The 72,089-nt window shown below is 47.9% G+C and overlaps 1 protein-coding gene across 1 annotated transcript; it reads left to right on the forward strand.

Moving 5' to 3' along the window:
- Positions 1-14,337: 14,337 nt before the first annotated feature.
- On the forward strand, positions 14,338-57,549 carry LOC138368179 (uncharacterized). Its single transcript, XM_069330619.1, has 3 exons — positions 14,338-14,488; positions 52,371-52,504; positions 56,485-57,549. Exons 1-3 carry the CDS (start codon positions 14,338-14,340, stop codon positions 57,547-57,549), a joined length of 1,350 nt encoding a protein of 449 aa, XP_069186720.1.
- The last annotated feature ends 14,540 nt before the right edge of the window (positions 57,550-72,089 follow it).

Genomic DNA, 72,089 nt, shown 5'->3' on the forward strand with positions numbered 1-72,089 from the left:
TTCCTGGTTGATGGGGTTCTGGGAGTTCTTCTACTCCCAAAGCCCGGCCCGAGGCCGGGCTTGACTTGTGAGAGTTTGGTCCACCAGGCTGTTGCTTGGAGCGGCCCGCAGGCCCACATACCCACCACAGCCCGGTTGGTCCGGCACTCCTCGGAGGAATAAATCTAGTTTCCTCTTGAAGATGTCCACGGTTGTTCCGGCAATATTTCTTATGCTTGCTGGGAGGATGTTGAACAACCGCGGACCTCTGATGTTCATACAGTGTTCTCTGATTGTGCCCATGGCACCTCTGCTCTTCACTGGTTCTATTCTGCATTTTCTTCCATGTCGTTCACTCCAGTACGTTGTTATTTTACTGTGTTGATCACGGAATCAGCATCGCCTCGAGTCTTCGATAGAGAACGATATTTATTCGATGATTTATTCGATATTTATTCGATATTTATTCGATGATTTATTCGATATTTATTCGATGATTTATTCGATATTTATTCGATGATTCGATATTCGAGTTTATTCGATAGAGAACAAGTCTTCAGGATCTCAATACTTGGAAGACCAGTTGTCATTGCAAGAAGCGCCTGGAAGGGAACTATCAGGAGAATGCACCAACCTATTACGACTTTATAGCACTTAAAAGGGATCAGGATAAGGATTTGGGATGGGATGGAAAGCAGGTTCGATCCCGCCGCCGTGTGCCGTAGATTTTCTCATGGGTATATCACGTTATTGTGTAATAATATATAATTTCGAATGACAATGAGATGTCGGAAAAGGTGGCATGAAAACACTTCAGCCAAACTTAATCTTTTAAGAGTTTTACAAAATGATAAAAATATAAAATTAAATATTTATGTAATGAAATAATGTTTAAAGATACAGGATGGAAAAGAATGCACCACATACGCTTACAACAATAGCTTGCTTATTCTGGAAAGGGAGTAAACTCCTTTGTTGATAACAGCTCAAGAGTGTTAAGTCGTGCTGGTAACATTTCTCATTCCACAATCATTATGTGGAACAAACTTCCTCAGTCAGTGGAAGATACGACCACCTACTGTTAACTATTGTTTAACTACCTCGCAACCACTTGGGCTGGACGGTAGAGCGACGGTCTCGCTTCATACAGGTCGACACTGAATCCCCGACCGTTTAAGTGGTTGGGCACCATTCCTTTCCCCCCGTTCCATCCTAAATCCTTATCCTGATCCCTTCCCAGTACTATGTAGTCGTAATGGCTTGGCGCTTACCCCCTGATAGTTCTCTTCCATTCCCCTCCCTCTGTTCTTTCTACCCTCTCCCTCTCGTCTCCTACTCTCTTGCTTTTGTCCACCCCCAGGCTATACCCCTCTTTTATGGTCAGAACCTCCACGATAATTCTGTCCTAAAACCCCCACCTCACTCCTCCCCGCCGCCCCACCCCACTACGCCCCACCCCACCCCATTCCACCCCGCCTCCCCACCCCACTCCTCCCCACAGCCGCACCCCACTCCTCCCCTCCCCCCCCACCAACCCAAGACCTGAAAAGTTTCACCCAAGCGTAAAATTCTCCACATCCGCCTCTGTTCTTCACCTTTTTCATTTCTGTCTCTTGAGGTGTTGTGTGGTGGGTGGCCGCCGCTGTCTGTCTGTCGCTCCGTGTCGCACCCTCTGATATCACACGCGCTTTCTCACACCAAACTTTTGGTCTAAAAACACCAGCCGGAGTCAAAGGGTGTTTGGGAGGAGGTTGTGGTAGTGGGGGGTGTTGTGGTAGTGGGGGGTGTTGTGGTAGTGGGGGGTGTTGTGGTAGTGGGGGGTGTTGTGGTAGTGGTGGTGTTGTTAGAGGAAGTACTCCCCTAGTTGTGCTTGCGGGGGTTGAGCTCTGGCTCTCTGGTCCCGCCTCTCAACCGTCAATCAACTGGTGTACAGATTCCTGAGCTTATTAGGCTCTATTATATCTACATTTGAAACTGTGTATGGAGTCAGCCTCCACCACATCACTGCCTTATGTATTCCATCTGTTAATTACTCTGACACTGAAAAAGTTCTTTCTAATGTCTCTGGTGCCTTACCTGTGTCCCCTTGCTAGTGTTCCACCCGTGCTAAATATGTCTTCGCCCATCATGTCAATTCCTCTCAAAATTTGTAGGCGGTGATTATGTCCCCCCCCCCCCCTTACTCTTCTGTCTTCCAGGGATGTGAGGTTTAGCTCCAGTAGCCTTTCCTCATAGCTCATGCCTCTCAGTTCTGGGAGGATGGCCCACCCTCCTAAGGGGTGTTGTGGTGCTTACCTATAATGGTGTCTACAGGATTTTTTTTTTTTTTTTAAATTTTGCCCCGAGGGGCGAGTTTATTGGGCAGCGCCACTCATCTTGTGAGTGAACATACCGCCATAGCAGAATGTACAACACTCCCCAATAGGAAGAAAACCCGCTGGGTTGTTCATCCTGTCACTTGTACCCAGACACAGCTGGGACTTGCTTAACTGTCTCAAGTGAACAGCTCCTCAAACAAGAAGATTAACATTTATCAACCCTTAAAAGCTTACGTTATCTTGCGGGTGCAAAATGGGGAAATCTTTTAAGAACAGTATCAATATTTGACAAATAATGTTTTCCTAACTCAAACAATGTGGGGTTTATTATTCTACAGTTATTCCTAATGTCTCTCAGGTGTTCACATTCACGTAGATAGTGGTCAAGGCGGTGTCCATCACTCTCACCACAGATTCTGCAACTTCGCTGATCAACTGTTGTTTCCATTCCAAATCTCCATGGATATTTGTATCCAAGACGGATTCTCGCTATTACTGATTCTCTCCCTCGTCGTCCTCCTCTTCGGCCATAATGATTGGGATTGCCAGCTGCAACCATGTTGTACCATCGTACAGATTCACTGGTTTGTGCTTCTATCCTCCTTTCCTCTGTTACCTTGTCACGGTGATGTTGCCTGATAATACCTCTAATTTGTAGTTGAGTCTTGGGTATGAAGTATTCAATATGGTCTCCTTCAGCGCCTTCAGCAGCCAGCACATCTGCTCGTTCATTTCCACATATTCCAACATGGGAGGGGATCCACAGAAACTTGATGACTCTTCCCTGATTGGTAAGTACTCTCACAGCTCTCTTGATTTCAGCGACTATTGCAAGATTTTCTGCCTGATTTTTACTTAGGCTTTGCAGTGCTGCTTTTGAATCGGTGCAAATCACTGCACCCTTAGTGTTCCGTTCAAGAAACCTTAACGCCATAACAATGGCAGTTAGCTCTGCTTGCGTTGAAGAGGCATAGTTCTCAATACGTGCTTTTTCTTCATTTCTGCGTTGGAAGGTATTATCCTTGATTACCGTGTATGCTGCACCAGCCCTGCCATTGATAAGATTAGATGACCCGTCAGTGTAGATTTGATCTAGTTCATCTCCGGCTTCTTTATAAATTTCCTCGAGATACTTGTGCCTCATTTCTTGTGGTATCATGTTGGATTTTTTCATTGCCATTTCATTGACGATGATCTTGCACGAGTCATCCTCCCAGGGAGGTAACCTCTCTACAGGCAGGAGCTCACGGGCTTGCTCAAGCAGGTGAAGCTCTTCAAGGTAGCAGACTGCTCTGTGATGCCATTTTTTGCTTCTCCTGTCTGCCCCTGAAAGTAGCACAGAGCTCAGTTTTTTCTTGGCAATATCATTGTAATGGGGATCTCTGGCTATCCTAATTGCAAGCTTAGCATTCAGCTCCTGAATTCTGCTTTTAACACTGGGAAGGGACAACTCCTCTCGTAGATTAGACGTTTTGGCAGTTCTTGGAACTCCAAGAATGATTGTCATGGCTTCATTTTGAATGCTTTCAAGCCTTTTCATATCGCTTTGGGAGTAGGTGCACAGTACTGGTGCGGCATAGTCTATGACGGAGCGCACATAGGCTGTGTACATCATTTTGAGCACGGCAATTGAGGCTCCATGTCCATTCCAGGTCATAGCTTTCAGTGCCCTGAGTCGACTTTTGCATGTTCCTATGAGTTGATTGAGCTCCTCTTTCTTTCCCTTGTTAGAACCGACAGTGACGCCACGGTACCGATAGTGGTCAACCCATTCAAGTGTTACACCATTAATTTGCAGTTCTTCATTTGCTCTCCGCTTGTGATGGGAGTATGCCTTCGTCTTGTTTGTGGAGAGAGTGAAACCGAGCTCAATACATTTCCTTCCGAGGAGTTCAATGGACTCTACGGGAAAAGTGAGGTCTAGCACTTTACGCTCCGCCTATTATCCTGGTTTTACCTGCTACATTATAATTTAAATATCCTGTCGGTCGAATTCTTTGTCGAGTCGTGCCTTAAAGTTGAGGAGCGAGGTGGCTTCAACAGGTTTACATTTCAGTGAGTAATACATGTCGACCAACTGTACAACTTCCCAGTATTTCCTATTTACATTCCTTTAATTCATTTACATTTACAGGTTTTATCTATGTACCTTTGACCTACTGTCTCAAAATCCTTGTGTGTCCCTAGGAGCGGCCGAGCGGACAGCACGCTGTACTTGTGATCCTGTGGTCCTGGATTCGATCCCAGGCGCCGGCGAGAACAACGAAACATTTATAGTCTCCGTGGTGTAGTGGTAAGACACTCGCCTGGCGTTCCGCGAGCGCTATGTCATGGGTTCGTATCCTGGCCGGGGAGGATTTACTGGGCGCAATTCCTTAACTGTAGCCTCTGTTTAACGCAACAGTAAAATGTGTACTTGGATTGTAACAACGATTCTTCGCGGCAGGGGATCGTATTCCAGGGACCATAGGATTAAGGACTTGCCCGAAACGCTACGCGTACTAGTGGCTGTACAAGAAAGTAACAACTCTTGTATATATCTCAAAAAAAAAAAAAAAAAAAAAAATGGGCAGAGTTTTTTTCACCCTATGCCCCTGTTACCTAGCAGTAAAATAGGTACCTGGGTGTTAGTCAGCTGTCACGGGCTGCTTCCTGGGAGTGGAAGCCTGGTCGAGGACCGGGCCGCGGGGACACTAAAGCCCCAAAATCATCTCAAGATAACCTCAAGATAACCCACCCGCCAGGAGTGCAAGTATGAGGGAGGGAAGGAGAACTTTCTGAAACACCCTGTACTGTGGTGGGGTAATAATGGTGGTGATTGTGGTAGCGTGGTGTGGTGGTAATGGTGGTAGTTACACCACATACACCACCACTGACGAAACCTGTGCTTCTTCCCTCAACTACAGCGGTTCAAGTTTACACGTTTTAAAGCTCATGAGCTCCGAAGCACTACGAGGCTGTTTGCAACAATAATAACCTTCTGTTGTTAAGTTTTGAAGCTCAACTTAATCTCCATTTAATCTCAACAAATGCGTCTCGTTATGTACGCTATGTTCCCCAACGTATAAATTACAACGCACTATAAAATAGGAACTCACATGCAGGTGATGAGTCACAATAACGTGGCTGAAGTATGTTGACCAGACCACACGCTAGAAGGTGAAGGGACGACGACGTTTCGGTCCGTCCTGCACCATTCTCAAGTCGATTCTCAAGTCAAGACCATTCTCACAATCGACTTGAGAATGGTCCAGGACGGACCGAAACGACGTCGTCCCTTCACCTTCTAGCGTGTGGTCTGGTCAACAAGGAAATCATATATATATATCCACGTTTACTGTGCATCGGTAGGTTAGGTTAGGTTAGGTTAGAGAGGCTATCTTGAGATGATTTCGGGGCTTTAGTGTCCCCGCGGCACGGTCTTCGACCAGGCCTCCACCCCCAGGAAGCAGCCCGTGACAGCTGACAAACACCCAGGTACCTATTTTACTGCTAGGTAACAGCGGCATGGGGTGAAAGAAACTCTGCCCATTGTTTCTCGCCGGCGCCCGGGATCGAACCCGGGACTACAGGATCACAAGTCCAGTGTGCTGTCCGCTCGGCCGACCTGCTCGGTTAGGTTGTTTGGTTGGATTCACACGTTTCTGGCTGGTTGGGACGTTGTATTTTGGACGTTGTGACACATCAAGGAGCCCGGCTGGTTAAACAGCCTCACAGCTGTGGTAAGCAAACACGCGCATACAAGCCGTGTTCAGCATAGCATTGTATCGCTCTGTTGACAAATGTTGCTCCAAGCGATGACGTCATGTTGACGTCATTCATGCCATTGAGGCAATATTTTTGGTTAACTTTAAGCGCTACACTTCTCTCCAGAGACCAACTACTTGGGTTGGACGGTAGAGCGACGGTCTCGCTTCATGCAGGTCGGCGTTCAATCCCCGACCATTCAGGTTTTTTTTTATATAAAATCAGAATACAAATCAGAATACAAAACACAAATCAAAGAAAGAATAGAACAATAATACATAAACAATACACAATCAGCATGAAGCAAACACATAGCACATGAGACAACAGGAAGTAATGACAAAAAAAACCACAGGGACAGTAATACATAACACCCCGAGTGACAAAAGGGGAGGAGAATAAAGCAGAACCCCAAACCCCACACAGAGTAACACAAAATACATATGAGGCACGCTCCAGAAACAGAGCAGCAAACAAGCACACATACCATAATATTAAAGGCACAAAAAAAGGCACAAAGCACACAACTAACACAGGGCAAAAAAAAAAGGCACACGCAGGAGCCAGGGAAAGAACAAAAGCCACACCCACGCACAAACACACCAAACCGAACACACAACCACAGGAGCAAACACAATAAAAACGAAACAACCACACACACACCCTGCCCAACCCCCGCCGAGGAGGCCCACCGGAGGGCCGGGGACCGAAGACGAACCGGAACAAGAAACAAACAACACCCTAGAGCCTAACCCACGACCAGTCACCCAAAAGCATTCCCACGAACATATGCACCAGTAAACCAACTGCAAAAATCCCCCGGAAAAACACGCTGCAGCCACCACCAGGTGTACCGCAAGCGGCGTCTCAAAAACCCCAAAACCCTATCAACCCCATAACCCTCCTTCCGACCAACCCACACACAATACACATAGTCAGCCATAAGAAGACAACGTATTCCGCACCCGGCGAGAGCCCTGCGGAAAAGACAAAAACAAAAACTGCAAAAATCCACCCAGATACCCCGGCCCACAAACCACGGCCAACACCTCCCGAAACCAATCAAGCAAACCACTCAACCGCTCACAAAAATAGAAAACATGCAACTGAGTCTCGGGCAACCCACAGTGGACACGCAGCAGAGGTGCGCAAACCTAACATGCACATCCGTTCATTTGTCGCTAACGACAAATGTAACACACGAAACAACAACTCCCGTTGCTGCGGCGCCAAAAACCGCGCCCCCAACGCCGCCCACACCTCCCCCCAATCCCAACACGGGAATAAAGCTTCCACCCGCGGCCGAACACGACGAAACAAAATCCCATAATTCGCCTTAACCGAAAGAGACATAAAACCCGGACACGGCAGACAGCCCTAAGAATATCTACCGCCCAAAAGTAAACAGGAGGGGTACAGAAGGCCACCTCCCGACAACACCCGAAATCTTCCAAAAAACTAAACCTAACCGAACAATAATACACACAAAGCATTGAGCCCCCCACGCATCGCCAATCGCTGACGCAACGAGACCCAGAACAGCGCCCGGGCTCTGGTAAACACATCCGGAATACCAACCCCACCCTCCGCACAGCTAACGCCAACGTCGAGCGACGAACCAGGTGGTAACGTCCACACCACACGTACCTATAAACCTGACGTTCCAACCCCAGAGCCAGCCGGCGGTCCAGGGGGAAACACCGAGCCATGAACCAAACGCGCGACAAAACCTTGCAAGTAACCAGCAACGCCCGCTGATAAACCGTCAATGGGCGCGCAGCCAACAAACCAACCGCAACTCCAACACTACGTGAAATTCCGCACCCCAATTATATTCCAAAAAACGTTCGTAGGAAGCGAACCAGGTGATCCCCAGAACACGTAGAGGAGACCACCGGAAACCAAGACTCCTTCCACACAAGGCCAGAGGACCACCCAGAAGCCCAGACTTGGCACACTACAGTCCCGCACACTCGTCACAATTAAAATCCTCACCAAAAATCAAACTTCGTGTATCATGACGCAGGAAAGGGAGAAGCCCCACCCGAAAAAAAAACTCCCGCTCCTGACGGTGCGCCGCCCCGAGGGGGCGTTACACCGTCAGGAACGGAATGACGACCCCCAAAAACTCAACCCTCACAAACAAAACCCGCCCATCCTCATCCATCTCCGTGTGAAGCACGGAGAAGGCGGCCCTCCTAGAAAACAACAACATCGTCCCCCGGAAAGACGTCCTCGGCGGGTTGATCACAACATGAAAATGCACACTCAACCACTGCAACACAGACACATCACGAACATTATGCTCCTTGATCAGAGCCACATCCACGCGCTGCTCCTGCAGAACATCCAACAGGCCCAACTGGACCCCAAGATCATTCAAACCTCCAACATTCAAAGTTGCACATACATCAGAGGGTGCCATCGGGGGAACCTCAGGACACCCCCAACCTGACGCTCCCCTCAGGCGACACAACCGTACTCGCAGCGGGAGCCACACCCACACCACCAGGCTCAACCCCCCGCCACACCCTGGAAGACAATCGGCCAGGAACGGCCTTAATTAAAACACTTTCGCGGGATCAGGACGCACCGAGGAGTCCTGTTTCGCTAACCGCTCCCGCATGGTGGACAAAGTTATGTCCTCTTTTAAAATATTTGTATAAAATTCAATTTTTATCCGATTTAATTTGGGTTTGTTTCAAACTGCGCGCCATGAGGCTCTCTTTCTCACCACTAGGCTGCATGGTACAATAAGTTCATGAAAGGTGTGGACCACTTCGATCAAATGGTATTATGTCCTAAACGGGTTGCAGGTGGGTGACTTTAGCCGTTTATACTGGTAATGCTTCCCCCATATCATGTATTATATGCATATGTCTGTTTAGGGAATTTTATTCCGATCAATGTACAACCAAAAATAACTGTGTGCAACAAGTATAAACTTGACAAACATAACAAAAGTAAAAACATTTCGTGTGTGTTTGACGCTCACTGATATGTTCCAGCGTTTTTTTATATTTGGCGCTATTCTATCTTACGCTTTGTTGATCTTTTTTACCTACGGGCTCATAGAACATTCTATTGCGAACACATTGACACAAAAATGAATGACGTACATAGAAAATTAATATCATGAGAAAGAAATAAGTATAAACTTTCAAAGCGCCGTGCGTCGTCCCGTCACCGATACCAGGTAACAATTTCACCACTTCCCACACTCTTGCGGGCGGGCCGCAATCATTATTATACGCTTATATTCATATCACCGTGTTGGGAATTTCATTGCGAGTCCATTGATACCAAAATTAACGCTGTAGGACAAGTGTGGAGGTGATAACAATTCCAAGAGTAAAAACATTTTGTTGCTGTTGGGCGCTCATGGCGAGTCATCTTCGTAGTTATTTATTTGGTGCTGGTATCCCTATACGTTTCGTGACTTTTTTTTACTGATGTTCTTCTAGAGAATTTTATTGCGAACACGTTGGTACCAAAATGAAATACGTAGCTCAAGAACTAAGGTAAGGAGAGTAAAAAGAGTATACACATTTTTGTTTTTACGCTTACGCAGCAAAAACGCCGCGCGCACATACCACTTTTTTTTTACCATCGAAGGGGACGCGACGCCTTAACAATCAAGGGATGGACACCACCCGACGAGGGCTCCCCAGGCGCTGGTGACACCATCCACATCCATTCCACCTCCTCCGCCTCGAGCCCGACGTCATGCTCATCGCCAGACCCTGCTTCTGAAGGGAGAGGGGAGAAGCGGAGGGAGGAGCACCAGCCAAAGCCACACCATCCGAAGCCTCGATCCTCTTCCCAGGGAGCCCACGGCTGTGCGACCGATCCCGCGGAGCGCGCTTCCGTTGAGGAACAGAAGACCCCAGCGCAACCACAGGAAGCACAGCACAACCAACCGCAGACGGCGGCACCACTACACTAGCCGCAGGAACACCGCAGGGCTGCCCAACCAACCCGTCCTCTTAAAAATAACGTCACTTTTGGCTCGTATGTGCGCTATGGCTAAATTTGGACGTAATTTGAAATGAAATCGACTCACAAACGTGACGTTCTGTTCCGTTTTCTATTTGAGTCGTCCGGCCTACGCGCAGAGGTTATAAAAGGACACTTTAAATTAATGTTTTTCATAACGTTTTGAAACTTTATGAGAATTTCCTGCCCACCTAACCTATCAGAGGACCCTTAACTTACTGTTGTTGAAAAAAAAAATCCAAATATATTTTCATTTTTTTTTTCATTTTCAAATTACGTCCAAATTCGACCATACGGGCAAACGGCCACAAGCGACGTTCTTTTTAAGAGGACAGGTTGGCCCAACAGGAGACACCGTAGCAACACCACCCCCGGCCTCGGGCAACGCACCGGCCAGCAAAGGCGCACTTGAAGCAGGAGCCGCGAGAACAGCAGAGTCAACTGGCAAAGCGGAGGGACCAGCAGCAGACTTAGAGACAGGGACAACAGGGGAAGACATCTCTCCAAGTGCGCCCATAGAGCCCGGTTCCACAGGGGGCGCCCCAGCCTCCGGCAAAAGCGGAAAATCATTCCCATGGAACACGGATGGGTCTGCCGAGCGAGGGGCACGGCAAGCAGCAGCGAAATATCCCACCTCACCACACTGGAAGCAGGAGCGAGTCTGGCCCTGGTAAAACACAAGCACGTAAAATCCACACACAGCCATCCGGGAGGGAATAGCCCCAGAGAGCCGCATGCGCAAGTAAACGCACACATACGGAGCCCCTTCAGGCGCTCACTATGCAGACAGGTATGACAGTGCCCAACCACTTCACCATACCGACGGAACGCAGCGCACAGCTCATCCTCAGGGAACTGCACCGGCGCACCATGGACACTTACAAGCATCAGGGGGCCCCACGGATCTGAGACCTCCACCGTCACAGCAGAATCCGGGAGCACATGCATCTGCGTACCCCAGCGGCACACAAACAGTTGATACACACTCACCTAGGAGAACGTCACCGCCACCCAGGTAGAAGAAAGTTTCTCTAAACCATAGAGATCAGGGTACTCCACTCTCAGAACGTCCATAAGGGCAACCTCCACTAAGGGCCAGTCAACGGGCGCCGAGAAATCAAGCCGGGCGGTGTCGACCCCGCGAAAACGGACACCACTAACCGACGCCATAACACTCGCCAGGCCCCGGCCGATGGCCACACCACACCGTCAACGAGACGACCTACACGCAGCAGCTACAGGTCAAGACTGACAGCCACGGCCGATCGTCAGCGCCCTCCGGTAGCAGAGCGGCGAATCCTCAAGTGGTTGGGCACTTGAATGGTTGAGGATTCCTTTCTTTCTTTCCATTCCTTTCCCCCTGTCCCATCCCAAATCCTTAACCTAACCCCTTCCAAGTGCTATATAGTCGTAATAGCTTGGTGCTTTACTGTGATAATTCCCTTCCCTTCCCTCCAGAGAGAAACAAAATTACAGTATAATAATTCGTGATGGCGATCACTGGCATCAGCATCGGCAACATTTAGAAATCTGACAAACATCATGTCATTTCCAAGCTTAATTCAGGAACTTTTCAATGCCTTTGTTACACTGCCTTCGTTAGACCAATACTGGAACACGCAGCACCGGCCTGGAATCCGTAGTTTGTGAAACATAAAACTAAACGTGAGAATATACAGATGTTTGCCACCAGATTATTGCTAGAGTTGAGAGGATTACGCTTCGAGAGTATGTTAAGGGAACCAGACCTCCCAACCCTGAAAAAAAGAAGGAACAGAGGAGATATGATCACAATAGACAAGATACTGAAGGCACTGAACAAGTTCGACAGTATAGTCTCTTTAAAATTGAGACGTAAGGAAAAAAGAAATGTAAGGAAACATTCGTAGCCTCTACATGTAGTATACTAGTCGAATGTATTGAAAGAAGTTGTGGAAGCCACCTCCATCCACAACTTTAAGGCCAGATTCGACAATTCTAATATCAGAATAGTTAAATTTTAACAGACACAACAGAGCTAGTAGGGGGCGGAAAGAAAGTTAGACTACTCTACTATGAGTAGAATAGTGTACTACTCTCTTCCCCTCGTAGTCACTATTAGTTGAACACCCACCAACAGCCAACCACCACAACCTCAGCCCATCACCACACCCAACAACAGGTGCCTGAACGACGTGCTGGCCCACATGTGACCCCCATTAAAAGAAACCCATGAATACATAATGGTGGCTGAAGCAGGCCAGATATAGTGTAGAAGGGGGGGATGGTGAGGGCGAGACAGGGGAAAGAATAGTGGAATGGGCGGGGGGGGTGAGAGAAATGTGAGGGAAGGTAAAGAACGGGAGGGTAAAAGCTAAGGAACGGAAAGCAACGTAAAGGAGGAAGGGAACGAAACGATTGCGGATAAAGGAAAGGGTAACGAAAGGGTTTAAGGGACAGTAAAGGAAAGGGAACGGCAGGGCACTGAAAGAAATGGAGTGAATGGGAAGGTAAAGAGGATTGAAAGGAGGGAGAAATGAACGGAAGGCAGGGAAAAAGGAGGATAAAAGGAAGGGGTAAACGGTACAAGGGAACGGAAAGGAACGAACGGTAAAAGGTGGATGAGAAAGGGACGGAGAGTAAAGGCAAGAATACAAAGATGGACAATGTTCACGAAGTGAAAATATCACATTGATAAATAGGAAAGATGAGAGGAAGAGAGATAATTACGTAGCAGAGAACATGTGAGTACGAAGAGAAATGAGGAAAATAAAGATGGGGAATGAGAGGCTATGAGGAAATAAAGGGGTGCGAGATGAGAATAGTAATGGTGGGGGGGGGGGGGAGGGTAAACTAGATACAGGCCATAATGAGAGAGAAGAGAAGGGGAATGTGAAAGATAAGGGAGAGGAGAGGAAACGGGGCAGGAGAAAGAGTGGGAAAGGGAAGAAAACACAGGAGGGAGAGGGAAAACAGAAAGGAAATGGGAAAGAGGGGAAATGGGAAGGGGGGAAATGGGAAGAAGGATAAATGGGAAGGAGGAGAATTGGGAAGGAGGAGAAATGGGAAGGAGGGGAAATGGGAAGGAGGAGAAATGGAACGAGCAGTTGAAGGGAAAATACAGGATACATAGAGGGGAAACAAAAGAAAACAAGGTGAAGTGTGGGGAAGTAGGGGAAAAGTTGAAGGAAAACAATGAGCAAATGCAAGAATCAATACACTAATTAATTAAAAAGTTACCTGAAATCATAATAGAAGAGCGGGGAACCAAGAAAGAATTGGAATAAACTGATGAGGAGGAGAGAGAGAGAAAAGGGGTGAGAGAGGTGGTAGATAAATAAGAGAAGAGAGCAGGTGAGAGAAGACAGAGAGAGGGAAGGAGGGGAAAGTGGTATAAGGAAGAGAGGGAAGAGGATGGATAATTAATAAGACCCGCTGGAAGAGGGTAGGCGTGGTCCCGTCTACAAACGGAAGAAACTAGATGGTAAGCAAGGTTTGAGTGCTTCTACCAGTCAGCTGTAGTGCCACACCTTGGCCGAGGCGCCTGCAATATCCAGTGCAACCACCAGTAACTGAACTTGCATGCCCCCCAGCGACTGTGCAACAAGGTGGAAGGGGGAGGGGGGAGGTTCGCCAGCACCACGCTGCAGCATTCAACTTTACCAAAATCATGTTATCGGCCACACAGTAGTAAATGATTAACAATGATCTCAAAAGAAAGCCATATTGTTGCAGTGTCTGAGAGCTGTCAACATTACTAAATGTCAGTAACAGAGAGAGACAGTGAGTGAGTGAGTGAGTGAGTGAGTGGGTGAGTGAGTGAGTGAGTGAGTGAGTGAGTAGGTGGGTGAGTGGGTGAGTGAGAGTGAGTGAGTGTGATGGGGGTTATGTCTTCATCAAGGAATAAACAAACTCACTGAGTGAGTTTCTTGTTTATTCCTCTTTCTCTCTCTCTCACACACACTCTCTCCCACTCTCTCATTCCCCACATTATCTTCCCGCTTCCCCTCTTCCCTCTCGCCCCGTTACTGACCATGGATGTGGACAATTTACAGAGACTCAGGGTCGATAGTGTACCATCAGGGCCCCCCCTCGTACCATCTGGGGCCCCTTGTACCATCAGGGCTCCCCCTCGTACCATCTGGGGCCCCTTGTACCATCAGGGCCTGGCCCCCGTGTACCATCAGGGCCCCCGTGTACCATCAGGGCCCCCGTGTACCGTCAGGTGGTACATGAATAAAACAAAAAATATATGGACGAATAATATATTGGAGGAAGAGAAGCAGGCGAGATTTGACCGAGCAGACGAGTGGTCAAGATGCAGGAAGCAGAGGAGGAGGAGGCGGACGAGAAGGAGGAAGAGGCGGACGAGGAGGGCAAGAGGTGGAGGAAACATTTTGGGAATGGAAAAGATATGATTGACAGGGAGAAAAATATTGAGATGAGAGATATCGCAATGCAAACGGGAGGCGAGGTCTGGAGAGGGAGGGAGGGAGGAAGAGGGGTTTGGGGGGTTGAGGGGGTTAGCACAAGAGCCAGGAAAAAGGAGGATGGAAGTCGACTGTCACAATGTAAAAGGGAATGTAGAGGAACAATGATAAACTGAAGGAAGAAGAGAAGATGGGAGGGAGAGACGTGGCCGTCAGGACCACGTAGGAGCTGTAGAAGGACACGATAGGTAAAGACAGAAGGAGGAGGAACAGGAAGGGGTGAATCCGAAGGGACAGATAGGAACAGAAGGAGCATAGACAAAAGGGAAAGAGCATTTAGGAAATAAGGGCAGAGATAAGGAAACAGGAAGTGCGAGGGTAAAACAAGAAGGAAAGGTGAGGGGTGAAAGAGGAAGTAAAAGGGAGGATGAAATAAAAGGAGAAGGGTAAGAGAAGAAGGGTAGGGAGAGTGTGGAAGATAGTAAGGTTGAAGAGAGCAAAGCAAGGTTGTTATTATTGTTGTAGATTCACTACCTGGAACAAAAAGTTCCAAGTAGCACGGGCTATGGTGAGCCCGTACAAAACAAGGTCACGGGTGAGCGGATGACTTACTGGGAACTCCCTTTTTTCTATTAACACATTAAGGTACAGTTATGCATGTGTGCAGCTGCCCTAGACTACTTGAAGGGGAGCACGGAGTCAAGAACCTGGAGCTACGTGATGGAGAAAGTTCCCGATCACACAGGATGGCTAGTCATACGAGGCCGTGTGATCAGTAGCTTACACTGTCAAATTTAGGGAGCATTATAAGGATCTCATCACGAACACGAGAGTTAATAAAGAAGTTGTGGAGCTCCAGCTACTTCATAGCGGGTCTGAATGGTAACGGTATCCACCTGCCACAGGTAACTGTAGCCACCTGCCACAGGTAACGTTAGCCACCTGCCACAGGTAACGTTAGCCACCTGCCACAGGTAACTGTAGCCACCTGCCACAGGTAACGGTGGCCACCTGCCACAGGTAACGGTATCCACCTGCCACAGGTAACGGTAGCCACCTGCCACAGGTAACGCTACCCCACCTGCTACAGGTAACGCTACCCCACCTGCCACAGGTAACGCTACCCCACCTGCTACAGGTAACGCTACCCCACCTGCCACAGGTAACGCTACCCCACCTGCCACAGGTAACTCTACCCCACCTGCCACAGGTAACGCTACCCCACCTGCCACAGGTAACTCTACCCCACCTGCCACAGGTAACGCTACCCCACCTGCCACAGGTAACGCTACCCCACCTGCCACAGGTAACGCTACCCCACCTGCCACAGGTAACTCTACCCCACCTGCCACAGGTAACGCTACCCCACCTGCCACAGGTAACGCTACCCCACCTGCCACAGGTAACTCTACCCCACCTGCCACAGGTAACGCTACCCCACCTGCCACAGGTAACGCTACCCTACCTGCCACAGGTAACGCTACCCCACCTGCCACAGGTAACGCTACCCCACCTGCCACAGGTAACGCTACCCCACCTGCCACAGGTAACGCTACCCCACCTGCCACAGGTAACGCTACCCTACCTGCCACAGGTAACGCTACCCCACCTGCCACAGGTAACGCTACCCCACCTGCCACAGGTAACTCTACCCCACCTGCCACAGGTAACGCTACCCCACCTGCCACAGGTAACTCTACCCCACCTGCCACAGGTAACGCTACCCTACCTGCCACAGGAGGTAGGGTAGCGTAGGTAGTACCTACGGTAGTAGGAGGTAGGGTAGCGTAGGTAGGTAGTACCTGTGGCAGGTGGCTACCCCACCTGCCACAGGTAACGCTATCCCACCTGCCACAGGTAACGCTACCCCACCTGCTACAGGTAACGCTACCCCACCTGCCACAGGTAACGCTACCCCACCTGCCATAGGTAACGCTACCCCACCTGCCACAGGTAACGCTACCCCACCTGCCACAGGTAACGCTACCCCACCTGCCACAGGTAACGCTACCCCACCTGCCACAGGTAACGCTACCCCACCTGCCACAGGTAACGCTACCCCACCTGCCACAGGTAACGCTACCCCACCTGCCACAGGTAACGCTACCCCACCTGCCACAGGTAACGCTACCCCACCTGCCACAGGTAACGCTACCCCACATGCCACAGGTAACGCTACCCCACATGCCACAGGTAACGCTACCCCACCTGCCACAGGTAACGCTACCCCACCTGCCACAGGTAACGCTACCCCACCTGCCACAGGTAACGCTACCCCACCTGCCACAGGTAACGCTACCCCACCTGCCACAGGTAACGGTAGCCACCTGCCACAGGTAACGCTACCCCACCTGCCACAGGTAACGCTACCCCATCTGCCACAGGTAACTCTACCCCACCTGCCACAGGTAACTCTACCCCACCTGCCACAGGTAACGCTACCCCACCTGCCACAGGTAACGCTACCCCACCTGCCACAGGTAACGCTACCCCACCTGCCACAGGTAACGCTACCCCACCTGCCACAGGTAACGCTACCCCACCTGCCACAGGTAACGCTACCCCACCTGCCACAGGTAACGCTACCCCACCTGCCACAGGTAACGCTACCCCACCTGCCACAGGTAACGCTACCCCACCTGCCACAGGTAACGCTACCCCACCTGCCACAGGTAACGCTACCCCACCTGCCACAGGTAACGCTACCCCACCTGCCACAGGTAACGCTACCCCACCTGCCACAGGTAACGCTACCCCAACTGCCACAGGTAACGCTACCCCACCTGCCACAGGTAACGCTACCCCACATGCCACAGGTAACGCTACCCCACCTGCCACAGGTAACGCTACCCCACCTGCCACAGGTAACGCTACCCCACCTGCCACAGGTAACGCTACCCCACCTGCCACAGGTAACGCTACCCCACCTGCCACAGGTAACGGTAGCCACCTGCCACAGGTAACGCTACCCCACCTGCCACAGGTAACGCTACCCCACCTGCCACAGGTAACTCTACCCCACCTGCCACAGGTAACTCTACCCCACCTGCCACAGGTAACGCTACCCCACCTGCCACAGGTAACGCTACCCCACCTGCCACAGGTAACGCTACCCCACCTGCCACAGGTAACGCTACCCCACCTGCCACAGGTAACGCTACCCCACCTGCCACAGGTAACGCTACCCCACCTGCCACAGGTAACGCTACCCCACCTGCCACAGGTAACGCTACCCCACCTGCCACAGGTAACGCTACCCCACCTGCCACAGGTAACGCTACCCCACCTGCCACAGGTAACGGTAGCCCAACCTGATCCTGGCACTCACTATGTCTGCCGCACTGTGTGGTGTAGGGGTTTAGCTGCCTATAAACACAGGTTTCGGAAGGGGAAGACCTTCACGCTTCAGATAAACAATGGAACCTCGAGAAACCTCCCCTTAGTTAATGGTTACTATGGTGGAAGAGGAACAGGTGAGGGTAAAGGTGAGGACAAGAGGGAGGAGGAGGAATGAGTACCACCTCACTACAATACACCATCTCTCCCCCACCTCACCCCTCACTAGACAACATCTCACCATCCACAACATCGACCTCTCATTAAAGCACTTCACCCCCCACTCCCATATCACACAACCTCAACCTATTCTCCATCTTATAGCCCTAACCCTTCCCCTAACCCCCACCTCAACCTGTACCCCTACCTTATGGCGCCTCCCCTCCCCTCCCCTATCCTGTACCTCAATCTCTCTACTTCCCTCTCCAATGGAAACCGGGCCCCACAATACATAATTCCAAGATGAAATAGTTACCAGAATCTCCCGCCCCCCCCCCCTAAAATATAATGCAAATACTAAAATTAAGACCCCTTAAACCAAACATCAAAAACATATGGATACAATATATGATGTGTACATGTGAATGCTACATAGTGTTCATGTATAGACATCCAAATATGCTGAAATACATGTGAAGAATCTTGCACACACTCAGTTTCTTGAGAGGAGAAATCAAGCCTAGCTTAGCTGCCAAACATACACACACACACATCGTGTCAGCAAGGCGGACAGCCCGCCTGCTATCATAACATCGTGTCAGCAAGGCGGACAGCCCGCCTGCTATCATAACATCGTGTCAGCAAGGCGGACAGTCCGCCTGCTATCATAATCACACTATACACACAGTAATCACAATTGCGTGATGCATCAAATGAACAAATCCACGAGGGCCGTGACGAGGATTCGAACCTGCGTCCGAGAGTATACCAGACGCTGCCTTGTGGATTTGTTCAAAATCACACTATATACTTCTCCATTTCTAAAAGTTTTCTCTTCGACTGTATCTCTCCATCTTCACTTCAACAATTAAAAAAACAGCCCTCTTCCATTCTCCCCTCCCACCTCTCTCTCCCTCCCATCGACTATTCAGTCCCCCTCCCTCTTCCCTTACCCAACCTCACCTCCCCAACTGCTCCCCCCCACCCCCCTACCCCCTCGCAGTGCCTCATGCCCTGGATTTAAGTGGTCTCTCTTCCCTTCTTATCGCTCCGGGAATTTATACTTAAGAGGTAAAAATATCAAGACTTATAATTTGGCTCGTACGTGCTTAGTGAAAACTGGTCTGGTGTTATTGGGGAAGGGAGAGGTAATGGGGTAGGGGGTTCCTACACCAGTTACAACCGTTGTTGTTATAGATTCAGCTACTCGGAACAAGTTCCAAGTAGCACGGACTATGGTGAGCCCGTAACTCACCTAGCACAGGAGCGGCGCAAGTAGTACGGGCTATGGTGAGCCCGTAGTGGACTTACCTGGCCCAGGAGCGCAGTTACAACCGTGTGAGTGTTACGGAAGTGGGTGAAACAATCCCAGGGGGTGCGTTCACGCATGGGGCACCACCCCCCCTGCTCCCCCTAGATGGGAGGGGGTGCGTTCACGCATGGGGCACCACCCCCCCTGCTCCCCCTAGATGGGAGGGGGTGCGTTCACGCATGGGGCACCACCCCCCCTGCTCCCCCTAGATGGGAGGGGGTGCATTCACGCATGGGGTACAACCCCCTCCCCCTGCTCCCCCCTAGATGGGAGGGGGTGCGTTCACGCATGGGGTACAACCCCCTCCCCCTGTTCCCCCCTAGATGGGAGAGGGTGATGTCACGCATGGGGAGGGGGGTAGGGGGACGGTCTCCCCCCTACCCCCGTGAATGACTGTAATCTGGCCACCCTGACGTATGGACAATTACTGGCGAGAGACTAACAAAATAATCTCGAGTGATGGATATGGTTGTAAACCATGAAGCTGTTGGCCGGAAGATAATACTTGGCGATGGATCGCCGCCCTGACTGGCGGCTCCAGATTGCATGCCAAGGAAGAAAATGGCGACACGGACGGATAGGAGGGCAATGTTTGGGGGGCACGGTTGGTTTGTGGGGGCATGGTTGGTTTGGAAGGCATTGTTTAGGGGCATGGTTGGTTTGGAGGGCATTGTTTGGGGGCATGGTTGGTTTGGAGGACATTGTTTGGGGGCATGGTTGGTTTGGAGGGCATTGTTTAGGGGGCATGGTTGGTTTGGAGGACATTGTTTGGGGGCATGGTGGATTTGGAGGCATTCTTTCCATGGTTTGGAAGTTGGAGGGCTTTGTTTCGTGGCATGATGATTGGAGATGTACTTTTCAAAGTGAAAATACATTATCACTTAAAAAAATTACTTTTCTAAATGTATCACTTAGAAAAATGGACCACTATTTTTTTTAATACCAAACACAATGGTTCTTCTTTCACTGAAGGAACACAGTGGTTCTTCTTTCACTGAAGGAACACTGAGGTCCTTCAGTGAAAGAAGGAATATTCCTGTCAGAGTCAACATTTATCAGAGTAGTTACCAGATGGAACTCATTAGGAAGTGATGTGGTGGAGGCTGACTCCATACACAGTTTCAAATGTAGATATGATAGAGCCCAGTAGGCTCAGGAACCTGTACACCTGTTGATTGACAGTTGAGAGGCGGGACCAAAGAGCCAGAGCTCAACCCCCGCAAGCACAACTAGGTGAGGGAATTGTCAGGAAAGCGCCAAGCCATGACGACTATATAGCACAGGGAAGGGATCAGGATAAGGATTTGAGATGGGATGTGGAGGGAAGAAATGGTGCCCAACCACTTGGACGGTCGGGGATTGAACGCCGACCTGTATGAAGCGAGACCGTCGCTCTACCGTCCAGCCCAAGTGGTTGCAAACTGAAATCTGACCTGTCCCTGGATCGAAGAGCCTTATTGGAAGATAAACCTCCAATTCACCAACTGGCCAAAATAGTTGACGCCAGAGACCAAAAGCTACAGGAAGGTAACTCTGCGGGCTCGCCCTAGCCTGTGCTACTTGGAACTTTTTGTTCCAGGTAGCGAATCTTTAACAACAATAAATACAGTAAGTTGATGTGATCAGAGCCACAGACCCAAACAAGAACTCGTCGTACAATTTTGAAGATATATTGTATAAATATTGTATAAATTCACTGCTGTGGTATTCAATTCCACACTACCACCTTCCACTACCAACCACACGCCTGACAGCTGAGTGGACAGCGCTCCGGATTCGTAGTCCTGAGGTTCCGGGTTCGATCCCCGGTGGAGGCGGAGACAAATGATCAAAATGTTTCTTTTACCCTGATGCCCCTGTTACCTAGCAGTAAATAGGTACCTGGGAGATAGACAGCTGCTACGGGCTGCTTCCTAGGGGTGTGGAGGCCCTGTCGAGGACCGGGCCGCGGGGACACTAAGCCCCGAAATCACCTCAAGATAACCTGAATAAGATAGAAAAAGAGAGAGCTACGAGACTGTTAAAAACACGATGGTGGGGTGCTTACATTCAAGAAATAAGGGAGTCAAGAACCATTAAACTGTCGACCAATATCAGTGACAAGCCGCCGCTGTAGGCGACTAGAGACGCTGCTCTTAAGAGTCACGGAAAACGAAGAATAGTTGAATATCTCCGTTAAACCCTAACATGAGTTCAGTGAAGGGAAGCCCAGCAGGACAAACTTATCAGTTTCATTCAAGATAGCGAAAATCAAACGTCTGTGAGGCGAGGCAGAACCTCAGGATACATTCAACATGTCCACGATAGCGACTTACTGAAGCTAGTTCAACAGGCTAAATGATATGGAGGTGGTTTAAGGTGTATAGAGGTGGTGGTTTAAGGTGTATAGAGGTGGTGGTTTAAGGTGTATAGAGGTGGTGGTTTAAGGTGTATAGAGGTGGTGGTTTAAGCTGTATAGAGGTGGTGGTTTAAGGTGTATAGAGGTGGTGATTTAAGGTGTATAGAGGTGGTGATTTAAGGTGTATAGAGGTGGTGGTTTAAGGTGTATAAAGGTGGTGATTTAAGGTGTATAGAGGTGGTGGTTTAAGGTGTATAAAGGTGGTGATTTAAGGTGTATAGAGGTGGTGGTTTAAGGTGTATAAAGGTGGTGATTTAAGGTGTATAGAGGTGGTGGTTTAAGGTGTATAGAGGTGGTGATTTAAGGTGTATAGAGATGGTGATTTAACAATTTTAACAATTGATTGCTGACATACAGTTGGCCCAAAAATTTGACAGCAGCTTGACACCATGTGTCAAGCTGCTGAGCATAAGAATAGCCTCAGCAACATGGTCAAGAAGCTTGTCGATCGTCATACACACCATAGAGTATACAGCATACTGTATACAACCTAGAGTATAGGTACAGCTAAAAACAACACCTAGATTACACACAAATTATCACTTCTATTTTCACAAATGGCATAGTATCCCAAAAAGAACCATTGCAATATTTTCCCCCAAAATTGCAACATTCGGAGTAGTGGATACAAAGCCAGGGAAGGTAGCGTGCTGCCACCTCATTCTGAGGGCCTTGGTTCGATCTGAAGTGCCGAGGCGAGTTGCGGTAGGTGTTAATTACCGTGAGTGGTGGTGGGAGGGATGGTGGTAGTAGTGACTGGTCATGGTGTAGGGGTCGTGGTGGTGATTGTATAGATGATGCGTACCTCATAGTGACTACGAGCATGTAATCATCTTGTGCCTTGTTATACCTGTTGCGTCATAACTGAACTATTCGAGGGTTCGAAATTTTTGTCGAATCTAGCCTAAATGTTTTAAATGGAGGTGGTTTCCACGACTTCCATTTTCACAGCATTCCACTTGCTGACCATCTGTAAAGGGTAAGGGGTATTTCCATGCATGTCCTCGAGTAATTTGCGTTTCCAATTTCCACCTGTGTCCTGTCGTCCTACTTTCCCCCAATTTAAAGAAGCTGTTCTTGTTCACCCCTGTCAATTCGTCTGAATATCTTGTATGTTGTGATCATATTCCCTCTTGTTTCTTATCCAGGTTCGATTTTTTTTAACTATTTTCTAACACTGAACAGTTATAATACCCCAGAACTTTCTACATTTTATTTTTGTGCTTAAGATTCGGATTAAGTTCCAGGCCGGCGCTGCATATTCCTCTATTGGTCGTCCGTAGGTTGTATAGAATGCCTAGAGTCATTATTTACTTTTTAAATTAAGTTTTAATGCCTGTCTAACGTCCTAAATTCTGCCAATGTTACCTCTGTTTGTGTGTGCTTCCAGAGTTTGTGCTGGTAAGACTTCAGAGCCCAAATCTTTCTTCCCGATCCCTGTAGTTGTCTTCCTCTTATGGTGTAGTTGTCTCCTGTCTCGCTTTCCCATCGTCATTACCTTACACGTGTTGGCCTTGAGACGTTGAAGACATGAAAGTAAGCTGAGAGAAGACATGAGAGTAAGCTGAGAGAAGACATGAGAGTAAGCTGAGAGAAGAGATGAGAGTAAGCTGAGAGAGAGAGGATGAAAGAGAAATGGAAAACAGAAAAGAGGAGAGATAAGAAATGCGTTTCGGGTATAAGAGAAGAGGGTAAATGACAGTGGAAGAAAGAATAAAGGAGAGAGAAAAAGGAATATGAAGTGAGGGAAGAAAGCAAATGACACTAGGGGGAGAGAGAGGGAGAAACGAGGAACTGTAAAGATAAAACTGAAAAAAATTTGAAAAAATCCAAATGCAAGTTTATTTTCATAACTTTTCCACCTGGCGACGTCTGCCACAACAAACTTTCGTTCCATCTTTCCTGCCAGCTAGCCAGCCAGCCAGCCAGCCAGCCAGCCAGCCAGCCAGCCAGCCAGCCAGCCAGTCAGTCAGTCAGTCAGTCAGTCAGTCAGTCAGCCAGCCAGCCAGCCAGCCAGGCAGCCCCAGCAAGCCAGCCCCAGCCAGCCTGTTTGCCTGCCAGCCAGCCAGCCTGCCTGCCTGCCTGCCTGCCTCTGTCTGTCTGCCTATGTCAGTCTGTCCGTCTGTCTGCCTCTGTCTGTCTGTCTGCCTCATCTTCATATTGGCGAACAGTGTTGGGGAGGTCAATCAAAACTCGGCGGTGGAAGAGAGAATTCGCATGCCAGCTCCCTCGCTCCCTCCCAACTTTCCCCATCTCCCTGAATATATTTCATAAACGCCCCTTCCCAATACTCGTGAATTTTATCAGCCCCCTTCCCAATTCCTCTTTTCCATTCTCCATCTCTCATTCCCTTCCCCTCTTCATCTCTCCTTCCCTTCCCTATCTTTCCCTCACTTACCTTTCTTTCCCTGTCACTTTCTTTCCTTCCCCAACCATCCCTTTCCTTCACCACTCGTTTGTGTGTGTGTGTGTTAGAGAGAAAGAAAGAAAGAGAGAGAGAGAGAGAGAGAGAGAGAGAGAGAGAGAGAGAGAGAGAGAGAGAGAGAGAGAGAGAGAGAGAGAGAGAGAGAGAGAGAGAGAGAGAACGAGAGAGAGAGAACGAGAGAGAGAAAGAGACAGAGAGAGACAGAGAGAGACAGAGACCCCCCCACCCCAACCCAACTCTTCCCCTGCCAACTCTTAATTCTTCTCCACAAATATGGATCTGAAACCAGCCAGCAATACATCAAGGAGCCCGGATCCTAACAATGATTCTAAGGTCATCCAATTTTGAGAAAGAAAAAAAATCCTCCATATCTGTCATGACCTTACTTGACCTGGCTTGACCTGTGATGACCTGGCTTGACCTTACCCACTACAGCTAATATGATCCAAACTCTTCCACTTGAGGGTCACAGCTGTAGTCGTCTGAGAGTGGAGTCAGTACAGACGACGATTCATTAATTAAAATTGAAATTTCTCCGGTGTTGTAACAACGAGGTCATTAGTCCCATGTAAACATAATATTTGATTAGTATTTGTGTTAGGATTACCAAACTGGCTTCACCCCAAATGTTAAAAGTCAAACCGGAGGGAACGAGGCTCTGGTTCCTACTAGATTACAGGCCTTAAAGATAGAGGAAAGCACTTGGCTTGACTAGACCACACACTAGAAGGTGAAGGGACGACGACGTTTTGGTCCGTCCTGGACCATTCTCAAGTCGACAATCGACTTGAGAATGGTCCAGGACGGACCGAAACGTCGTCGTCCCTTCACCTTCTAGTGTGTGGTCTGGTCAAACTACTTCAGCCACGCTATTGTGACTCATCGCCTGCACATGGCTTGTCTCGTATTCTTCTAACAGGAGACAGAAGATGTCTAATCTTGTACCGTCCTTTGTAGAACAAGTGGGAGATGGGCAAGACTGTCTGCCTCTTGACCTTCTACGGACAGCCTTCTACTTGATACTAAAGCGGTTTCACAATATATATTTATCTGGTTTGCTTGTCTACTACATTTTTTATATATTTGCTCTCTCGATTGTTTGTATGTATGCTTGCCTCTGCCTGCCTGAGTTCCTAATAGTTTACTACCTTTGCTTGTTTGAAGCTAAGTTTGTCTTGATATCCTGACGGTTTATCCTTGTGTACATAGGAGCCACTAATGCTCTCCTCACGCTCAATTACCTGTTATACCTTCCTGCTTGCCTCCCAGCCTGCCTGCCTGCCTGCCTGCCTGCCTGCCTGCTTCCCAGCCTGCCTGCCTCGCTCCCAAACCCTCCCTCCTTGCTTGCTTGCCTCCCAGACAGGCAGGAACTTGATTGCCTGCCTACCAGCCCAGCCAGCCTACCTGCCTCTTGCTATTGCTGCAGTCTTTAGATCTGACTATCAGTTTTCCTGTTTTGCATATGTGCTTACCAGACTAAAGAACAAATCCACAAGGGCCGTGACGAGGATTCGAACCTGCGTCCGGGAGCATCCCAGACACTGCCTTAATCGACTGAAATGCTTACCAGACTGTTTGCTCTGGACTTCTGGTGGGTTGCCCATGATCTAGCTTCATGACTTGAGCATCAGCCAGACTGATGGCCTGTGCATCAGCCTGCTATTGCTTGCCTGATTTGTTATCTGCCCCTTGCAACCTTTCTCATTGACTCGGCCTGCCTGATGACTTGCAACGATGCAACAGGCGTGTCGTAAATAACGATAAACATGCAACAAGGGATTCACATAGCAACCTGAGCACACAATTCAACAAATTATGAACCAACAATACCTCCCCTGGGGAGAGGGAGGGGGGGGGGGGGGTCGAGAACAGCGTGATTCTATGATTATTCAATACGCAATTGCATCGTAGCTATTGTTTATTGCTCTCCATCTGACCTTAGACGGAAGACCTGAGAGAGAGAGAGAGAGAGAGAGAGAGAGAGAGAGAGAGAGAGAGAGAGAGAGAGAGAGAGAGAGAGAGAAAGAGAGAAAGAGAGAGAGAGAGAGAGAGAGAGAGAGAGAGAGAGAGAGAGAGAGAGAGAGAGAGAGAGAGAGAGAGAGAGAGAGAGAAAGAGAGAGAGAGAGAGAGAAAAAGAGAGAAAAAGAGAGAGAGAGAGAGAGAGAGAGAGAGAGACAGAGAGAGAGAGACAGAGAGAGAGAGACAGAGAGAGCGCGCGGAGGGGCAAGAGGGGGAGGGGAGGAGGAAAGCAATCATGCACGTGTATATAGTCAGTCATATTCATTACCTCGAGTATATTTTGAATGCAGACAATCGCATTTTCTCCAACAACCCAGCTGGGAATCGAACCTGGATTCTCTGGTTGTGGATACGAGCATCATACATAACAACTGCAAAACATGTCATGTACACATATGTTACGTCATGTATTATCATGTATATACAACATACGCATGCGTCACATACATGAAATACAATGAATCGCGAAATGCACCGAGTGCATAACTATCTGAGCATCTTTGTTAACAGAGAACTGGAATAAAAGCGTTTAAATCAGCGCTACGCCATTCCCCGAACGTATTGCAAAGCCAACATGAAATTGCCCGCGCTCTCTCAAAATTAGAAAAATATATAATTATTGTTTTTCCATTGGGGAAACCTATTAGAGTTTCATATTTGTTAAACGATCCCATTCACTGCTGTTATTTCTTCGCAAAATTTTCATGAAAAAGGTTAACGCTTTTCTGTAATATATGCATGACCTGACCACCTGGTTTAGCAATACATACATACATATACATACTGGTGTATACTGGCAGCAGGTTTTCTTTTAAACATGTCTCATTGAATATGACCGCATATTCTGTATTTACTATCTTCTGATTTAGGGCTTCTATCCCTCTAACTGTTGTATTGTATTTGTATAAATAATTGTATAAATAAGTGTAATACATTCTACAGTAATTCACTTTTTGCTTCACCTTGAAATTACGAAAATGAGTTTTGGAGAACTCTTCTTTCAGCTAAGCCCTGATGCTAGGAAAACAGTTACAGGGATACAAGCCCTAAATCAGATGATAGTAAATACATAATATGCGGTCATATTCAATGAGACATATACATACGTATATACATACACATCTATACAATAATTTAAAGTGTTTGTTCAGTACAAATCCACAAGCTTAATCCTAGATCCTGTAAACATGGTGTTTTATCTAATGGGATCAAAAGAAAGACTTTAGTTACGTTTTGTAGAGCCTGAATGGGCTCCAGCTCTATGAACCTGCCTTTAGTGACCAGTGTTTTAGTTCATAAAATATCTTCTTCAGCCACTCGTCCTCAGGCCAAGTTCATTCCATTCAGCGGTCGACCCCAAAGACGCATTTATCAATTTTAACATTCTGTTCATTCAAAACATAGATTTGCTCAAATATAAATATATATTAATATATCTTAGCATAATGTGTATATTTAGCCATTGGTTAGGTTAGGTGTTTAGGTTCTGTTGACGATTATTTGTATTTGTAGTACGTGGGAGAAGCATTTACAGCGTTGTGGTTCGAACAAAAGTCGTCAGTGAAGCACTTGTTCCGGAAGTGTTCGGACGTCAGCAGTTGTGAGTCGTGTGTAAACCGTTTTTTTTAAACCGTTACTGCAGCTGCTCGTCAGTCTCGTGCCGTTGTTTGCTCTGGAATACTCATTCAGGTATAACCTGCCGACAGAGCAGGTTATACCTTTAAGTACTTCCTCCTGATGTGGTATGCTGGTGGTATAACACCCTGACCGCCCCTGCACGGCCGTCTAGACACTCTCAAGTCTCACGAGGTAAAAACAAAGAGACGAATCACTACGTTCTTCACTACAGAGAACGGGAACGCCCGGATCTGTTGTTGGGTTGCTATAACGATTTACCAATTTTGAATATTAAAATAAATACCAGATTAATTACACCAGTTATTTATAAATTGTAAACACTACAATTGTCGCGAACAAAGGGCCAAAACCTGACGTGTCACAGACAATATCAGCCCTAAAATAGTCGCAGGAGAGAGGCGAGAGCGCTTCAGGTGCCCACCAGCACTACACCAAGTTTCCTCACACTCCCTCCGAAGTGGAGGGTCGAACCGGAGCGAACTGCCCACAACACGAGTCCAACAGCCTAATCCTGAATGAGTGTGACACTGACTGGACAATCACGGCGGTCCCTCGCTTGCCAACGACCAATCAGAGCCGAGTATTATACCCCTCGAGCGTGAGGCGGGTTTCTAGTGTGCTCCCAGAATACCGGGTACTCTAGTATATCTAAGAGAGCCGGATATATATATATTCTTTTTTTTTCGCTTCTGGGGCCAGATTCACGAAAGCACTTACGCAAGCACTTACGAACGTGTACATCTTTCCTCAATCTTTGACGGCTTTGGTTACATTTATTAAACAGTTTACAAGCATGAAAACTTCCCATTCAACTGTTGTTATTGTTATAAACAGCCTCCTGGTGCTTCGGAGCTCATTAACTGTTTAATAATTGTAAACAAAGTCGCCAAAAATTGAGAAAAGATGTACAGGTTCGTAAGTGCTTGCGTAAGTGTTTTCGTGAATCTGGCCCCTGAGCACAGCCATTGGGAGGCGTAAACTTGGTGGATATAGTCTTCTGAGCCCAGTACTTCAAAGTACAAAGGTTCTCTTTTCAAAGTATACAATTGTATGGTCCTACGCTTAATGTTGTGCTTCAGCTGTTGGGCCGGCCGCCACCAGGGGTCAAGTTTTGGGGTTTGTGGAGGTTCTTTTGCTTTGAGCATGGGGTAGGTAGGAGTCTTGCTATCATGTCTTCTTCCAATCACGTCAACCCGTCTTCCAATCACGTCAACCCGTCTTCCTATCACGTCAACCCGTCTTCCAATCACGTCAACCGGTCTTCCAATCACGTCAACCCGTCTTCCAATTACGTCAATGCGACTTCCAATCACGTCAACCCGTCCTCCAATCACGTCAACCCGTCTTCCATTCACGTCAACCTGTCTTTCTATCACGTCAACCCGTCTTCCTATCACGTTCACTTGTCTTTCTATCACGTCAACCCGTCTTCCTATCACGTCAACCCGTCTTCCTATCACGTCAACCCGTCTTCCAATCACGTCAATGCGACTTCCAATCACGTCAACCGGTCTTCCAATCACGTCAACCTGTCTTCCTATCACGTTAACCGGTCTTCCAATCACGTCAACCCGTCTTCCAATTACGTCAATGCGACTTCCAATCACGTCAACCCGTCCTCCAATCACGTCAACTCGTCTTCCAATCACGTCAACCGGTCTTCCAATCACGTCAACCGGTCTTCCAATCACGTCAACTCGTCTTCCAATCACATCAACCCGTCTTCCAATCACGTCAACTCGTCTTCCAATCACGTCAACCGGTCTTCCAATCACGTCAACCGGTCTTCCAATCACGTCAACACGCCTTTCTATCACGTCAACCCGTCTTCCAATCACGTCATCCCGTCTTCCAATCACGTCAACCGGTCTTCCAATCACACACTAGAACTCTGGGAGGGAGTTTTGCTGACGCCTCTGACCATGGTGTGGTAACACCAATGAAACTATCCAACACAAAATAATTAAAAATAAATAGATAACGTTTGTAATTCCCTCCAGTTGCCCCGAGACGCTTCGACATGCTCTCTTGTTTTTCATCAATAGTAAGTGCTCTTATTAACTTCGTACTCTAGTGTCCCCCTCTACATAATAAGTTACTCATTTAGTCTGGAACAGAAAGCCAATGTTTATGAATACTTTAGGCTTATACCTCCTTATATACCTTATATACCTTAGGCCTCCTGACAGGAGGCCTGGTCGACGACCGGGCCGCGGGGACACTAAGCCCCGGAAGCACCTCAAGGTATATCGCCCCCTCCCCCATCCAAGGTCGAACTAAGTACCTTCCCAAAGATTGGGACCCAACAACAGTTGCCTATTTACTGCTAGGTGCACATAGGCATGAGGTGAAAAACATGCCCAACTATTTCTGTAGCACTCGGGAATCGAGCCTTGAGATGTGAGTTGCGGTGGGTGTTAATTACCCCGATTGCGATTCGAGAACGATTCGAGAATCTTGGATTCCCGATTGCGAGTCAAGAACGAAACCAATTACACTTCGAGGAGGTGGTGGGTATTCATAGACTGATCAGCCATCACAATACAATACCTGGCAAACTAACATTAATTTTTCCTAAGATAATATTTTAATTCTTCACTTGTACGACAATTACCAGGAAGGAGCGGTAAGCCAGCATGACTATGTAGCACATGAAAGAGATGTTGGGACAAGGAACAGGAATATGAGGAAGGGAAGGGAGGAACAATGCCCAAATCACTTGTACCAGCTGGGGATCGAACGCCGACCTTGCAAGATAAAAGGCCGTTGCTCTACTTAGCAGGTCATGTTGATTTGTGTAGGATTTAAACTCTTATCTTCCACCAGCTTCCTTCAGTGCACTTGTCTTTGCTCAAGACAACCACAGGCATGATTTGTGTCATGCCAGAGTCCTGCACCTGAATTATTGGTTATTATTTCTTAGCTAAGTTTAACTGCTACCCGTGTGTACCTGTAATACTGTTATGTACGGCCTGAAACACACACACACACACACACACACACACACACACACACACACACACACACACACACACACACACACACACACACACACACAAACACACACGTTAAACACAAGACAAAGAGAAGATTCAGAGGTATGCCACCAGACTAGTCCCGGAACTGAGAGGTATGAGCTACGAGGAAAGGCTAAGAGAGCTGAACCTCACGTCCCTGGAAAACAGAAGAGTAAGGGGAAACATGATAACACCTACAAAATTCTCAGGAGAATTGACAGGGTAGACTAAGACAAACTCTTCAGCACGGGTGGAACACGAACAAGGGGACACAGGTGGAAACTTAGTACCCAAATGAGCCGCAGAGACATTAGGGAAATTTTTATCAGTGTCAGAGTAGTTAACAAATGGAATGCACTAGGAAGTGATGTGGTGGAGGCTGACTCCATACACAGTTTCAAGAGTATATAAGATAGAGCCCGGTAGGCTAATTAATCTGTACATCAGTTGATTGACGGTTGAGAGGCGGGACCAAAGAGCCAGAGCTCAGCCCCCGCAGGCACAACTAGGTGAGTACAACTAGATGAGTACACACAACAGTCTAACAAAATAATTCAAAGGTCAAATCTTATTCGAGGAAAACAGAAGTCGGACAAAACAGAAGCCTAATTAGAGTTTGGAAAGACGGGTAACCTATTCACCAGACAAGATTCGCCAAACAAATGATCACCAGTCAAGGTTTACCAGTAAAGGGCAACCGAACAGTGTTCACCAGTCAAGCCTCACCAGAAAAGCCTCACCAGTCAAGCCTCACCAGTCAAGCCTCACCAGTCAAGCCTCACCAGTCAAGCCTCACCAGTCTAGCCTCACCAGTCAAGCCTCACCAGTCAAGCGTAACCACCAAAATACTAAAGGATGAAGGCTGGGGATAATTCCAAAAGTATGACCTAACATAAACCCAACAAATTTGCAACACGAAAATTGCCTTCTTCATCCCTAGAAAATTATGTAAATGTTTTCAAATTGCAGTTAAAGATCCCTCGGTAAAAAATAATGGAGATTGATCCCATATGTATCATGCAAGAGCTCTCATACTGGCGAAATAATTAATTGTTAGACCAAAAAAAGTGAAATAGTTATTGCACATAATGGAATTTAATATGACCAGAATATTCTGAAATTAAACAAATAATAATAAATAATATGAATATGAATATGAATAATAAAGAAAATATTACAGTTAATACACCTCACTAAACAGGCAGGAGCGTGAGCGCACACCTCTCCTCTACTGCTCAGCAGACAGATAGGTGAGCACACACATCTGCTGCTCAGCAGACACTGCTAGGTGAGCACCCAACTCTCCTCTCTACTGCTCAACAGACACTGCTACGTGAGCACCCACCTCTACCCTCTCCCACGTAGCAGACACTGCCAGGTGAGCACCCAACTCTCCTCTCTACTGCTCAGCAGACACTGCTAGGCGAGCACACACCTCTACTGCTCAGCAGACACTGCTAGGCGAGCACACACCTCTACTGCTCAGCAGACACTGCTGGGCGAGCACATACCTCTCCTCTCTACTGCTCAGCAGACACTGCTAGGCGAGCACACACCTCTACTGCTCAGCAGACACTGCTAGGCGAGCACACACCTCTACTGCTCAGCAGACACTGCCAGGCGAGCACACACCTCTACTGATCAGCAGACACTGCCAGGTGAGCATCCACCTCTCCTCTCTACTGCTCAGCAGACACTGCTACGAGAGCACCCACCTCTCCTCTCTACTGCTCAGCAGACACTGTTAGGTGAGCACCCACCTCTCCTCTCTACTGCTCAGCAGACACTGCTAGGCGAGCACACACCTCTACTGCTCAGCAGACACTGCCAGGCGAGCACACACCTCTACTGCTCAGCAGACACTGCCAGGTGAGCATCCACCTCTCCTCTCTACTGCTCAGCAGACACTGCTAGGTGAGCACCTACCTCCACTGCTCAGCAGACACTGCTGGGTGACACTTACTCATAATAGGCTACACTATACTGGTCAGTAAAAGTCTCCATCAGTTGGATGGCAACACTCTTGACATTAATCAATGTGGCAACACTTCAAAAGTGTCCAAACCGGCCGTCATGAGGCTTATCTCAACCCAAACTTATATCACCTGAATAAAATATATATTATAACGCCTCTTTACTACATGGAGCCTTATAAATCACTACTTAATACATGAAAACACTGGTACACAATAAATAATAATATTGATTAATGTCCTATGTCACTCATTGAGTAATTTCCGATTTTAATCTTATTTGTACACGACATATTTCCTAACACAAGAGGGGGGGGGGAAATGGAAGGCCAATTTATCTACCTTATAGATCGTAGATTCCTAGATCGTAGATGCGCTGCGTAGCTCTTCACCGCACCAGGACTGTTACTAAATATTCTCAACACTTTACGGCCCGCGGGTTGACCCGCCCAGCGCCCGGGCACACGTCACCGAGCCTTATAAGTGCTGTTCTCACACCTTCCAGCGCTACCTCCTACTCCCTCGGGGGTCGACAGTCCTCCCTATACGTCAGCACGCGGTAACCGATACAATTTACACTCTCTGGCGGCCTATAGCTCTCCAGAACGGGTAATCACTTGAGCGCACGTCAGCTCAGCGGGACCCGCGGTAGCCAGAGACTCGTTTTGCCGCCTTTCATGCAGGGGCGCGTGACGTCATGCTACGTCAAGCCCGGGGCGCCACGCCATTGGTCAATCTGCCCCATGCCCCGCGGCCACCGACCAATCACGCCACACCTGACACTTCGCCTCGAGCGGGAACTGGGAAGGCCATCCTCTCTCGCGAGCTGCGCCGCCATATTGGATGAGGACTCGTCTCCTGGCCTCAGATTAAATAAACTTAAAATCGAAATTTCTTCTAATTGCAACATCTTGCTTCTTTCACAGTGTTATGAAATCAACAGACACTTCTGCTAGATATGTACAGTTAGGGAAATCTGATTCTTATATGCGGGAACAGGCGAGACTATAGGGTGAATACCGTGACAGTAATATCTCTCCTCTGCTGCTCAGCAGACACTGCTAGGTGAGCACACACCTCTCTACTGCTCAGCAGACACTGCTAGGCGAGCACATACCTCTACTGCTCAGCAGACACTGCTAGGCGAGCACACACCTCTCCTCTCTACTGCTCAGCAAATACTGCCGAGTACACATCTCTCTACTGCTCAGCAGACACTACTAGGCGAGCACACACCTCTACTGCTCAGCAGACACTGCTAGGTGAGCACCCACCTCTCCTCTCTACTGCTCAGCAGACACTGCTGGGTGAGCACCCACCTCTCCTCTCTAATGCTCAACAGACACTGCTGGGTGAGCACCCACCTCTCCTCTCTACTGCTCAGCAGACACTGCTAGGTGAGCACCCACCTCTGCTCTCTACTGCTCAGCAGACACTGCTAGGTGAGCACCCAGCTATCCTCTCTACTGCTCAGCAGACACTGCTAGGTGAGCACCCACCTCTCCTCTCTACTGCTCAGCAGACTCTGCTAAGTGAGCACCCACCTCTCCTCTCTACTGCTCAGCAGACACTGCTTGGTGAGCATCCACCTCTCCTCTCTACTGCTCAGCAGACACTGCTACGTGAGCACCCACCTCTCTACTGCTCAGCAGACTATGCTAGGTGAGCACCCACCTCTCTACTGCTCAGCAGACACTGTTAGGTGAGCACCCACCTCTCCTCTCTACTGCTCAGCAGACACTGCTAGGTGAGCACCCACCTCTCCTCCTCAGCAGACACTGTTAGGTGAGCACCCACCTCTCCTCTCTACTGCTCAGCAGACACTGCTACGAGAGCACCCACCTCTCCTCTCTACTGCTCAGCAGACACTGTTAGGTGAGCACCCACCTCTCCTCTCTACTGCTCAGCAGACACTGCTACGAGAGCACCCACCTCTCCTCTCTACTGCTCAGCAGACACTGTTAGGTGAGCACCCACCTCTCCTCTCTACTGCTCAGCAGACACTGCTACGAGAGCACCCACCTCTCCTCTCTACTGCTCAGCAGACACTGTTAGGTGAGCACCCACCTCTCCTCTCTACTGCTCAGCAGACACTGCTACGAGAGCACCCACCTCTCCTCTCTACTGCTCAGCAGACACTGTTAGGTGAGCACCCACCTCTCCTCTCTACTGCTCAGCAGACACTGCTACGAGAGCACCCACCTCTCCTCTCTACTGCTCAGCAGACACTGTTAGGTGAGCACCCACCTCTCCTCTCTACTGCTCAGCAGACACTGCTAGGCGAGCACACACCTCTACTGCTCAGCAGACACTGCCAGGCGAGCACACACCTCTACTGCTCAGCAGACACTGCTACGAGAGCACCCACCTCTCCTCTCTACTGGTCAGCAGACACTGCTAGGTGAGCACCCACCTCTCCTCTCTACTGCTCAGCAGACACTGCTGGGTGAGCATCCACCTCTCCTCTCTACTGCTCAGCAGACACTGCTAGGTGAGCACCCACCTCTCCTCCTCAGCAGACACTGCCAGGTGAGCACCCACCTCTCCTCCTCAGCAGACACTGCCAGGTGAGCACCTACCTCTACTGCTCAGCAGACACTGCTGGGTGACACTTACTCATAATAGGCTACACTATACTGGTCAGTAAAAGTCTCCATCAGTTGGATGGCAACACTCTTGACATTAATCAATGTGGCAACACTTCAAAAGTGTCCAAACCGGCCGTCATGAGGCTTATCTCAACCCAAACTTATATCACCTGAATAAAATATATATTATAACGCCTCTTTACTACATGGAGCCTTATAAATCACTACTTAATACATGAAAACATTGGTACACAATAAATAATAATACAGATTAATGTCCTATGTCACTTTTCGCGTAATTTCCCATTATAATCTTATTTGTACACGACATATTTCCTAACACAAGAGGGGGGGGGGACAATGGAAGGCCAATTTATCTACCTTATAGATCGTAGATTCCTAGATCGTAGATGCGCTGCGTTGCTCTTCACCGCGCCAGGACTGTTACTAAATATTCTCAACACTTTATGGCCCGCGGGTTGACCCGCCCAGCGCCCGGGCACACGTCACCGAGCCTTATAAGTGCTGTTCTCACACCCTCCAGCGCTACCTCCTACTCCCTCGGGGGTCGACAGTCCTCCCTATACGTCAGCACGCGGTAACCGATACAATTTACACTCTCTGGAGGCCTATAGCTCTCCAGAACGGGTAATCACTTGAGCGCACGTCAGCTCAGCGGGACCCGCGGTAGCCAGAGACTCGTTTTGCCGCCTTTCATGCAGGGGCGCGTGACGTCATGCTACGTCACGCCCGGGGCGCCACGCCATTGGTCAATCTGCCCCATGCCCCGCGGCCACCGACCAATCACGCCACACCTGACACTTCGCCTCGAGCGGGAACTGGGAAGGCCATCCTCTCTCGCGAGCTGCGCCGCCATATTGGATGAGGACTCGTCTCCTGGCCTCAGATTAAATAAACTTTAAATCGAAATTTCTTCTAATTGCAACATCTTGCTTCTTTCACAGTGTTATAAAATCAACAAATACTTCTGTTAGATATGTACAGTTAGGGAAATCTGATTCTTATATGCGGGGACATGGGAGATTATAGGCTGAATACCGTAACAGTAACATCTCTCCTCTACTGCTCAGCAGACATTATTAGGTGCATAATTCCTCTCCTCTACCACTCAGCAGATGCTGCTAGGTGAGCACCCACCTCTCCTCTCTACTACTCAGCAGACACTGCTAGGTGAGAACCCACCTCTCTACTGCTCAGCAGACACTGCTAGGTGAGCACCCACCTCTCCTCTCTACTGCTCAGCAGACACTGCTAGGTGAGCACCTACCTCTCCTCTCTACTGCTCAGCAGATACTGCTAGGTGAGAACCCACCTCTCCTCTACTGCTCAGCAGACACCGCTAGGTGAGCACCCACCTCTCCTCTCTAATGCTCAGCAGACACCGCTAGGTGAGCACCCACCTCTCCTCTCTACTGCTCAGCAGACACTGCTAGGTGCATACACCTCCCCTCTACTTCTCAGCATTCACTGCTAGGTGCATACACCTCCCATCTACTGCTCAGCAGACACTGCTAGGTGCATACACCTCCCCTCTACTGCTCAGCAGACACTCCTAGGTGCGTATACCTCCCCCCCCCCACCTCCATCAAATAAGCCAACACAACTTTCCATGAACTGAACCCCCACACTCCGCCCCCCCCACCCACACCCACAACCCGCCCACACCCCCCCCACCCCGCCCACACACCTCCCCCCCTACCCAAGCACACCCACCCACAACAATCACCATAACAATCCACATCATCAAGCACCAAACAACTTTACATCACACACAAATCATGGAGATTCATTAAAAAAAACCCACACAAATGGCTGCAATAATCGACGATATTTTCTGTAAACCAAAATACGCCTAAAATTTCTCACCGCCAGCGAAAAGCCGCCTGACAAACCGGCTTTGGCGGAATAACACTTTTATTATTCTCCTTTTTACTTGCGTCCACAACATAGCGTTCGTTAGCGGAGATAATTTGTTTGTTCCTTTACAAATTTTAGGATTAGAATCGCGGCTTTATTTGCATAAGGTGTGATAAAAGGGGATTTGCAAGAAAGGGTTGAATAGCTGCCGCTGTCAACCGCCCGGGCCAAGCTGGTCCTGACAGCGGGTTAGGGGCTGACAACGGGTTAGGCCCTGACAGCGGGTTAGGGGCTGACAGCGGGTTAGGCCCTGACAGCGGGTTAGGGGCTGACAGCGGGTTAGGCCTTGACAGCGGGTTAGGCCCTGACAGCGGGTTAGGCCCTGACAGCGGGTTAGGCCCTGACAACGGGTTAGGCCCTGACAGTGGGTTAGGCCCTGACAACGGGTTAGGCCCTGACAGCGGGTTAGGCCCTGACAGCGGGTTAGGCCCTGACAGCGGGTTAGGCCCTGACAGCGGGTTAGGCCCTGACAGCGGGTTAAGTCCTAACATCGCGTTAGGCCCTGACAGCGGGTTAAGCCCTAACATCGCGATAGGCCCTGACAACGGGTTAGGCCCCTGACAGCGGGTTAGGCCCTGACAACGGGTTAGGCCCTGACAGCGGGTTAGGCTCTGACAGCGGGTTAGGCCCTGACAGCGGGTTAGGTCCTGACAGCCCGGTAGGCACTGACTAGGCCCCCTGATAGCAGGGCTGGGGAACCGGTGAGAACTTTCATTTCTATCTTCATTGGTTTCGCAACTTTCTTCTACAAAGTTTGGCGTTGAGTTTGATGGATGACTCACCTAAGACCAAGACGAAAATTACCAATTTGAAACCCTTGGTGCTTCTACAGGCACCATAGAGCCGGTCGGCCGAGCGGACAGCGCACTGGACTTGTAATCCTGTGGTCCCGGGTTCGATCCCGGGCGCCGGCGAGAAACAATGGGCAGAGTTTCTTTCACCTATGCCCCTGTTACCTAGCAGTAAAATAGGTACCTGGGTGTTAGTCAGCTGTCACGGGCTGCTTCCTGGGGGTGGAGGCCTGGTCGAGGACCGGGCCGCGGGGACACTAAAGCCCCGAAATCATCTCAAGATAACCTCAAGATAACCATAGGCTATATGTAGGCTGGTGCGTGCATTAAAGTGCCATAAAGTACTCTACTGCCTATTACAAGTTTTAATATATTTTAAACGTGATATGAACAAGACCTTCGCTTCCTCTCCTTGTTACCCACAAGGTAACCACACACCGAGAGGTAAACCCCACTTTTCTATGTATACTAAGGTAAACTACGTTTAGAACTAAGGTATACTTGTTAGCTGTTCAGTGAGTTACTGTGGTGGCAACCCGTTCTCTTACAAATTACGTCGCTTTTCGCTCGTATGCGCTACGGCCAAAAATTAACGTAATTTGAAAATAACAAATTTAAAATAATTATTGTTTTTTTTCCAAAACAGCAAGTTAAGGTTCCTCTGGTACGTTAAGAGGACAGTAAGTTCTCCTAAGGTTTCAAAATGTCATGAAAACCGTTAATTAAAGGTTTCCTCTCTTAACCTAACAGCCTAAGCCAGAGAACCCAAAACAGAAAACGGGACATTTTCGTGAGCCGATTTCATTTCAAATTACGTCAAATTTTAGCTTGAGTGCGCATATGAGCGAAAAGAGACGTAATTTGTAGGAAGACGGGTTGTTAACCCTCCAGAGGTTGATAGGTTATCTTGAGATGATTTGGGGGCTTTAGTGTCCCCGCGGCCCGGTCCTCGACCAGGCCTCCACCCCCAGGAAGCAGCCCGTGACAGCTGACTAACACCCAGGTACCTATTTTACTGTTAGGTAACAGGGGCATAGCTTGAAAAAAACTTTGCCCATTGTTTCTCGCCGGCGCCCGGGATCGAACCCGGGACCACAGTATCACAAGTCCAGCGTGCTGTCCGCTCGGCCGACCGGCTCCCTAAATCTCAACACCAAACCAAATTTCTTAATACCATGCGTTTGTAATCTTTCTGGCCAGTGTCTCGTAAGAGGACAGTTTCGAACCCTTTACTTTTCTATAACAAAATATTATAAATAATATCATTTTTCGCCGCTTCAAAAAGGCTCGAAAAAACAACTCAAATAGGTTACATAAAATTTACTCTGTTCCAACAGAAAATTAATTTTGTTAAACATGATCGCTCGCTTTTTCAAGTCATATTATGAATGGTTAATTTGTATTTGCAAGATGAGTAGACTACGAATTGCACTTGCAATTAGCGTTTCAATTCATTTACACCACTTCATACATTACGCTAATCGGGCGATATCCAGATGTGAATCATTTACGTCCCAATTTATAAATTGGGCTCTTGCTTCATCTGTTTGTTTACAAACTTCTTCACTTGTAAGTATCATTCAGCTTGTCTTCAATCCATCTACACAATTTCTTCAACTTTGGGTAAGTTGTCAGGTTCATCTCCCTCTCTCGGAGCCGGTCGGCCGAGCGGACAGCACGCTGGACTTGTGATCCTGTGGTCCTGGGTTCGATCCCAGGCGCCGGCAAGAAACAATGGGCAGAGTTTCTTTCACCCTATGCCCCTGTTACCTAGCAGTAAATAGCTACCTGGGTGTTAGTCAGCTGTCACGGGCTGCTTCCTGGGGGCGGAGGCCTGGTCGAGGACCGGGCCGCGGGGACACTAAAGCCCCGAAATCATCTCAAGATAACCTCAAGATAACCTCTCTCCCTCTCTCCCTCCTTCTCTATCTCTAATATAATCAGAATTATATAAAATTATATTTTTATTTGCGCCAAGAACAGTACAGTAATTATTTAAAGAGATTTGAGTGAGCTGATAGTTCCAGCAGACACCTGCTGGATGGTGTTCCAGCAGACACCTGCTAGATGGTGTTCCAGCAGACACCTGCTGGATGGTGTTCCAGCAGACACCTGCTGGATGATGTTCCGGCAGACACCTGCTGGATGGTGTTCCGGCAGACACCTGCTGGATGGTGTTCCGGCAGACACCTGCTGGATGGTGTTCCAGCAGACACCTGCTGGATGGTGTTCCAGCAGACACCTGCTGGATGGTGTTCCAGCAAACACCTGCTGGATGGTGTTCCAGCAGACACCTGCTGGATGGTGTTCCAGCAGACACCTGCTGGATGGTGTTCCGGCAGACACCTGCTGGATGGTATTCCAGCAGACACTAGGACAGAATAATACAAAAATAATTAAATATTGTATTAAATATATATATTTTCAAAGAACCCTTCGAAATGTGATTTTGGTTTCCTTGATATATATATATATATATATATATATATATATATATATATATATATATATATATATATATTCATCCTTCCCTGTCAGTGGGCCCCTTCCCTCTCTCAGTGGCCCCCTTCCCTCTCTCAGTGGCCCCCTTCCCTCTCTCAGTAGCCCCTTCCCTCTCTCAGTAGCCCCCTTCCCTCTCTCAGTAGCCCCTTCCCTCTCTCAGTAGCCCCCTTCCCTCTCTCAGTAGCCCCCTTCCCTCTCTCAGTAGCCTCCTCCCCTCTCTCAGTAGCCCCCTTCCCTCTCTCAGTGGCCTCCATCTCCCCTCCTCGGCTCCTCCTACAACAGGCGTCACAACTCACAACTCACAACTAAGGAATACCTGAATCACCACGAATTTTGCCCTCATTTTGTTATCAACTTTATGCCAATCAATATGCCTAATTTCGTAATCACCAAGTAATTAGACGATTAATTAAATCAGCGCCTCTTAATTGGCCTATATGCATAACGTATCTAACAGAAAATTAATAATTAGCGTTTAGGGTTCTCTTTCATCCAGCATTTGAGATTTCAAAGCTTTGTGTCGAAAAACAGCAGCTTGAGGGAGGCGGAATTACTATAGTAATAATTATTATATATGATTACAGTATGAGAGAGAGAGAGAGAGAGAGAGAGAGAGAGAGAGAGAGAGAGAGAGAGAGAGAGAGAGAGAGAGAGAGAGAGAGAGAGAGAGAGAGAGAGAGAGAGAGAGAGAGAGAGAGACCAAACCTGGTGTTTACGGGTCTAGCATGGAGTCCATACCTTGTCAAGCATAATACAAAGTTGGAGAAGGTTCAAAGGTGTGCCATCAGACTAGTTCCAAAACTACTCCAAAACTATGAGGTATGAGTTACGAGAAAGAATGTGTGAATTGAAGCTCACGTCACTGGAAGACAAAAAGAATGGAGACATGATCACCAAATACAAAATTATCAAGTGAATTTGATAAGGGTAGATAAAGGCAACCTATCTAACCGGTGGTAATCGCACAATGGAACACAGGTGTTAACCCAAATGAGCCAAAGAGACATTAGAAAAAATTCTTTCAATGTCATTGTTAATAAATGGAAAGCACTAGGCAGTGATGTACTGGAGGCAGACTCCTTACATAGTTTAAAACGTAAATAGGATAGAGCTCGATGGTAGATTGACTGTTGAGAGGCGGGACCAAAGAGCCAAAGGTCAACCCCCGCAAGCACAACTAGGAGAATACAACTACGGGAGTACACACACACACACACAGCTATGAGGCCTGGTAGCTGAGTGGATAGCGCTTGAGACTCGTAATCCTAGGGCCCGGGGATCGATCCCCGGCGAATGGCGGAAACAAAAGGGCAGAGTTTCTTTCTTTTCTTTCACGTTTCTTGGGTGTAGTCACTTAGTTGTATTCACCTAGTTGTGCTTACGGGAGTTGAGCTTTGCTCTTTCGGCCCGCCTCTCAACTGTCAGTCAGCTGTTTACTAACTACTAATTATTTACACACACACACACACACACACACACACACACACACACACACACACACACACACACACACACACACACACCCACCCACACCCACACCCACACCCACACCCACCCACACACACACACTTCAAACCCACAATTCACATACCTGTCTTCTGGGCTCATTTTGCGAAGAAAATGTTAAATTCACAACAGTTTTCCTCCTTTTTCCAGGAGGAAGCCAAAATTTGCATACTTGCGAGCCACAAAGGGACGCTTCTGATTTGTCAAGGGCCAGTACTGCTCTTTATACCCAGGTGGACAGGTGAGGACAGACACTGTCCTCGCTGGGGTCAGGCACAGAGGAGAGCAGCAGAGGGGGGAGAGACGGGTAGAGGGAAGAGAGAGACGGGTGGACGACAGAGGCGAGTGGAGGAGGGAGAAGAGAGACGGGTAGAGGAAGGAAAGAAGACAGGTGGAGAAGAGAGAGAGACAGGTGGAGGAGAAGAGAGAGACAGGTGAAAGAGAGAAGACAGTGCCGTCAGCGTCAATTTGTTAACTTGAGACAGTGTTAAATATGTTCAAGTATTACAATGTACACATATAGGCCTCTTTTATTGAGCCTAACAACAGAGCTCAGCGCTCAGAGCTCAGCGTGGCAACAGAAGTCCTCAGAGCTCAGCGTGGCAACAGAAGTCCTCAGAGCTCAGCGTAGGCAACAGAAGTCCTCAGAGCTCAGCGTAGCAACAGAAGCCTCGACTGTTGAATGAGATAACGGAGACGAGGGTGACGATGGCTGAGGTTCAAGCCTGACTGGGTTACAATAATGGCTTGGGCTTAGCATCTGCAGCGCCTGGCTGGCTGGTATCAAGTCCGCTTGAGCCAAGTGTGTCGTTGGGTGGATCTGTTCGAACCTCGCTTCATCACACCGCCTGCCCCCCTCACAGCACACTGCTCATGCTACTTAGGTTAATTAACTCGTTATTTCCTAAGCAGCTATGTTGTAAATTATGTGTTGTGAGTTGTACGAGGTCTCAAAATTCTGTAGTGTAGTGTGCGTGCGTGTGTGTGTGTGCGTGCGTGTGTGTGTGTGTGTGTGTGTGTGTGTGTGTGTGTGTGTGTGTGTGTGTGTGTGTGTGTGTGTGTGTGTGTGTGTGTGTGTTCCTCACCTAGTTGTGCTTGCAGGGGTTGAGCTCTGGCTTTTTGGTCCCGCCTCTCAACCGTCAATCAACAGGTGTACAGGTTCCTGAGCCTATTGGGCTCTATCATATCTACACTTGAAACTCTGTGGTGTGTGTGTGTGTGTGTGTGTGTGTGTGTGTGTGTGTGTGTGTGTGTGTGTGTGTGTGTGTGTGTGTGTTAAATGAATATATAACTTTTCTTCTTGTTAAAACTTGTCAAGATTCCTTCCCAAATAATTTTCCATTCTCTTGGTCACTCCTCACATTCCTTACTATTTATTTATTTTCCAACTTCCGTCTCTTTTTCCCCCATCCCTTTGCTTTCTCCATTCCGCAGTCTCTGCCCTTTCATTTTCCTTCGTCCTCAATTTCTCTCTCTCTCCCTCTTTTGTCAATCCACTCAGAGGAAACGACTGAAGGACTGCCTCCAGGCGGCGCTGAGAGATCTGGCCATCAACACCAACTCTTGGGAGTCGCTGTCTCAGGAGCATCCAACTTGGAGAAGCAGTCACCACAGGGGCCCGAGCGCAACGTTGATAGGTTAAGTAATATTTGTAAATAAGAAGCAATAAGATGCTCATCTTAACATACTAAGAAGGTTAGGTGAGGTCGGTGTTTTCTATGAAGCTTTTCAAGGTAAATTAAAATATTCACAATCAATTAGTATGTCACATATGCACTTATTGAATAAACCAATATTGACTGTACGCAAGTGCGAGAACGAGTTCCGAGCGGCACCCACACCCACCCACCTTCCTCCTCAAATATTGAAGTCATCTGGTCGACTTCGGCTCCGAAGGAGGAACATCCACTAGACACCTGAGCATCAAGTTAAGGCGTTGAAAATGCTGCAGGTACATCTTCTCAATAAGGCTGAGAGACAAGAGCAGCATGATAAAGATGAGAGAGAAGAGCAGCATGATAAAGATGAGAGAGAAGAGGAGCATGATAAGGATGAGAGATAATACCAGGGGCTCACTACTCTAGCGGCCAGCACGTTAGTATTGTTCACTGTGAATTATGTCCTACTGTAGAGGAACGGCCGAGGCGGGCGTGTCACCTCCCGGCCGAGGGGGGCGTGTCACCTCCCGGCCGAGGGGGGCGTGTCACCTCCCGGCCGAGGGGGGCGTGTCACCTCCTGGCCGAGGGGGGCGTGTCACCTCCCGGCTGAGACGGGCGTGTCACCTCCCGGCCGAGGGGGGCGTGTCACCTCCCGGCCGAGGGGGGCGTGTCACCTCCCGGCCGAGGGGGGCGTGTCACCTCCCGGCCGAGGGGGGCGGGTCACCTCCCGGCCGAGGGGGGCGTGTCACCTCCCGGCCGAGGGGGGCGTGTCACCTCCCGGCCGAGGCGGGCGTGTCACCTCCCGGCCGAGGCGGGCGTGTCACCTCCCGGCCGAGGCGGGCGTGTCACCTCCCGGCCGAGGCGGGCGTGTCACCTCCCGGCCGAGGGGGGCGTGTCACCTCCCGGCCGAGGGGGGCGTGTCACCTCCCGGCCGAGGGGGGCGGGTCACCTCCCGGCCGAGGCGGGCGTGTCACCTCCCGGCCGAGGCGGGGACAAGAGAGCACGAACAAGACAATAACATACAGTTCAAGGTGACACAGGAAGACCTCAAGTATTAACACCCGGACACATTTACCTGGAAAGAGAAAATGATATAAGATTAATTCTGTGTAAACGCATGCTGGAGAAAAGGGGGAGAGGGGGAGATGTTGGGGGGGGGGAGAGGGGGAGATGCTGGGGGGGGGAGAGGGGGGGATGCTGGGAGGGGGAGAGAGGGGGGGGGGGGAATGCTGGAAAGTGTAGTAGAATTATGGAAAGATAAATAATATGAAGGAACAGGTAAGGGACAAGAGAAGCATGAGAAAGGAGACACAAGAGGAGCATGAGAGGTGAGACACAAGAGGGGGAGGGGGCAGTTAGAGATGGGTGGGGTGGGGGTATCAGCAGGGGGGGAGGGGGAAGGGGAGGGGAGGCGGGATATCACATATACATTATGCAATAAAAGCATGATAATGGGGCTATAAAGCCAATCCCGGGGTTGTTACAGAACCATTGGGCTCTCAGCCTCCGCGCTAAACCCGCACCTCTACTTAGTTTTACTGCGCCATCTCTATCACCCCCATACGCGCTCTCGCTCGCGCTCTCGCGGTAGTTCTCTCTTGCGTTCGCTCTCTCTCTCTCTTTATCTCGCTCTCTTTCTCGCTCCAGGACGTGGACCAGGTGGAGGTGGACCAGGTGGACCCAACACACGCACACACGAACACACGCACCCAACACGCACACAAGGGCGTACGCATGCATGTACGAGTTTGTTTTCATGCGGGGAAAAGTATCTGAAGTGCCAGACACCTACGCATCTGAAGATGAAACTTGACAACGCACGACCTATTAATGGTCCAAGACGGACCGAAACGTCGCCTCTAATTATATTTTTAGGGTCATGGACCGAGTGTACCTTTCAGCCTCGTTATTGTGACTTACTGTGTCCTTTGAGAGATCAAAATAAACATCACATGTTCTACTGTTTTCTGCTGTTATACGTTTGGGTAACTGGGCAGTAGTGTGGAAGACACCAGCCTTTAATGTACTGTGATGTACATACCCTCCAAGACTCCAAACATACCCTCCAAGACTCCAAACATACCCTCCAAGACTCCAAACATACCCTCCAAGACTCCAAACATACCCTCCAAGATGCCAAACATACCCTCCAAGACTCCACAAACATACCCTCCAAGACGCCACAAACATATCCTCCAAGACTCTAAACATACGCTTCAAGACTCCAAACATACCCTCCAAGACTCCAAACATACCCTCCAAGACTCCAAACATACCCTCCAAGACGCCAAACATACCCTCCAAGATTCCAAACATACCCTCCAAGACTCCAAACATACCCTCCAAGACTCCAAACATACTCTCCAAGACTCCAAACATACCCTCCAAGACGCCAAACATACCCTCCAAGACTCCAAACATACCCTCCAAGACTCCAAACATACCCTCCAAGACTCCAAACATACCCTCCAAGACTCCAAACATACCCTCCAAGACGCCAAACATACCCTCCAAGACTCCAAACATACCCTCCAAGACTCCAAACATACCCTCCAAGACTCCAAACATACCCTCCAAGACGCCAAACATACCCTCCAAGACTCCAAACATACCCTCCAAGACTCCAAACATACCCTCCAAGACTCCAAACATACTCTCCAAGACTCCAAACATACCCTCCAAGACGCCAAACATACCCTCCAAGACTCCAAACATACCCTCCAAGACTCCAAACATACCCTCCAAGACTCCAAACATACCCTCCAAGACTACAAACATACCCTCCAAGACTCCAAACATACCCTCCAAGACTCCAAACATACCCTTCAAGACTCCAAACATACCCTCCAAGACTCCAAACATACCCTCCAAGACTCCAAACATACCCTCCAAGACTACAAACATACCCTCCAAGACTCCAAACATACCCTCCAAGACTCCAAACATACCCTTCAAGACTCCAAACATAACCTCCAAGACTCCAAACATACCCTCCAAGACTCCTAACATACCCTCCAAGACTCCACAAACATACCCTCCAAGACTCCAAACATACCCTCCAAGACTCCAAACATACCCTCCAAGACTCCAAACATACCCTCCAAGACTCCTAATATACCCTCCAAGACTCCTAATATACCCTCCAAGACTCCAAACATACCCTCCAAGACTCCAAACATACCCTCCAAGACTCCAAACATACCCTCCAAGACTCTAGAAACATACCCTCCAAGACTCCACAAACATACCCTCCAAGACTCCACAAACATACCCTCCAAGACTCCACAAACATACCCTACAAGACTCCAAACATACCCTACAAGACTCCAAACATACCCTCCAAGAGTCCAAACATACCCTCCAAGACTCCACAAACATACCCTCCAAGACTCCATAAACATACCCTCCAAGACGCCAAACATACCCTCCAAGACTCCAAACATACCCTCCAAGACTCCAAACATACCCTCCAAGACTCCACAAACATACCCTCCAAGACTCCAAACATACCCTCCAAGACTCCACACACACATACCCTCCAAGACGCCAAACATACCCTCCAAGACTCCATAAACATACCCTCCAAGACGCCAAACATACCCTCCAAGACTCCAAACATACCCTACAAGACTCCAAACATACCCTCCAAGACTCCAAACATACCCTCCAAGACTCCAAACATACCCTCCAAGCCTCCAAACATACCCTCCAAGACTCCACAAACATACCCTCCAAGACGCCACAAACATACCCTTCAAGATTCCACAAACATACCCTCCAAGACTCCACAATCATAGCCTCCAAGACGCCACAAACATACCCTCCAAGACTCCACAAACATACCCTTCAAGACTCCACAATCGTACCCTCCAAGACGCCACAAACATACCCTCCAAGACTCCACAAACAAACCCTCCATGATGCCACAAACATACCCTCCAAGACTCCACAAACATACCCTCCATGATGCCACAAACATACCCTCCAAGACTCCAAACATACCCTCCAAGACGCCACAAACATACCCTCCAAGACGCCACAAACATACCCTCCAAGACTCTACAAACATACCCTCCAAGACTCCACAAACATATCCTCCAAGATGCCACAAACATACCCTCCAAGACTCCACAAACATACCCTCCAAGACTCCACAAACACACCCTCCAAGAATCCACAAACATACCTCCAAGACGCCACAAACATACCCTTCAAGACTCCACAAACACACCCTCCAAGACGCCACAAACATACCCTCCATGACTCCTCAAACACACCCTCCAAGACTCCACAAACATACCCACCAAGACTCCACAAACAGGCCCAACCCCTCGTCACTGTCTCGAGTGGGTTTCGAACCCCCCAACACGCTCAACAAGCACACGAGAGAGAGAGAGAGAGATCATCACTACCCAGCCAGTCGACGCTCTTCACACAGATAAATAATATATATGTACGTCTCTAGGCAACGTAATGGCCTTCCCAAAAGCAGAGCTATTATGTTAATAAGAACCTAATAAATGAGCCATTTCTTATAACAGGGAAATGGTAGAATGGGTGTTGGGTTGGGGAAGAATGGGGAGGTGGGTGTGTGATGGTGGTGGGGGGGGGGGGTGAGAGTGGTGCAAGGGAGGGGGGGGGGGAGTTGATGTATGTCATGAATGTGCGAGTGAGTGATGGTGGTGGTAGTGAGAGGGGGTTGGAGTTTTATGGTGATAGTTGTGGAAAAGGGGGGTATGGAATTTGATGGCTTGGATGGTGGTGGTGCTGGTAGTGAGTTTGTTTATGAGTCGATGGTAGTGGTTGAGGTGGGTTAGAAGGGTTTTGAAAGTGGGTGGTAGTAGTGGTAGAGAGGGGGAGAAAGTTGGAAAGGAAGATCGGAAGAGAGAAGGGGGGATAGTGAAAGAGATACGGGAGGGAGGGAGAGAGAGAGAGAGAGAGAGAGAGAGAGAGAGAGAGAGAGAGAGAGAGAGAGAGAGAGAGAGAGAGAGAGAGAGAGAGAGAGAGAGAGAGAGAGATATTTGGGGGTTGACATCACGCCAGACCTGTCTCCTGCAGCACATATCAAGCGGATAACATCAGCAGCATATGCCAGGCTGGCCAACATAAGAACGGCATTCAGAAACTTGGGCAAGGAATCATTCAGAACTTTGTATACCACATATGTCAGGCCAATCCTGGAGTATGCAGCCCCAGCATGGAGTCCATATCTAGTCAAGCATAAGACTAAACTGGAAAAGGTTCAAAGGTTTGCCACCAGACTAGTACCCGAACTGAGGGGTATGAGCTACGAGGATTGACTACGGGAATTAAACCTCATGTCGCTAGAAGACAGAAGAGTTAGGGGGGACATGATCACCACATTCAAGATTCTCAAGAGAATTGATAGGGTAGATAAAGACAGGCTATTTAACACAAGGGGCACACGCACAAGGGGACACAGGTGGAAACTGAGTGCCCAAATGAGCCACAGAAATATTAGAAAGAACTTTTTTAGTATCAGAGTGGTTGACAAATGGAATGCAGCCTGATGGTGTAGCCTGATGGTGTAGCCTGTTGGTGTAGCCTGTTGGTGTAGCCTGTTGGTGTAGCCTGTTGGTGTAGCCTGTTGGTGTAGCCTGTTGTTGTAGCCTGTTGGTGTAGCCTGTTGGTGTAGCCTGTTGGTGTAGCCTGATGGTGTAGCCTGATGGTGTAGCCTGTTGGTGTAGCCTGTTGGTGTAGCCTGTTGTTGTAGCCTGTTGGTGTAGCCTGTTGTTGTAGCCTGTTGGTGTAGCCTGTTGGTGTAGCCTGTTGGTGTAGCCTGTTGTTGTAGCCTGTTGGTGTAGCCTGTTGGTGTAGCCTGTTGGTGTAGCCTGTTGTTGTAGCCTGTTGGTGTAGCCTGTTGTTGTAGCCTGTTGGTGTAGCCTGTTGTTGTAGCCTGTTGGTGTAGCCTGTTGTTGTAGCCTGTTGTTGTAGCCTGTTGTTGTATCCTGTTGTTGTAGCCTGTTGGTGTAGCCTGTTGTTGTAGCCTGTTGTTGTAGCCTGTTGTTGTAGCCTGTTGTTGTAGCCTGTTGTTGTAGCCTGTTGTTGTAGCCTGTTGTTGTAGCCTGTTGGTGTAGCCTGTTGGTGTAGCCTGTTGGTGTAGCCTGTTGGTGTAGCCTGTTGTTGTATCCTGTTGTTGTAGCCTGATGGTGTAGCCTGATGGTGTAGCCTGTTGTTGTAGCCTGTTGTTGTAGCCTGTTGTTGTAGCCTGTTGGTGTAGCCTGTTGTTGTAGCCTGTTGTTGTAGCCTGTTGTTGTAGCCTGTTGTTGTAGCCTGTTGGTGTAGCCTGTTGGTGTAGCCTGTTGTTGTAGCCTGTTGTTGTAGCCTGTTGTTGTAGCCTGTTGTTGTAGCCTGTTGTTGTAGCCTGTTGTTGTAGCCTGTTGGTGTAGCCTGTTGTTGTAGCCTGTTGTTGTAGCCTGTTGTTGTAGCCTGATGGTGTAGCCTGTTGTTGTAGCCTGTTGTTGTAGCCTGTTGTTGTAGCCTGTTGTTGTAGCCTGATGGTGTAGCCTGATGGTGTAGCCTGATGGTGTAGCCTGATGGTGTAGTAATCCTGCTAGCCAAGTACAGTACTTAAGAACCTAGACTTCTGATGCACCAATATTGCCTCATGCCTGTCGAAAGACTCACTATAGTGCAATGAATTCCATTATAAAATCCTGTGAACTATAACATGTTTGCTCCTATGTAATTACTTTGCAATAAGTGCTAATATCCCTAAAGCCTCTGGAAATATAAATAGTAATTATACAAATTTAAACAGTTATTGTAATAAAAAAAATCTGTCAATGCCATTCTGTATGACAAAACTTGTAGTAATTTGACTATTGAGGAAAAAAATTGGATATCTCCATAAAAAATGGCCAAAGGGTCGCAAGCGAACAACTGTAAAGCCATTTGGTCGTTAAATGAGACTGTTGAGTCAATCGTGAAGACTTGCCGCCCCGCTACTCTCTATTGCAGCCAATTGCCTCTTTAATGGCCATATTTTGCATGGTTATATAATTATATTAAAATTGCTCTACTTATATAAGAAAAGGAAGAAACACACGCGCACACACACACGCACGCGCACAAACACACGCACGCGCGCGCACACACACGCGTGCACACGCTCATACATACACACACACACACACACACACACACACGGCGCGCACACACACACACACACACACACGGCGCGCACACACACACACACACACACACACACACACACACACACACACACACACACACACACACACACACGGCGCGCACACACACACACACACGGCGCGCACACACACACACACACACACACGGCGCGCACACGCACACACACACACACACACACACCCACACACACACACACACACACACACACACACACACACACACACACAGAAGAGTAAAGGGAGACATGATTATTAGAGGAATGTAGATATGATAGAGCCCAGTAGGTTCAGTAATCTGTACCCCAGTTGATTGACAGTTGAGAGGCGGGACCAAAGAGCCAGAGCTCAACCACCGCAAGCACAACTAGGTGAGTACATCCTTTCACGGAGTTCAAGAGAGAAGTTGATAAACACCTCCAAATGATACCTGATCAACCGGGCTGTGATTTACACGTCAGACTGCGAGCAGCTGCCACCAACAGCCTGGTAAACCAGACTACCAACACATGACAACCCTGCCAAAGCCCAACACCTGACAACACCCACTCCAAAGCGATACATATACACCAGATACAAGAAACAGCTTTCAAGCAATAATGTAAAATGTATCGTGGCTGGTATACAGTTATATAACTGGTCAGCAAGTGCCAGGAGAGGCGAAGACAGACTAAGATAAGGTCCAGTTGAAGACAAGTTTATGTCCGCACTGACCTTGGTCCTGGGAGAGAGAGAGAGAGAGAGAGAGAGAGAGAGAGAGAGAGAGAGAGAGAGAGAGAGAGAGAGAGAGAGAGAGAGAGAGAGAGAGAGATAGAGACAGAGACAGAGACAGAGACAGACAGAGACAGAGACAGAGACAAAGACAGAGACAGAGACAGAGACAGAGACAGAGATAGAGACAGACTCCAGGTAGGCAGTGTCATATGCCTTCTTCAAGAAACTAGAATACATATAATATTTTAATGACGAAAGAACAAGAACAATAAACGTAGAGTTTCTAAGCAATAACACACAATTGTAAAGGTACGGTACGACTGGAGACAAGGTCAAAGACCTGTCCCAGCCAGCGAGACACAGATTGTAACATCACAATTGTGATTAAGCCACAATAACGTGGCTGAGAATTAACAGTGTAACCCCCACCCCCCCAGGGAGGCAGTGATGTGGCTGACTCCATACAGCTTCAAATGTAGATATCATACAGCCTAGTAGGCTCAGGAACCTGTACATCAGTTGATTGAGGTGTGTGTGGGTGTATGTGGGTGTGTGTGGGTGTGTGGGTGTGTGTGTGTGTGGGTGTGTGTGTGTGTGGGTGGGTGGGTGTGTGTGTGTGTGTGTGTGTGTGGGTGTGTGGGTTATTTCATCCCTTGCACGAGATGCTGCGTCCAGTCCACCACTTCCAGTCAAAACCATACAGTCTACTCAGCTGATGCAATACGCGGAAAGGAATATTAACTGTGGTATTAACTGTTTAACTGTTCGGTTTTAGTGGAAGGTACAGCCGAGGGCTTTGTTGGTGTTAAAGATTCGCTACCTGGAACAATAGTTCCAAGTAGCACGGGATATGGTGAGCCCAGTAAAAACCTATCTGGCCGGCTTGAAACCTCTGCAGGTCGAGGTGCTGTTTGTAAAAAAAAAAATCCTGGAATTTTATTCGGACTAAACGCGATAAATTTGCAAATGCAAATGGAGACATGTCGAGAATGAAGTCTCATTCTCTAAGCTACAAATAGACAATAACACACTTCTGTTTTCTCTCTCTCCTTCCCGTTCTCCTTCTTCTCTCGCCTCTCACTCTCGCCTCTCACTCTTCCTCCTGGCAGTTTCTCCCCTCCCTCGTGACGTCTCCATCGCCATCACTCCATCTATGCCCCGTCTAGCTGTCTCCACTCTGAGGTGCCAGCAACCTGGAGAGAAATTCCACACATCATGCACCCACAGTCCCTGGTGTGCAACTCCCCTTCCCCTCTCCCCTGTCTCCCCTTCCCCTCTCCCTCGTCTCCCCTTCCCTCTCCCTCCTTCCCTTCCCTCTTCCCCCCTGCCCTTCCGGCACCCATCCTACTCCTCCCTGGCAACAGGTAACACACTGCAACCCGTATTTCATAATTTTGCTGTCCATCCCAGGCTCTTCCTGTGCGGGGTCAGGGCACCCCAGCCGGAAGGCAGTCGGGGCTGCCCTCCGACTGCCTTCCATGTGGCTGAGGGAGAAGCACTCATACAGAGGTTCTCTGCTGCCATTTGGCACGATGCAGCGAGACAGCCGCGTCATTGACAGAGGGAAGGATATGGGCATTATGAGACGAGGTTTTGGGGGAATAATGGGGGCGGGATTATGAGGGAGTATGGGTATTATGAGTGGGTAGTATGGGGGATTATGAGACGGGATATTGGGGTACTGAGGGGTGTTATAGGGGAGGTAGAGTAGCCTAGGGAGGGAGCTAGGGAGTGGATAGGACGTTGTGTGTGGCTGAGGGTTGGGATGACAGATGGAAGGCTGAGAGAGAGACATCAAGAGTTCTTCAGAGTATATAGAACTAATGCAGGCGATGAGTCACAATAACGTCGCTGAAGTATGTTGACCAGACCACACACTAGAAGTTGAAGGGACGACGACGTTTCGGTCCGTCCTGGACCATTCTCAAGTCGATTCTCACAATCGACTTGAGAATGGTCCAGGACGGACCGAAACGTCGTCGTCCCTTCAACTTCTAGTGTGTGGTCTGGTCAATATATAGAACAAAAAAGCCAGTAAGGGTTTAGGGTCTACATCCGGAGACTGCCAGCAACACGTACTAGCACCAGCCACAAAGGTACGTCTACCGACCCTATCGGGACACCTGGCTATGATACGACACCGTTGTTCTCACTCCACACGCTGCACTACCAAGGGATTGAACTGCCGGCAGCGAAACAAATAGGTTCTTTCGTGTCGTGTTAAAGGAAATATGATTTTTCTGCGAAAGAGGAACAATGAACGTAAGGTTACTACCACTACAACAACCCCTTCCATCCTACGGGCTCACCATAGCCCGTGATACTTGGAACTTTTTGTTCCAAGTAGCTTGGAAATACTTGCTGGGAGTATTTACTCAGTTAGGTAAGGTTAATTATTTTTGTGTTTGATGATTTGGAAAGTCGTAGGTGATCTGTGCCTCAATAGTCTTCACTGTTGGCTCACAGCTTAATGGTCCCGAGTCCGATTCCTGGGCAGGACGAGGTGTTGGGAGTAGGTTTTGTTATACGTAATGACTATTCTCCCTAGCAGTAAATAGGTACCTGGGAGTTTGGTAAGTGTTGAAGGCTTCATCCCGCATTGCCCTAGAGCAGGGGTGGAAACCTATGGCAAGCGTGCCGAGCGTGGTATGCGAAGAAATTTTGCTAGTACTGGCTATTTAATAACATATAAGCCTTTGAAATCAATTTTTTTTAAAAGGTGATGTCGACAATTGCCCTCTGAAATATTTCCCACACCAAAAAAAGACATGACAGTCTTGAAAATCACGAGAGCAAAACTCAAGAGTCTTCAAATGTAGTTTTCAAGCATCAATGATTCAACTGCTAAGAAATTTTCTTTAAGATTTACTAAATTCACGTAATTTGAATAAACTGATTTTGAAAATATTACATGAAATTAATTTAAATAAATTCTGAGATGCAATTCCTTTATTTGTAAATTTGTTCAATTTGAAGGCAAATATTTGTCAACTTAGGATGAGCAGGGAACTATCAGGGGAAAAGTGAGAAGCCATTACGACTATATAGTACTTGGAAGGGGTCAGGATAAGGATTTAGGATGGGACTCATTACGACTATACAGCACTTGGAAGGGGTCAGGATAAGGATTTAGGATGGGACTCATTACGACTATACAGCACTTGGAAGGGGTCAGGATAAGGATTTAGGATGGGACTCATTACGACTATACAGCACTTGGAAGGGGTAAGGATAAGGATTTGGGATGAGACTTAAGAGTGTATGTCTCTCAGTAAGAGAGAGAGTAAGAGAGTAAGGAATAAGAGAGTAATTCAGTATTTTTTCAACCTAAGAGCTGAAAAAACACCTGAAAGAGATCGGTTAGTTATCAGATTAACGCCGAAAATGAGATTATGAAATTCCCAAATTTTGAAACTCTGGAATTCCATTATGAATCTTTTGACGGCATGAAAAAATCTGGAAATGGCACTATTAACAGTATTTTCATTGACATATTCATGCGAGTCATTGTTTCCAGCGATGAAGGTTGTCAAGTCTAATTATGAGGCGAAGACTTATTTATGAGTCTCGTGCTGCACCTCAGCTCGCTAAACAAAACAAAAAATACAAGTGTGTCATTATTGGCGCAGCAGCCAAAGTCTTAGTTAAATAAACTCATTTTCCATTATTTTTTTGTTTTATAATATGAACCGAAGCTTCTAATTTCACGTTCACATATCTTGTTTAAAAGGTAAAATAGCATTTACAAGTTATGTTATTTTTCCAACTGACTTGTTAACAATGTTGTTAATTTTTACACAAGTTCTCCAATAAGGTTTCATTTATTTCAATCTCTCTGGTACACTTTTAACAGTAAAACAATAAATATAAAAGTAAATAAGTAACAGGACTCATTTTCCTTTAAAAAGCTCATTATTATTATTATTACTTTATTAATTAATTTCATAGGAATTACTAGTTATTAATAACACATAATTCCTAAAGTTATTTCATTTAAAATAACGCAGAAGAGATATGGTTACCTGAACTATCTTCCTTAAGAACGCTTTCAAGCCTTCTGTTATTACTCCATAAAAATGTTAAAATACAAATATGATAATAATATCAATAAATTACAACATGCGACTTCAAATTCCCTCAGGCGCGCCAGATCATTATATAGAGTACTGTCGCCAATACTGTCATACATAATGTTGATGTCATGATGTCATGATGTTGATGTCATCATGTCATGATGTCATCATGTCATCATGTCATGATGTCATGATGTTGATGTCATCATGTCATGATGTTGATGTCATCATGTCATGATGTCATCATGTCATCATGTCATGATGTCATGATGTTGATGTCATCATGTCATGATGTTGATGTCATCATGTCATGATGTCATGATGTTGATGTCATCATGTCATGATGTCATGATGTTGATGACATCATGTCATGATGTTGATGTCATCATGTCATGATGTCATGATGTTGATGTCATCATGTCATGATGTCATGATGTTGATGTCATCATGTCATGATGTTGATGTCATGATGTTGATGTCATCATGTCATGATGTTGATGTCATCATGTCATGATGTCATGATGTTGATGTCATCATGTCATGATGTCATGATGTTGATGACATCATGTCATGATGTTGATGTCATCATGTCATGATGTCATGATGTTGATGTCATCATGTCATGATGTCATGATGTTGATGTCATCATGTCATGATGTCATGATGTTGATGTCATCATGTCATGATGTCATGATGTTGATGTCATCATGTCATGATGTCATGATGTCATGATGTTGCCCACGCTGTCATATAGGGGGAAGGGGGGCGGCTGTCCCTGTATTATGGGAACCTTGACAAGTCTTTCAGCCTTCGTAGCCCTTGGTAATACTGAAGCCTTATTGCATCTACCTACCGTACATCTACGTGCCGTACATCTACGTGCCGTACATCTACGAGCCGTACATCTACGTGCCGTACATCTACGAGCCGTACATCTACGTGCCGTACATCTACGAGCCGTACATCTACGAGCCGTACATCTACGTGCCGTACATCTACGAGCCGTACATCTACGTGCCGTACATCTACGAGCCGTACATCTACGTGCCGTACATCTACGAGCCGTACATCTACGAGCCGTACATCTACGTGCCGTACATCTACGAGCCGTACATCTACGTGCCGTACATCTACGAGCCGTACATCTACGAGCCGTACATCTACGTGCCGTACATCTACGAGCCGTACATCTACGTGCCGTACATCTACGTGCCGTACATCTACGAGCCGTACATCTACGAGCCGTACATCTACGTGCCGTACATCTACGAGCCGTACATCTACGTGCCGTACATCTACGTGCCGTACATCTACGAGCCGTACATCTACGAGCCGTACATCTACGAGCCGTACATCTACGAGCCGTACATCTACGTGCCGTACATCTACGAGCCGTACATCTACGAGCCGTACATCTACGTGCCGTACATCTACGAGCCGTACATCTACGTGCCGTACATCTACGTGCCGTACATCTACGAGCCGTACATCTACGAGCCGTACATCTACGAGCCGTACATCTACGAGCCGTACATCTACGAGCCGTACATCTACGAGCCGTACATCTACGAGCCGTACATCTACGAGCCGTACATCTACGAGCCGTACATCTACGAGCCGTACATCTACGAGCCGTACATCTACGTGCCGTACATCTACGAGCCGTACATCTACGAGCCGTACATCTACGAGCCGTACATCTACGAGCCGTACATCTACGAGCCGTACATCTACGAGCCGTACATCTACGAGCCGTACATCTACGAGCCGTACATCTACGAGCCGTACATCTACGAGCCGTACATCTACGAGCCGTACATCTACGAGCCGTACATCTACGAGCCGTACATCTACTTGCCGTACATCTACCTGCCGTACTGAAGTCATACAGTTATATCTGGAGGCTTCATATCTGAAAATATCATCTTGACTGAGTATTCCATGTTTATTTTCAATTTACTGAGATTCTCAGTATTGGTCACCTAAGTCAACACGTTTTGTTTATTTCATTTTGAGAGAGAGAGTTGTGGGAGAGGGGAGCTGCGAGTTATAGACGGGGAGGGGTGATGCTATAGACGGGAAGAATAAAGGACAGAAAAGGAAGGAGAAACGGACGGAAGGAGGGCGAGACAGAGAGCGAGAGGGGGAGGGGGAGACCTACAAGGCGAGATAAGTGGTAGGAAGCTACTAAACAAAAAATCCTTTGTTGATGTTGGATAGTTATGATAACGGTTGGAGAGGGTCCTCCTTGGTCGTGATCGTTAGCCCCCGGAGTAGGTAGAGGGGGACGCGGGAACCCTTTCTCTTCTCCGCTCCACCTTCTCATCCCTTCTCTTCCTTTCTGGCCACTCCCTTCCCAACTCTCCGTCGCCTAATATCCCGCTATCACCTCTACCCGCTCAATTCTCTCTATTTCCAGACCCTCTCTAACCCTACGACCCTCTTTCCAGATCCTCTCTAACCTACGACCCTCTTTCCAGACCCTCTCTAACCCTAAGACCCTCTCTAATCCTACGACCCTCTTTCCAGACCCTTTCTAATCCTACGACCCTCTTTCCAGACCCTTTCTAGCCCTACGACCCTCTTTCCAGACCCTTCTCTACCCCTACGACCCTCTTTCCAGACCCTGTCTTAACCCTACGACCCTCTTTCCAGACCCTCTCTTAACCCTACGACCCTCTTTCCAGACCCTTCTCTACCCCTACGACCCTCTTTCCAGACCCTGTCTTAACCCTACGACCCTCTTTCCAGACCCTCTCTTAACCCTACGACCCTCTTTCCAGACCCTTTCTAGCCCTACGACCCTCTTTCCAGACCCTTTCTAGCCCTACGACCCTCTTTCCAGACCCTCTCTACCCTATCATTACCCCCTTCATCCACCCCATCACTCCCCCTCATCTCGATATGCTGTCGCTTCTCCGGCTGAAAATGCAGAAATTTGAAGCTAAAAGATATTTCTATTAAATTAATTCCACGGGAAAAGGTGCAGAAACCCGGCGGCGGGCCATTGGCTACAAGTGCCAATGGCTTCACCGTTAGCGATTGTGTCGTTTCGTTCCTCGCCTCGTGCCGACGGCGGCGGCGACGGAGGACACCAGCAGGCGAAGAGACCAGCCAAAAACAGAAATAATCAAGAAATTTCCACTTGGGGTAATGTGCTGGCCGTATCACCGGAGCTGGCGATGGGTCCGTTTGTATCCGAAGCGCTTCGTTAAGGCTCGGCGCGCGCTCGGCAGGCAGCGGCCACCACGATAACGGCTCGTTCACGCCCTTAGCTGCGCGTTCCTACCTGGATCCCCCTTGGAGATATGCTCCAATTCCTAGTTATCCTCCGAACTTCTTTCCTATTTCTCCTCCTCCCTCTCTCTCTCTCCAGTTCGTCTATCCCTCCGTGACACACATACACACACACACACACACACACACACACACACACACACACACACACACACACACACACACACACACACACCACACCTACTCCTTCAGAGTAGTTAATAAATGGAATGCACTAGGAAGTGATGTGGTGGAGGCTGACTCCATACACAGTTTCAAATGTAGATATGATACACATCGCACACTGATACATCACCTACACCAGGAAGACGGTATGAGGAAGTTTGTAGGTGAGCAGACAAAAAAAATATGCTGTTAAAGTCTTGTACAACAGCATAGATGAAATTACCCAAGGGACTGAACTCAAGTAATGGAATCAGTTCGAATCCCGGCCGAGGCAAAAACAAATTGGCAGAGGTACCCATTTGGTACTCGCAGTAAATACCCAGTACCCAGAGGTACTCACAGTACATAGGTACCTGGGAGACAGCTGCTTCCTGGGGATATATATGTGCGTGTTTTTGAGAAATATATGTAGTAGACATAATAATGAAAAAAAATAGATCGGTTAGAAAGGCAGAGACTAAGAGCTAATAGCTCGATTCTGCAGACACAAATAGTAAACACAAATACTAAAATACAGTACTCCACAATGACTCAATCAGGATTATGAAAGAGAGGATTGTTACTGTACTGGAGAAAGAGCTCCTCTGTAGCAGCCAGAGGTGGGTTTCCCTCTCTTCATCGTGAGGGAATAAACAGTGGCAATATTGATTTGGAGAATTACGTACCCCACAACGGTACCAACAGATGGAGACCTAAATTTATGGAAGCGGAAACGACAAACTTCCTAAGCCTAGCTGACCCACAGGAATAAGGTGTAATGTTGAACCAGACTGACTTGACGCGATAGTTACACAGCGAACAGCTCAGACATGAAGAAAATTAACTTTAATCGGCAAATTTAACCCCCTCTTCCCTTGGGAATGAGCGATAACTGTGCAATAGCATTTTATTATCATGTGGAAGTAGGGACGTACTCTTTAGGCAAACAACCAGGAGGTAGAAGGGTGGTATACAGAAGGAAAGTTACGAGTACACAGACCATGTCAGAGGATACCATGGGAAATAGAACTCAGAGGATGTCCCCATAGGAAATGGACGTTTTAAACGAAAAATGCTGAGAGGCATCCTGCAAATCTGTCCATGTCTCCTCCTCCTCTTCCTCCCCTCCAATCATGAGAGAATGACAAACCAACAAGAACAAGAAGAGAATGGCACCAAAACACCAGGAGAGAATACCCCAGAGTGAGAAGGGAAGTAGAAAAGAAATTTGAAAAAGACGTAGCAGATGGCTTGGGGCAAAGGCCCAACCAAAATTGCTTCACAGCCATTTGTCGAGAACAAAGTTAAGGAACAAGTGATAAAACTGAGGATAGGAGCAGACTCATTCACTGAGAACGAGAGAAAAGAATAATCCGAGCTGAGGGGGATGGACCCAACCAAATAAAGCAGCACTGGAGGATTTTGAGAGAACCAGAGGCGAAGTTGGAGACAATCTAGGCGGTGCCTTGGAAACACAAACCGAAACTGTCTCTATTTCCGCTTGTTACAACTTGTAATAAAGTTGTTACATCTTGGCTTAACGTGTTTATGACGTATTAGAACGTTGTTACAACTTGCTATATTGGTTGTTATAACTGGTTAGGAGGTGTTAAAACTTGTTCGAACGTTGTACCAACGTCGTAGTTTCGGTGTGTGTTTGGTGGGATGGGACCAGATATCACCACAGGTACTAAGAGAAGGAGCAAATGTCATGTGCTGACACTATGACATAACAAGTTATTTGAAACAAGAGAACTGCGAGTGAGCTAGAAGACTGCCAATGCAGTCTTATAGAAGACATACAGACAGCCATTAATTACAGGTCAGGGTCCACTTACCTGCAGGTCATGGAAGGACCTTAAGAAAGAAGCTAGTGGAACATCCGAAAACAACAGACTGTATAAGCCATATATTATTATAAAGTATATTACAATTATATAACATAACGTTATATAATTATAATTATATTATAACAATTATAAACCACACCTCCAGCATGGGTTCAAGAAAGACAAATCCTAATACACCTGAATTACCGGGCGACCGAGACCCAGCAAGATAGACAAGAGCAGGCGCACTGCATATTTGTGAACTACCAGAAGGCCTTCGACACAGTACCCCGCAGGAGACTAGTGCGTAGACTGGAGAAACAGACAGGCGAGATCGGCAATGTCTTCCTGTGGAACAAGGAGTACCTTTAAAGAGACAGTGTGACATTAAGATTGAAGACCTCAAAGTGACGGGACGTCTAATCAATGGTGTCTAACAGGGATCAGGTAATCCAATCTGATCCTAAGGATTATATGATTACCTTGGTAATCCGAGGCTAATCCTATTCCTTATCTATGTGAACGACCTTCCGGAGGAAATAGATTCCTTTTTAATGTTCGACGATGATGCAAAAATCTTGAGTATAAACGCGATGCAAAACCTCTAGTAAGTACTTGGTGGCCTGGACAAAACATCTAGTAACTACTTGGTGGCCTGGACAAAACATCTAGTAACTACTTGGTGGCCTGGACAAAACCTCTAGTAACTACTTGGTGGCCTGGACAAAACCTCTAGTAAGTACTTGGTGGCCTGGACAAAACCTCTAGTAACTACTTGGTGGCCTGGACAAAACCTCTAGTAAGTACTTGGTGGCCTGGACAAAACATCTAGTAACTACTTGGTGGCCTGGACAAAACCTCTAGTAACTACTTGGTGGCCTGGACAAAACCTCTAGTAAGTACTTGGTGGCCTGGACAAAACATCTAGTAACTACTTGGTGGCCTGGACAAAACCTCTAGTAAGTACTTGGTGGCCTGGACAAAACCTCTAGTAAGTACTTGGTGGCCTGGACAAAACCTCTAGTAACTACTTGGTGGCCTGGACAAAACCTCTAGTAAGTACTTGGTGGCCTGGACAAAACATCTAGTAACTACTTGGTGGCCTGGACAAAACCTCTAGTAACTACTTGGTGGCCTGGACAAAACCTCTAGTAAGTACTTGGTGGCCTGGACAAAACATCTAGTAACTACTTGGTGGCCTGGACAAAACCTCTAGTAAGTACTTGGTGGCCTGGACAAAACCTCTAGTAAGTACTTGGTGGCCTGGACAAAACCTCTAGTAACTACTTGGTGGCCTGGACAAAACCTCTAGTAAGTACTTGGTGGCCTGGACAAAACCTCTAGTAAGTACTTGGTGGCCTGGACAAAACCTCTAGTAACTACTTGGTGGCCTGGACAAAACCTCTAGTAACTACTTGGTGGCCTGGACAAAACCTCTAGTAACTACTTGGTGGCCTGGACAAAACCTCTAGTAACTACTTGGTGGCCTGGACAAAACATCTAGTAACTACTTGGTGGCCTGGACAAAACCTCTAGTAACTACTTGGTGGCCTGGACAAAACCTCTAGTAACTACTTGGTGGCCTGGACAAAACCTCTAGTAACTACTTGGTGGCCTGGACAAAACATCTAGTAACTACTTGGTGGCCTGGACAAAACCTCTAGTAACTACTTGGTGGCCTGGACAAAATTTACCAAAAGTCCAGGAAATCGTTACTAGAGCACATACAAGTAATACAGCTGGTTAGTGGAAACAAGAGACCGGACAAAAGGACAACATGCAACATCAAATCATCCTGGACTCGGACAGATAAAAAACTTGGTGGTTGATTTTGAACCAAACCTGTCGCCTGAAGCCCATGTCACACGAATGACATTAACTGCCTATAGAAAATTAACTAACAGAAGAACTGCCTTACGAACCTGAAGAAACAACTATTTAGGGCTTGTGGGGAATACAATAAGAACGTGTAAAACTGTCACCGGTGTATGGGACATATATATATATATATACCGATAATACATATACATCACCACAAGGTTTATTTTCCATGTACAACTTTTATCACTTTAACCAGTTTGTCTGAGGTATTTCCATGGTCACCCTCTCCTCAGCCGAACCGGACAGCACGCGGGACTTGTGATCCTGTGGTCCTGGGTTCGATCCCAGGCGCCGGCGAGAAACAATGGGCAGAGTTTCTTTCACCCTATGCCCCTGTTACCTAGCAATAAAATAGGTACCTGGGTGTTAGTCAGCTGTCACGGGCTGCTTCCTGGGGGTGGAGGCCTGGTCGAGGACCGGGCCGCGGGGACACTAAAGCCCCGAAATCATCTCAAGATAACCTCAAGATAACCTCCTAAGGTTCACTCTCTTAGAACCAACAGTTGGCAAAACTTATCATCATTCGCCGATTACATGTACATACATAGCAATGAAGAGCTGCCGTGCTCGGGGAGGTGGTTATCTTATCTTGAGGTTATCTTGAGATGATTTCGGGGCTTTAGTGTCCCCGCGGCCCGGTCCTCGACCAGGCCTCCACCCCCAGGAAGCAGCCCGTGATAGCTGACTAACACCCAGGTACCTATTTTACTGCTAGGTAACAGGGGCATAGGGTGAAAGAAACTCTGCCCATTGTTTCTCGCCGGCGCCCGGGATCGAACCCAGGATCACAAGTCCAGTGTGCTGTCCGCTCGGCCGACCGGCCTGGACAAATTCCTCAAATACTGAATTAGAATCTGGGGAAGGCGATACGACACTCGTGGAGGGGGATCGAGGCTCTCTGGTAGATGAGGCGCCTCATCTACCTCTCTGGTAGATGAGGCACCTCATCTACTTCTCTGGTAGATGAAGCGCCTTTTTTTTTGACCTTGGTGACCCGGGATGACCTCACTTCGCTCACTTAAGGTCAGTACCTCTGAGTGACAATAGATTTCCCCCTCAGTGTCTCAAGTTCAAGTATGTTTATTGAGACAAGAAAGAAATACATCTCAAAGGGATAGAGTAGCTTAGGCTATTTCTACCCCCCACCCCCCCTCAGCATCTCCAACAACGCTCCGAGGTCTTAACAACACTCGCCAACCACCAAACTACGGCCCGAATTGTCGCGGCGATTCCATCCATTAAATCACATAGCCTTCTGTAAAGACTTGCACAAGAGTAACTGTACTCTGTAATAACACTCATTACTGTCACGGGGGGACGAACTGGTAACACATAGGGACACTAAGAATAAGCGAAGCTAGTGCCCAAATAGCCAGATATATGCAGGCGATGAGTCACAATAACGTGGCTAAAGTATGATGACCAGACCACACACTAGAAGGTGAAGGGACGACGACGTTTCGGTCCGTCCTGGACCATTCTCAAGTCGATTGTCATTCACAATCGACTTGAGAATGGTCCAGGACGGACCGAAACGTCGTCGTCCCTTCACATTCTAGTGTGTGGTCTGGTCAACCAGATATAATAATACAAATAATTTGTTCCGTCAAGATAGTAAACAAGTGGAATGCATTAAGAATGGTGGCGACAAGCTCCGTTCACAGCTGTAAATGTATAAGTGACAGGACTTCAATAGGCTCTGGAACCTATATACGCCAGGCGGTTAAGGGTTGAGAGGTAGGATCCAAGAGGCTTAGTTCATTTCACTTAGATGAATACAAATACATCATCATGCCCAGGTAAACACTCGAACACACATCTCTCAAGAGGAAAAAAACATACTCCCATACAAACACTCTCCCATATACTCTCACACTCTCACCCCTCCCACGTACCTCTGCTCTATGACCCACTGACACTCCCAGACAGTCGTCACTCTCCACTTAGAGTGACATATTAGCGCTGGCAAGAGTGTGTTTTCATACTCGCGTCGCGGGAGGGAGAAAAAAAAGAGTTGAAACTGGAAGCTCAGACGAGCCAGAGTGATGAGATTAATGATTTTTTCACAGAGAGAAGGGAGTAAAGTGAGTGTGGGGGGGGGGGAGTGTGTGACACTTGCAGGGTCTCATGTGTAGAGTTCGCCTTCGTGCACTCACACACACACACATATTGATGGGTAGATAAGGACAGACTATTTAACACAAGGGGCACACGCATATGACAGAGCCCAGTAGGCTCAGGAATCTGTACACCAGTTGATTGACGGTTGAGAGGCGAGACCAAAGAGCCCTCGCAAAAACAGATAGGTAAGTAGAAATAGGTGAGTATACACACACACACACACTCTCTCTCTCTCTCTCTCTCTCTCTCTCTCTCTCTCTCTCTCTCTCTCTCTCTCTCTCTCTCTCTCTCTCTCTCTCACACACACTCAAATAGAAAATACATGCACCCAAACTCCCATTTATCCCCCACACCATCCATCTCCCTGCCCCCCCCCCCCCACACACACACGCACGCAAACCATCGCACTCCGGTGGAATACATAACAACACGTTCTCTTACAACCTTGTCGCTTGTATTTTTTTTTATCTCGACGAGACGGAAGTTATTGGGCCGCACCGCGAGCACTCCGGTGGCCCAGCGTGGCACTTTCCCTGAACCACTCCCCGCTGATGCCTCCAACCAAGGTCCATATTTCCCGGCAACTGTGGCACTTCCGGCCCCGTGATGACGCAGTTATACAGTGTACACACCTACCCCAGCAGGTGTGTCTTCCTGGGGGGGGGGCATCAATGGTGGTGGGTGTTGATGAGGCCAGAGCGAGAGAGAGAGAGAGAGAGAGAGAGAGAGAGAGAGAGAGAGAGAGAGAGAGAGAGAGAGAGAGAGAGAGAGAGAGAGAGAGAGAGAGAGAGTGTGTCTGAGTACAAGGCTGACTGGCATCTGGAACTTGTTCACTCCACAGGTCGACCCACGGGAGATCAGGTCAACTGACCACATGAAGGCTCTGGCACACAGTTGGCTACAGGCTCATCCTCTTCCTTATACGACTGTCACCTAATGCTGTTAATCAACAGAGACTATTCCTACTGAGGCATATCACAGGCTCATGATATAAATGGCCCTCCAACAGTAGGTTTCAACTGAGCTGAGGTAGGATGACAGCTCTTGCTTTCAGCATCACTATCTTAATTATATGATAGTTCCCTATGTGACAGTTTCAAAGTACATTCTCGTGAAATAAATTTGAGTTTTACGAGCAGGCTTCAGATGAGCCGAGGCAGGATAACAGCTCTTGCTTGCAGTTTCACTAGGTACGTCATTTGACAGCGATGATGAACCCTAATGTTAGTTTAAAACAATGTTAGAGAGAGAGCGAGAGAAGGGGAGGGGAGAGGGGTATACCTATAAACTGAACTGCTGAACTATACGAAGCTGAACACAGGAATCTGGAACAAAAGTCTGTCTCGTATAATCCCAAGTGAGCGATAAATTTAAAATCCAAATTTTCTTAATTTATTTCCTGTTTGTGTTGAAAATATAGGTAAATGTTCGCATTAACTCCTTTACAACATATTTCACCCACATAACTGTGAATCTAGAAATCTAAATATTTTCTTAGCAGTTATCTGTGTGGCAAATCTTTTCTTGTGTAAATTGTGTACATATATTATTTCACCCATTACCCACATTACATGACTATTATCACCAATTAAATCCATTACCTACCCATTACATTGTTGGTTATGTAATTCATAAGGTAATTCACCACCTTGAGGTCATCGTGCGTGAGAATAATTGGTGTCTTCATGCGTGTGTATTGAGGTGTAGGTTGGTATAGGTGGGTGTATGTTGATGTAGGATGGTATAGGTGGGTGTATGTTGATGTAGGATGGTATAGGTGGGTGTATATTGGTGTAGGATGGTATAGGTGGGTGTATGTTGGTGTAGGATGGTATAGGTGGGTGTATGTTGGTGTAGGATGGTATAGGTGGGTGTATATTGGTGTAGGATGGTATAGGTGGGTGTATGTTGGTGTAGGATGGTATAGGTGGGTGTATGTTGATGTAGGATGGTATAGGTGGGTGTATATTGGTGTAGGATGGTATAGGTGGGTGTATGTTGGTGTAGGATGGTATAGGTGGGTGTATATTGGTGTAGGATGGTATAGGTGGGTGTATATTGGTGTAGGATGGTATAGGTGGGTGTATGTTGATGTAGGATGGTATAGGTGGGTGTATATTGGTGTAGGATGGTATAGGTGGGTGTATATTGGTGTAGGATGGTATAGGTGGGTGTATATTGGTGTAGGATGGTATAGGTGGGTGTATACTGGTGTAGGATGGTATAGGTGGGTGTATGTTGGTGTAGGATGGTATAGGTGGGTGTATATTGGTGTAGGATGGTATAGGTGAGTGTATGTTGGTGTAGGATGGTATAGGTGGGTGTATATTAGTGTAGGATGGTATAGGTGGGTGTATACTGGTGTAGGATGGTATAGACGGGTGTATATTGGTGTAGTAAGACGTTCAGAGGCAGGCCACAGCAGTCGTCAAGAACAGAGTGCAACAGACAGACATCACAACCACCTAAGCAATATCAACAGAGAAGCTCAAGCTATTCAAAATAATGTTTTCCAAAATGTATTAATTCCTAAACAAAAAATCTATAAAAAATACAATTTACTCGAACTCAATTATTACAAAAAATGGCAACATGAGCCGGTCACTACAATATTTCATGAAAAGTTTAAGAATTTTTTGTTTAATTTTTTTTGTAATGTTAAATATTGTAGAATTTCTGTAACGTTCATCTGCTAAGGGAGCCGGTCGGACCGAGCGGACAGCACGCTGGACTTGTGACCCTGTGGTCCCGGGGTCGATCCCGGGCGCCGGCGAGAAACAATGGGCAGAGTTTCTTTCACCCTATGCTCCTGTTACCTAGCAGTAAAATAGGTACCTGGGTGTTAGTCAGCTGTCACGGGATGCTTCCTGGGGGTGTAGGCCTGGTCGAGGACCGGGCCGCGGGGACACTAAAAAGCCCCGAAATCATCTCAAGATAACCTATATGCTCTATGGTTTATGGGAATGAAATACGATGATAAATGACCAGAGGTAAAAATAAATAAGTAGATAGCAGAAAAGTAATTAAATAAAGTAAGATAGCGGTTATAGCAGAAAAAAGAAATGAATAGAAACTTTTGAGAAGCGGAGATGACCAAGAGTGAAATGATGTGAAAAATTAACACATAGAGTGAACACGATTCCAGGTCGCCAGAGTCACTGAGACGGGAGCGAACTCTCTCTTCTGACTTAGTATACGGCTGGGGAAGATGGAATGGGGGAAGGGAGGCATGACATGGGAAGGGAATGAGGGTAGATGAGTGGGAAGGGACTGGGGAGGAATGAGAGGAGACGTGAGGGAGAAGAACAACATAACACAATGATAGACACCATCAACATACTACACATGATATATCGTTCCTCTCCTTATATACCCTCCTGCTGCTGGTATGCCCTTTTTTTCCTATTCTGATATACTCTACAACACTTCGTTTCCTCTCCCACTGTCATACCTTCCCTCCCTTTCCTTCCACACCCTCCCTACATCTTCTTCCACTCATTCCCTTCCTCTATCTCCATCATTCCCTCTTTCCTCCACCACTTCCTACCTCCCTCCATCACTCCCTCCCTCCATCACTCCCTCCCTCCCTCCCTCCCTCCCTCCCTCCCTCCCTCCACCACTCCCTACCTCCCTCCCTCCATCACTCCCTCCCTCCCTCCATCACTCCCTCCCTCCCTCCCTCCACCACTCTCTCCCTCCCTCCATCACTCTCTCCCTCCCTCCATCACTCCCTCCCTCCCTCCAGCACTCCCTCCCTCCCTCCATCACTCCCTCCCTCCCCCCATCACTCCCTCCCTCCATCACTCCCTACCTCCCTTCACCACTCCCTCCCTCCCTCCACCACCCCCTCCCTCCCTCCCTCCCTCCACCACTCCCTCCCTCCCTCCACCACTCCCTCCCTCCCTCCACCACTCCCTGCCTCCCTCCATCACTCCCTGCCTCCCTCCCTCCAGCACTCCCTCTCTCCCTCCATCACTCCCTCCCTCCCTCCATCACTCCCTCCCTCCCTCCATCACTCCCTCCCTCCCTCCCTCCATCACTCCCTACCTCCCTCCACCACTCCCTCCCTCCCTCCACCACCCCCTCCCTCCCTCCCTCCACCACTCCCTGCCTCCCTCCACCACTCCCTCCCTCCCTCCCTCCACCACTCCCTGCCTCCCTCCATCACTCCCTGCCTCCCTCCCTCCATCACTCCCTCCCTCCCTCCACCACTCCCTCCCTCCCTCCATCACTCCCTGCCTCCCTCCAGCACTCCCTCCCTCCCTCCAGCACTCCCTCCCTCCCTCCAGCACTCCCACCCTCCACACACCGTGCAGGTAAACATGAACACGTGCCTCAGGAGTGCCATTAGGTGAGGGGGGAGGGCCGCTGTTGGCCAAGGCATCCGTCTCGGCACCTCAGTGACTCACCAGTGGCTCTGAGTCACCCACAGTGCTACCTGACTCACCAGTGGCCCCTGCGTCACCCACAGTGCCACCTGACTCACCCACCGGGCCCCTGAGTCACCCATAGTGTCACCTGACTCACCATCACCCGGGTGACTGAGTCACTCAACATCTAGGCACCTGTGACCTTTGACACGTACTCTATGACCCCCCGAAGTAATGGTGGGGGATATAATATATATATATATATATATATATATATATATATATATATATATATATATATATATATATATATATACATTACTTTGTTTCCTCTGCAAATACAAAGCTGAAAGTAGTTTATATATTTGTAGATACTCTTCATCAGGAAAGTCTACTCGCATCTACGTTTGATTGTAAACTGTCAACATTGGGGTAGACAGTTTACAAAAACTGGTGTTGGGGAATACTGGAAGTACCCCCCATAAGAGTTAGGTTAGGGTAACTTTAGGTTAAGGTTTGGTTGGGTTAGGTTACATTAATACGGTGTATTATTGACGATAATGTGAAAATATGAAATTCGGAAACTATTTCAGTGTACCCAAGAATCCTGTTTACAGAAAATCAAATTCTTGACAGAAAACGTTTTCAGCTTATTCAATTTTTATCCAGCTTTTTATATTTTAAACCAGTGATTTATATTCCAATAAAGTTATAACTTGAGAATATTCTCTGCTCAGGACAAAGGGTCCTGTGCCAGTTTACATGTAGATTATTATTGGAACCGTATTATGCATTCAAGCCATCACAAATACTTAGATAACTATGCAGGTAGTTTGAGGGTGGGTGGTGTTTCTCATAGTAATGGACTTGGTTTGATGACGTGTAAGGCAGTAACCTTCCAGAGGTAACTTGTAAGGATACAACCTTCCAATGGTTGGTAGTACATCTCACACTGCTACTCTTCCCTTACCTTCCTCACGCTGACTTGACCCTCGTCCACCACACTCACACTCACATCTTATTCTTCCCTGCGTCCATGCCTTCATTTACTTTACCTGCCCCTCTTCCTCGATGTATAAATCGGCCACCCTCCCACCTGAGCCTGCGCGCCAGCCAAAATACATCCACCAAGTCAAAATACATCCACCCAAAAGCCTATCAACCTAGCTGGCCACCCTCTATACCGCCCTTCCTATCTTTCCCTCCCTCTTCCCTCCTTTCTCTCTCTCTCTCTACCCATTTTCCTCTGCTCATCTCTCCTCCTCTTCCTCCCCCCCTCTCTCTCTCTCTCTCTCTCTCTCTACCCATTTTCCTCTGCTCATCTCTCCTCCTCCTCTTCCTCCCCCCCCCTCTCTCTCTCTCTCTCTACCCATTTTCCTCTGCTCATCTCTCCTCCTCCTCTTCCTCCCCCCTCTCTCTCTCTCTCTCTCTCTCTCTCTCTCTCTCTCTCTCTCTCTCTCTCTCTCTCTACCCATTTTCCTCTGCTCATCTCTCCTCCTCTTCCTCCCCCTCTCTCTCTCTCTCTCTCTCTCTCTCTCTCTCTCTCTCTCTCTCTCTCTCTCTCTCTCTCTCTCTCTCTCTCTCTACCCATTTTCCTCTGCTCATCTCTCCTCCTCCTCTTCCTCCCCCCCCCTCTCTCTCTCATTATACCATCGGATAAGAAATATGTGATATTCACATGGTCACAATTTGCCTAAATTTCCATAAGGTGTCACCATTACTCAGGATTCCTGCTGTTTACCCCAATGTGAAGGACAACAAAACACTGCATTAGATAGGAAGAGGGTAGTAGACAGGAAGGTAGGTAGACAGATAGAGGTAGGAAGATAGGTAAACATAGGCAAGCTGGAGGATGGGGTATGAAGTACCAGGACTGGATAAAGTACTGAAGTATACACATGCATGAAAAGTTATGTTTGGATTCAGAAAATAGGTATATACGTGTTTGGAAGAGAGAAGAGGGAGAGATGGTAGAGAGAACAGAGGGGGAGGGAAGGGCGCTTCCCTTTCCCCTGTTCTCCCTTGGCGCCTGGCGCTTCCTCCCCACCAGCAGAAAGCGCCAAGCCACTTCCCAGAGCACTGGGAAGGGATCAGGATAAGGATCCTGGAAATCCGTAATTGGAAATAGGGTTATAGACACGTGGAACCGATTATAAGCCAAACTAATTGACGTGAGAGTATTGAATCTGTTCATGAGTCAGTGAACGACGACTGTTTGGGTACAGAGGGAGTTTGGTGCCTCACATAGGGGCCAATACACCTTCTGCAGATTCCTGTAATCTAGTTTAAAAATTCTTATGTGGGGCGGTTTGAAGATAATGAAATGCGAATTGTGGCGAGTGGGTGGGGACGGAGGAGAAGGTGGGGAGGGAGAAGGTGGGGAGGGAGAAGGTGGGGGTGGGAGGGGGTGGGGTTGATGAATAAGAAACAAGACGAGGGACTTGTGTGTGCTGAGAGTGGAGCAGAGTCTGTAGCTAAGAGGTTGGGTTGGAGGAGGTATGGGATTGGGGTAAGTTAAGGTAGCGTTGTAAGGTGTTGGATTGAAAGGTACATGGGTTTAGGAAGGTATTGGGTTCCGAAAGAGTGAAGTAGAAAGGCATGGAGTTGGACGAGGGTGTGATCCCGGGAAACACAAACCGAAACTGTCTATATTTTCCGCTTGTTACAACTTGTAATAAAGTTGTTACATCTTGGCGTAACGTGTTTATGAAGTATTAGAACGTTGTTACAACTTACGATATTGGTTGTTATAACTGGTTAGGTGGTGTTAAAACTTGTT

This window comes from Procambarus clarkii, chromosome 3 (genome assembly GCF_040958095.1).
Source record: "Procambarus clarkii isolate CNS0578487 chromosome 3, FALCON_Pclarkii_2.0, whole genome shotgun sequence".
Lineage (NCBI taxonomy): Eukaryota > Metazoa > Arthropoda > Malacostraca > Decapoda > Cambaridae > Procambarus > Procambarus clarkii.

Bases quoted from the DNA above. Each gene is read 5' to 3' on its own strand.
- LOC138368179 (XM_069330619.1), top strand. From the start codon at position 14,338: ATGCAGGAAGCAGAGGAGGAGGAGGCGGACGAGAAGGAGGAAGAGGCG. The intron at 14,489-52,370 runs GCGAGGTCTGGA...GTTCGGTTTTAG, and splicing joins TATCGCAATGCAAACGGGAG to TGGAAGGTACAGCCGAGGGC. The intron at 52,505-56,484 runs GTTTGTAAAAAA...CAGCCTTCGTAG, and splicing joins CCTCTGCAGGTCGAGGTGCT to CCCTTGGTAATACTGAAGCC.